This window comes from Phascolarctos cinereus, unplaced genomic scaffold, assembly GCF_003287225.1.
Source record: "Phascolarctos cinereus isolate Bilbo 61053 unplaced genomic scaffold, phaCin_HiC Scaffold_2;HRSCAF=192, whole genome shotgun sequence".
Classification (NCBI taxonomy): Eukaryota; Metazoa; Chordata; class Mammalia; order Diprotodontia; family Phascolarctidae; genus Phascolarctos; species Phascolarctos cinereus.
Genome location: NW_027555625.1, coordinates 39,614,590 through 39,686,678, shown reverse-complemented (window position 1 = coordinate 39,686,678; position 72,089 = coordinate 39,614,590). Strand labels below are relative to the sequence as shown.

At 42.1% G+C, this 72,089-nt stretch overlaps 4 pseudogenes and 2 gene segments (V, D, J or C); all 6 read left to right on the top strand.

Annotated features, from left to right (window-relative positions):
- The first annotated feature begins 21,494 nt into the window (after positions 1 to 21,494).
- Positions 21,495 to 22,484, top strand: LOC110192471 (uncharacterized; annotated as a pseudogene). The gene is made up of 2 exons (XR_013484478.1): positions 21,495 to 21,768; positions 21,932 to 22,484. The product of XR_013484478.1 is annotated as an uncharacterized LOC110192471 (transcript).
- Positions 22,485 to 39,943: 17,459 nt separating this feature from the next.
- LOC110192478 (immunoglobulin kappa variable 1-8 pseudogene) lies at positions 39,944 to 40,683 on the top strand (annotated as a pseudogene). Its single transcript, XR_013484395.1, has 2 exons — positions 39,944 to 40,131; positions 40,295 to 40,683. The product of XR_013484395.1 is annotated as an immunoglobulin kappa variable 1-8 pseudogene (transcript).
- Positions 40,684 to 45,383: 4,700 nt separating this feature from the next.
- LOC110192476 (immunoglobulin kappa variable 1-8-like) lies at positions 45,384 to 46,193 on the top strand. The segment is given in 2 exon segments: positions 45,384 to 45,629; positions 45,790 to 46,193. Coding segments are annotated over 2 exon segments (546 nt in total).
- Positions 46,194 to 48,583: 2,390 nt separating this feature from the next.
- On the top strand, positions 48,584 to 53,959 carry LOC110192424 (uncharacterized; annotated as a pseudogene). The gene is made up of 3 exons (XR_013484394.1): positions 48,584 to 48,594; positions 52,375 to 52,653; positions 52,817 to 53,959. The product of XR_013484394.1 is annotated as an uncharacterized LOC110192424 (transcript).
- On the top strand, positions 53,480 to 59,173 carry LOC144455671 (uncharacterized; annotated as a pseudogene).
- Positions 59,174 to 63,458: 4,285 nt separating this feature from the next.
- Positions 63,459 to 64,226, top strand: LOC110192423 (immunoglobulin kappa variable 1-6-like). The segment is given in 2 exon segments: positions 63,459 to 63,662; positions 63,823 to 64,226. Coding segments are annotated over 2 exon segments (546 nt in total).
- Positions 64,227 to 72,089: the final 7,863 nt, after the last annotated feature.

Genomic DNA, 72,089 nt, shown 5'->3' with positions numbered 1-72,089 from the left:
TCAGACACTTGATGCTTACCAGCTGTGTGACCCTGGACAAGTCACTTAACCCCAGTTGCCTCACCAACCAACCAACAAACAAACAAACAAATAAATAAATGAAATGAAATGGAAAAAAAATAGTTCTTGGAGTCACCTTCATAGAAATGATAATTAAAGGCATGGAAGTTAATGAGGCTACTAAATACGATAGTGTATAAAGAAAAGAAAAAGGGACCCAGAAGAAAGTCTTCAAGTCCATCCATAGTAAGGGGCATAATATGGATGATGACCCAGCAAAGGAGGTTAAGAAGGAGCAGTGAGACAGGTAGGAGGAAAACCAAAACAGAACAGCATTAGTAAATCCTGTGGAGGAGAGAATATTCAGGAGGAAAAGGAAGTAAACAGTGTCAAATGCAACAGAGAGATCAAGAAGGGTGGGGACTGAGAAAAGACCATCAGATTTGACAATGAAGACATCATTGGTTACTTTGGAGAGAGCAATTTTGTTTGAGTGATGAGGTCAGAAGCCAGGTTACCAAGATCTGGGAAGTGAGAGGAAAAAAATGGAGGGAAACACCAGTAAATGACACTTTTTTCCCCTAGGAATTTGGTTGAGAACAGAAAGAGAGTTCTAAGATGATAAATAACTAAAGAGGAAAGTCAAGGGAACCAGGAGGTAACCTGAACCACAGATGTATAAGAAACAATAAGCGTGTTACTGGGATGACAGGGTTAGTTTACTCTGTAGTGAATGGACTAAGTGTTTGCAGAGGTGTGCCTTTTATGTCAATGATATCATAGTGAGAATAAACAACAAAAGTTATCGGGCAACCAGGGGCCATGCTTGATGGAACGTTAGAGGGACAAAGGAGGCATGACAACTTTGAGGATTATGGAGATTGGAAGACAGAGTGGTACCTTTCTGAATATGGTCTCCCATGTTCCCAGTGAAAGAGAGATTGGAGTGTACATTCATTCACTCAACAAGTATTTATTAAGCCCCAGCTATCTGCCAAGCACTGTGCTAAACCCTAGAAATGCAAAAATGAAAACCAAATAGTCTCTTTCCCCAAAGAACTTGCATTCCTCTGGACAGAAGCAATGCAGACATAGAAAAGCAAACACAAAATATACGGTACACCAAAAATCTTAGTGAAATTTTAAGCTAGTAGCTTAAACCTGTTAGAATGATGTACAGGTGGCCATGGGAGTGAAGAGAAGTAACGGACGCCAGGAATGTTGTGAAAGTAGAACCGACAAGCTTACTTTCTATGGTTTTACATCAAAGATGTATAGCCTCGCTAAAGTCCTTAGACAAAGCCAGCTTTCCTGTCTTTTATTTCCAAACCTAGGAAACCCATAACCAAGGGAGAACTGGGGAACATAATGTGGCATCATTGGCAGGAAGGAATTTGATTGTTTGCCCACTTTCTCGGAGTTGATTTGCCATGGATTTGAGAAGAGTCTGGGAGATATATTGAGCTTCTATAAGCCTCGTTGCAAAAAAGGCTTAAGAAAATGTTTAATGTTGAATAGGAACAGTAATACTTCTATACTAGGGGATCAAAATTTCAGATAGCACAATGGGAAAATCATAGTCTATCTTGGAATTATTAAGGTTGTTATTATTGAGTCATTCCAGTAGTGTTCAATCTTCATGACCCCGTTTGGGGTCTTCTTGGCAAGGATACTAGAGTGCTTTGCTATTTCCTTCTCCAGCTCATTGCACAGATGAGGACACTGAGCAAACACAATTAAATGACTTTCCCAAGGTCACATAGCTAGTAAGTGTTTGAGGCCAGATTTTAACTCAGGTCTTCCTAACTCTAGGCCCAGCTCCCTACTGCACCACTTAACTACCCAGAATTATTAATAGAGTTTATTCTTGTCCTTGCACACACACAAAAAAGACCGCCTTTGCCTCCCCTTCCCCAGGGATTGAGTATACAAGAGTTAGAAAGGCTATTTAATGAAAATCACTGCAAGCTATGTTGTATGTTAGCTAATCTAGAAGGATTGAGAAGTGAAGCTGATCAAGGGAAATATTCACAAATAATTAAAAAAGATAAACTGTTGAGGGTAGAAATAAAGAGAAGTCAGATTGGAAGCTCCATAGGTTATAAAGAGCTATAATACACTTTGAGGAAGAAAATCAGGCTGTAAGACAAGGTGGCAAAGGATATGGGCCAGCTAAGAAATAGCTGCAAGAACAGAAAAATGTTGGCAGCAAAGTGGTATGGTTTATAGAGTGCTGGACTTAGAAACAGGGAGACCTGAGTTCAAATTCTCTCTCAAACATTTACTAGTTCTGTGACATAGGGGCAAATCATGTCGTCTGTCTCAGACTCTCATGTATTATCTGCAAAATGGGGGAATAAATAGTATGTACTTCACAAGATGCCTTGTTCTCAGAGTAAGGATTAAATTGGATAGTGTCTGTGAAGCATTCTGCAAGCCTTAAAGTGCTATAGAATTGCTGTCTATTATTGTTGGTGGTGATGGTAGAGGTTATTAGTATTATGAAGAAGAAAGAGAAGGTGAAGAAGAGGAGAAGAAGAAAGAGGAAGAAAAAAGAAGAAGAGAAGGAAGGAAGGAAAAGGAAGGAGAAAAAGAAGATGATAATAGTGATAATGATGAGGATGGTGATGATGATGGTGATGAGGATGATGATGATGGTGGTGGTGATGAGGATGGTGATGATGGTGATGAGAATGGTGGTGATGGTGATGAGGATGGTGATGACAATGATGGTGATGAGGATGATGATGGTGGTGGTGGTGATGAGGATGGTGATGATGGTGATGAGAATGGTGGTGATGGTGATGACAATGATGGTGATGAGGATGATGATGGTGGTGGTGGTGGTAGTGGTGATGTGATGATGATGATGATGATAAAGATGATGATATGACCACTGGTGAATATGAGCTGTGATGAGTGGAATTCTAGTTATTCAACCAGGAATATTGGAGAATACTAGTTTCAGAGGTCAAGGTATTGGCTCACCCAGCAGACTCAGAATATTCTAGCAGTGGTTCTGGGGGAAGATAAGATGAGGCCTACGTGAATTTTCCCAAACCAGAATGAGAATCTGGAGCAGTATCAAAGACCAAAATGGTAAAAATCCTAAGGAAGAGCCTAAAAGTTTGGGGTTTGACCCAATGGACTATTCTTACCAAGACCCAAATCAGGACCCAGAATAAGTCAAGTTGATGCCAGTGGAAGGTATTTAGAATGCTGTCACAGATAGTCAGAAGAGTATTCATGTCCTGGGGCTGCCGCTGCCTGTACCTCCTGTGGAGAGTGACGATGAGGAAAAGAAATCTGTCTGCTTAGATCCCAGGAGTCCCTGCTTAAACCCAAAAGATTTCAGCTGCCCAGGGGGGAGGATGCAGTGCAGAAGATTCTCCATATTCCATAGGGAATCTCTATGTGGAAATGACTGCTATTAAGAACAGCTTTATTTTGCTTTCCACCAATTCCAGATGTAAGACTACATTAATGCACAACTATTTAGATTCCTGGTCCCAAATCATTTGTTTCTGGGCCCTCATTGCTGTTAGGCAATCCTACGCATCAACACACTCTCCCACTCTCCACAATGGCTCTTCTAAACCTTCCCTCCTCAAAACTCCCGTGCCTCCCTGTCCCTCCACCCTCTCAGCTGTGAACCTTGCTTCATACTCTACAGAATATAGTGAGGCAATCCACTGTGAACTCTCTTTTCTCCTCTCTTACTCATCTTTTATTGCTCACATTCCTTCAGCCCCTCCCTTCACCCCTGTCTCACAAGATGAAGTGGCTTTACTCCTTACCAAGGCTAACCCCTCTACCTGCTCAAGTGACCCCATTCTGTCCCATCTCCAACATAGTACCCCCTCTCTCATCCCCACTGTTTCACTTATTCTCTCTCTCTCTCCCTCTCTCTCCCTCTCTCTCTCTCTCTCTCTCTCTCTCTCTCTCTCTCTCTTTCTCTCTCTCTCTTTCTCTCCTAGCTTCCCTACCAGCTACAAGCATGCCCACATCTCCCCTATCCTGAAAAAGCCTTCACTCAATCCATCCATCCCCACTAACTATAATCCTATTTCTCTTCTGCACTTTGTGACTAAGCTCCTCCAGAAGGCATCTACAATAGGTGATTCCACTTTCTCTCCTCTCACTCTCTTCTTAACCCATTATAATCTGGCTTCTGGCCTTAGCATTCTAGTGAAATTTATTTCTCCTAAGTTGCCAATGACACCTTAATTGACAAATCCAATGCCTTTTCCCTAACTTCATTCTTGAATTCCAACTGTCTTTCAGACATCTGTAACTAGATGTCCAGTAGACATCTTAAACTCAACGTGTTCAAAAGCAAACTCATTATCTTTCCCCCTAAACCCTCCCACCTCCAACTTTCTCTATCACTATACAGGGCAACATCATACCTCTAGTCCCTCAGACTCACAACCTAAGTGTCATCCTGAACTCCTCACTGTCTCTCATCCCACCCTCCCAAATCCAATCTGTGGCCAAGGCCTGTTGATTTCACCTTTGCAATGTCTCTTGAATACATCCCCTTCTCTCCTCTGATATTGCCACCATTCTGGTACAGGCTCTCTCACTTCACACCTGGACTACTGTAATAGCAAGCTAGTGGGTCTGTATGCCTCAATCTTTCCCCACTCCAAACCATCCTCCATTTAGCTACCAAAATGATTTTCCTAAAGTACCATGTCACCATGTCGCACACACCCTCAATCCCAAAAAATTCCAGTGGGTCCCTATTGCCTGAAGGATCAAATCCAAAATCATCTTTTTGGCATCCAAAGTCCTTCCTAACCTAGTCCCCTCTTACCTTTCCAGTCTTTATGCACTTTACTCCCTGTCACATACTCTTCAGTGCAGGGACACTGGCCTCTTTGCTGTTCCATGAACAAGACAATACACTCTTGGCTCCAGGCATTATCTCTGGCAGTTGTCCCTGTCCCCATGCCTAGAATTCTCTCCCTCCTCATCTCTGCCTACTGGCTTCCCTATCTTCCTTTAGGTCCCGACTAAAATCCCACCTCCTACAGAAAGGTGACTCTCTGTTAGTTATTTCCTGTTTATCCTGTATATAACTTGTTTGTACATATATGTGTGTGTGTATGTATACATGTATGTATGTATATATGTGTATATATATATGTATATGTATATGTATACATATATATTTCCTTATTGTCTCCCCCACTAGATTGTAAGCCCTCGTGGTCAAGGACTATGCTTAACATTTTTTTGTAACCTCAGTACTTAATACAATGTCTGGCAAATAGTAGGCACTTAATAAATGCTTATTGACAGAGTCATAGCCCAGCCAGTAAGGACAATGGTTAGAATTGCCATAGGGAGAAGAGTTTCAAGTACTGGCTGTCTCTCTTATCCTGTAGGTATGACTGTCACTGTTTATGAAGAAAGGATAAAACTTATACATTCCAATGCGTGTCATCCTCATGATAAGGGCAGAGCACCAGACTAGTCATCAGAAGAACTGGAGGTGACTCCTGGCTCTGTGACTTAGTCTCTTCATAACCTACAGCAGCTTATTTAACCTGTTCTGGGCCTCAGTTATAAAATTAGGGGCTTGAACTAGATAAGAGCTTCTTCTTATCTTTTTCTTTTTGTAATTCCCTCCACCAACTGTTCTGCAATTGAGAGCCTTAGACCAGGGTCTCTTATGCTTTTTTGGGTCATGGACCCTCTGATGAGTCTGGGGAAACCTATGGACACCTGTTCTGCATCATGTTTTTAAATGCATAAAAGAAAAGACAAGATTACAAAGGGAACAGATTATACTGAGATAGTCATCAAACATACTTTTAAAATACAGTTATCAAAAATGCTTTTTAATAAGTTCATGGACACCAGGTTAAGAACCTCTGGCCATTTGATGGTCTCTGAGCTCCTTTCCAGCTCACAATCCATGATGTTATGGCCCTATGAATCTTCTCCCTGAAAGAGTTTCCAGGGAGCATCCTCTAATGATCTCCGTCAAAGACACAAGAGAAGAAACCAGGGAGAGGTGCCTCTTTGGAAGGAAAATTCCGGGTCAGGGACTCAGGAGACAAGCTAGAGGTTGGAAGAACGTGAAGCCAAATGTAGGGGATGATTAGTTAACGAGACCTTAGGATCCTGCTGGGACTGGTTGGAGAAAATCAGAAAGAGGGCAAGAGTTTGGGATTGCCTTGGTGAGCCTTTGTGGACAGTCTGGGTCAGTGTCTCCTTCTAAAGAGAGACTTTGTGTCACTGGTCAGAGCCCACCCAGGACTGGGAGCTCATAGCAGCATCAGCAGGACAGGACTGAGATGGGGCAGGCTAGTGAGCTAGAAAAGGAGGGTGGTGGATGTGGAGTCCGATGACCTGATTGAAAATGGCTTTGCCACTGGCTACCTGTGTGACCTTGGACAAATCTACCAGCTGCTCTGTGCTTCAGCTTCCTCATCTGTTAAATGGCACAGTTGGACCAGATGACCCCTGAGGTCCTTTTTAGCTTGAGATCAAAGATCCAATGATCTCTAAGGTCACTTTTAATTATGAGGATCACCCTCATCAGCAATGTGGATTTATACTGACAGACAGACATTTGTTGTTCAGTCATTTTAGTTGTGTCCAATTTTTTGTGACCTCATTTGAGGTTTTCTTTGAAAAGAACCTGGGGTGGTTTTGCCATTTCATTCTCCAGTTCATTTTACAGATGAGGAAACTGAGGCAAACATGGTTAAGTGACTGGCCCAGGATCACACAGTAAGTGTCTGAGGCCATATTTGAACCCATGAAGAGGAGTCTTCCTGACTCCAGACCTAGTACTCTATCTACTGTGTCACCTAGCTACCCCGACTGTGCCACATAGTTGCATATATATACACCATATATAACACATATATATAATGTAAAATTTATACAGATTATACATATACATAATTTTATATAATATTAAAAATCTATAATATAAAATTTTAAATAATATATGCACATGCTATATATAATATAAAATTAAATTTGAAATATACATATATAACATATTTGTTATTTTATGTATAATACATTTAATTTTATATTATATGTATATTTGCATACATATATGTTTGTATGTAAATATGTATGTATTTTCTTTTCTTATTTTTTTCCACATTTTGAGCCTTATCAGCAGGCAAGAAAATTCCAGGTGCTGCTCTCCAGGTAAGGAGATATTCTCCAAAGTTGTGACCCAACTGAAGGGAAAGAGAAAACCTTCTTACTGATGGGTAAGTTACACTTCCAAGTTCAAAGAGACCAGCAAATATTTGGAAAAGTTAATTCAAGCTTAACTTCTATCAGATAATTGATATGGATTTGTGTCTGTGTGTATGTGTCTGTGTTTGCCTTTTAAATATATGTAAGCTGTCTTACTGGGTCTAACATGGTTTGGAAAAGTATTATTTCTTTCTTTAACAGATTTCTGATACCATAGATCTTGGACAAAAACCATTTGACTTCTGAGTGTGCTTTTGTATTCTGTTTTCTTGGAGAGAGGGAGGAGGAAATGATAGGAAATCTGGCAACTTCAAAAACTGGCAACAGTCAAAAATATTTATTAAGTGCCTACTATGTGCCAGGCCCTATGCTGTGCACTGAGATACAAAGAAAGGGAAAAACAGTTCCTTCCCTCAAGGAGTTTACAATCTACCAGGGTAGATAGCATGCAAGTACCCATGTAGAAACAAGCTATTAACAGGATGAGTTGAATGACAAATTCCATAACAAATTTCCAAACTATCTGAATTTTGCATCCTGTATTTGCTTGAATGGGGCCCTTAAAGTTCAGAGATGGGTGAGGCATGTGTTATATAGCATATAGAGCCCTGGGCCTGGAATCAAAAGACCTGGGTTCAAATCCCACCTCAACTACTTGACAGTAGGCAAGTTCTTAATCTCTCAAAGCTTCAGTTTTCCCATCTATAAAATGGGAATAATAATAATGTCCCTACCTTCTTAACAGGCTGTCATGAGACTCAAGCAAGATAATCCATGTAAAGTACTCTTAAGACCTTAAAATGCCGTACAAATGTGAATTATTACTATAAAACTTTCTATTGTAGTTTCAGTCAATTCATCTTCTTATGTTTAGCCAGCAAAGGACTATAAATTTCAGCCCTTAAACTGATGGTGAGGGAAGATAAATTTATGGGTCAGAATGTGAGTTTGTGCAAAGAATTCCTTCTCCCTACATGGAACAAATCTTTCTTTTAGATCAGAGCATAGCTTTGCAAAAGTCATTGAACTTTCTAAATTTTTTAAGGTAGTTTCTCATTTTTTTGGTTTACTTTTTTTTCTACTTTTTATATTTTGTTTTAATCGGAATTATTTCAAATGAGGGGATGGCTTGGGAAAAGTCACGGTTTTAAACTTTTTCTATATCTTTTGAGTTTGGAATTTATCCATTCAAATTATTTACAGTTAAAAGTTTGTGAAATACTGATTTGGTGGATTTAAATTTAAGTTGGATACAAATTGGAACATTGGACTACAGATTTTGAAGTGGAAGGGATCTTTGGAATGATTCTAATCAGGGCTATTTCATTAGTTCAGAATTCAAATTTATGTCAATGTCATATTAAATGAGATTAGTAGGAAAGGAAATCCCATCTATGCCAAAGTAGCCCATGATTTGATATTTTCTGCAGTGGACTTCTGGGTACAATTGTCAAAGATTATTAGTCTAAGGGAGAGGGGTTGTCACACCCATTGATCCACAGAGTAAATCAGGTATGAAGGAATTTCCCCTAGAACCTCCTCACAGTGTGTGGACCATCCCTTCCTCAATTTGAAAGGATCACAGGGCTTTTGCACATTGGATGAAGGCAGAGGAGACCACGTCAAACATATCTTGTGACTGGCTGAATCAGGCGCACCTCTGGGGTCATGTGAAAAGAGTGTTCAGATCCTAACTCTGTGACTTTCTAGCTGTGTGAACCTGGAGTGTGTGGCTCCTGTGAAATGAAGGCATTAGACTGGATAAGCTTCAGGACATCTTGCTCCAAACCTCTGGACCTCTGGGCTTACAGTCATTCCATTTACTCTTTAAGCTGCCCTATGCCTCCTTAAATAGCATTGCCTACAAGTAATTTTCTTACAGCTCCTCTATTTTATTTATAACTAGCCAGCTAGCAGCTAGGTGGCACAATGATGCACAGAGAGCTGGGCCTGGAGTCATGAAGATTCACATTTCTGAGTTCAAATTCGGCCTTAGACATTTATTAGTTGTGTGACCTTGGGCAAGTCACCTAACCCTGTCTGCCTTGTTTTCCTCACCTGTAAAATGGGTTGGAGAAGGAAATGGCAAACCACTGCAGTATCTTTGCCAAAAAAAACCTCAAAGGGGTCACAGAGTCAGGCACAGCTGAACAATGACAAACAAAAGCCAATTTAGCAGTCATTTTCTCAGTTCTGAAGTGGATTATCTGTACCGGAATTCTGCATTTTTCAGTGCTAATGATATGCACATACTCTTAGTTTGTTGTGATGGATTTGTTTATACTCTTCTTTATCTATGGTGGATGTGGCTTCTCTTGAAAAAAGTTCCATGTGGTGGAAAGGGGCATGTACATTTCCAATTCTCCTTAAAAAGTCTCGCTGGTGCTTTTGTTCTTATGTCGTAGTTTTTCTGGGTGTGCCACCTTGTCCCCACAAATTAACCAGTTGAGCTTTGGTCAAATTCAATTGTAAAAGACTCTTGAGAGGGAAATTGCCTTTGGGCATGGGGAAAATAGTCATTCCCTCTGAGTCTCTGTCTGTCTCTGTCTCCCTCTCTCTCTCTCTGACTCTCTCTGTCTCTGTCTCTGTCTCAGTCTCTCTCTCTCTCTCTCTCTCTCTCTCTCTCTCTCTCTCTCTCTCTCTCTTTAGTCTCTGTGTCTCTGCTTTCTCTGTCTCTCATTTACCCATGATCACAAAGCTAGTAAAGGTCAGAGACATGATCCAAACCTGCTTTTTGCTGGCTTTAAGTCCAGAACTCATTTCCTTCTGCCATATTTGCATCTGAAATGAGAAGAAAAGCTGTATTTGTGCTGTCTCATTACAGTCTGAAAACAAAAGAAGGAAACAAACCCATTTATTTTTCTCCTGTGAATCCCCAAAATATGAAAATATTCAACCTGGAAAAACTCCACCAGCATCCACAGTGTGGCAATCCAGAGGCAGCATCCCAACCTGCACTCACAAGCAGTTGTGCAATGACACCTGTCCCGGGCTCAAGGTACTCCATGGGCTTATATCCCTAAAACTATAGCTCATGAGTCTCCACTAATGTATTCACTTTTCAACAGTCAGCTAGATTACATAACTAGCTCACAGTAAAGGCATTTACTGAAATGACACAGTGAGAAAAGGAGCTATAAGATATCTCTGCCATGAACTTGGAGCATACTCTGCCACAAATAGCACCAAGCATCAGCAGAGAAAGTGTATACATACAGAGGTTAGGCTTCAAGAGGCATATACATAGGGAACTTGTATAACAAAGATATACAAAGAGGTGCGCTTCATTATTCTGATGATACAAGGTTGCAAGGCCCCTAATGTCTTCACACTGTCCCATTGCCCTCGGTGTCTAGTCTCTGCTTGATTTTCCAGATGTGGCCCCAGAAGACACTACCTAGCTACAGTTTCCACCGTCTCCATATTCTGGCTCAGCTGATATCATTGGCTTAGGAATTGCTATGCTCTTTTAGAAAATGTAGACACCTTTACCTGCCTTTGAGATCCAAGTAGGAGACAGCCTAGGAACTGTGTGGACTGTTCTATCTTCTCCAGGAAGTAGGATGCATCAGGCAGTATTTTCTCTAGAAAATCCAGTGCCAGGAATGCTCAAACTCAGAAACTCCTGAACTTGGAATTACCTATGAGGCAACTTTCAAAGCTGATACTGCCCCAGAAATCTCCTTTCTCTGCTGAAGGCAAGATTCTATAATCATGCTGTCTGGTGAATTCAGAATCCCCTCTTTCTCCACCCAGGAAGTTGAGTTTCAGGAAGCAGTACCTCGTATTCTCCTCTCAAAACTTCATGCAAAATGCATTTTACCTATGGCCAGGTGCTTCTTCCAGAAGTCACCACTACCACTTTCAGTTGGGTGGAAAAGAAGGTGAGAAACCCTCCTATCCTTTGCTTCACTTTTCAAGAGATTCAAGGGAAAAGGTGAAGAGTGAGTCCCGATCACTGAAATTGTCCTCAAAAACTGAGTTTTAGCCAAGGGGCCAGCTTCCTTTTATCATACACAAAGGGCATGGCTGGTCCTCAGGGGGTCAATCTCTAGCTGTTCCCTATAGCCCACCAGTGCCTTCATCCGATGGCCAATGCCCCACCATCCTATGACCTGTTCCATCTGGTTAGGACCTACCAGAAGTGGTGACACCTCAGTGACATGGTGAGGCTTCCAGGTAGGATTTTACCATCCTTAATTTCCTTACTAAGTAATTGCTAGATAAAAGAAAGTGGTTTTCCATTCTCTTTTCATTGCCTTTCTGGGAATAGAAAGTCATTAGCAATTCTGCCCAGGAATCAGACTAAGACAGCAAGAAGATTCACCCTCCTGTCCTGGGGGCTTGAAAGGAAATAGCTTCTCTTGAAAGGAACACGAGTGCCATCTAATGGCCAAATACTTAATAAACACTCAAATCTAGTTAGATGGTAAACTGAATAGCAGGGATTAGACCCATTGATTTCCTTGGAATAGGGAACTCCCAGATGAGAAAACTCTTTCTACCAATGAGGGATGGCACCTTCTTCATAACTTATAGTCTTAAATAGTTGCCTAAAGCACTCAGAGGTTAAGTGAATAGCTCAGTATCTCATGCCCATCTCTCTCAAATTCCACATCTGATGTCTCAACACCACACCCACCTATAGCTCAGAACTCTGTTAGCCAATCAGGAGTTAAGTGTCCCAGCACATACAAAGCACTCAGCGTCACAAGATTGTCCAGGCTTGGATTCTTGTTCAGTGGTGTTTGACCTCACACCAGGCCCTTCTGTCCAAGCTCATGTTTCTTGCCTCCATGACACTACCTCTCCATCTCATCTTCTGCCATCCCTTTCTCCTTTTGCTTTCAATCTTTCCCAACATCAGGGTCTTTTCCAATGAGTCCTGTCTTGTTATGTGGCCAAAGTATTTAAGCTTCAGTTTCAGTATTTGGCCTTCTGGTGAACAGTTTGAATTAATTTAAGTATTGACTGATTTGATCTCCTTGCTATCCAAGGGACTTTCAAAAGTCTTCTCCAGCACCACAATTCTTCAACACTCAGCTTTCCTTATAGCCCACCTCTCACAGCCATGCATTACTACTGGAAAAACCATAACTTTGACTATACAGACCTTGTCACCTAGGTGATACTTCTGCTTTTTAGTACCTGTCCAGATTTGACATAGTTTTCTTTCCAAGGAGCAAGTGTCTTTTAATTTCATGGCTGCAGTCACCATCTGCAGAGATCTTTGAGACCAAGAATATAAAATCTGACACTGTTTTCATTTCTCCTCCTTCTATCTGCCAGGAAGTTATGAGACCGGTTGCCATGCTCTTAGGTTGTTTTTTTTTTTAAATGTTAAGCTTCAAGCCTGCTTTTAGACTCTCCTTTTTCACCCTAACCTTCTTAATCTTCTTCACTTTCTGCCATCAGAGTGGTATCATCTACCTCTCTGAAATTGTTGATATTTCTCCTGGCAACCTTAATTCCAGCTTTTGATTCATCTAGCCTGGCATTACACATGATGTACTCTGCTTATAAGTTAAAAAAATAGGGTGACAACATATAGCCTTGTCATACTCCTTTTCCAATCTTAAACCAATCAATTGTTTCATGTTTGTTTCTAACTGTTGCTTCTTGGCCCACACACAAGTTTCTCAGGAGACAAGTAAGATGATCAGTACTCCCATCTCTTTGAGGATTTGCCACATCTTGTTGTGGTCCACACATTCAAGGACTTTGGTGTTGTCAATGAAGCAGAGTAGATGTTTTTGTTTTTCCTGGAATGCCCTTGCTTTCTTCAACATCCCCCCAAATGTTGGCAGTTTGGTGTCTAATTCCTCTGCCTCTAAGAAAACTAGCTTTCACTTCTGGTAATTCTCAGTTCACATATTGCTGAAGCCTCCCTTGCATAATCTTAAGTATAACCTTGCTGAAATGAGCACAACTGTTCAGTAAGTTGACCATTATTTGGCATTGTCCTTCTTTAGGATTGAGATGTAAACTGATCTTTTCCAATCCAGTGGCCACTGTGGAGTTTCCCAAATTTGCTGGCATATGGAGTGCAGCACTAACAGCATCATCTTTTAGGATTTTAAATAGCTCATCTGGAAGCCCATAACCTCCACTAGCCTTATTGTTGACTTCATTGCCCAGGATGTATGGCTTGGAGTAGGAGAGGGGTAATAAGGATATACAATGAGAATGGCATGCAATATATGTCTATAAAAGAGTGAAGTACGATGTTTGAAAGGAGTTATTGGATGTGGCCTCAGACTCCTGGACCATGAGAACCCCTCTCCACAGAAGCCCAGCCAGTGGTCACTGGCCTCTGTGGCACCTGGTTTTGCAACTTGACTGATCCAAACGGGACCTGTAGAGACAGGTGAACTGATGCATGTAGGAATCCCAGCTGAAGATTGGCCAAGAAACCAATAGCCAGGGTTTAATAATATAACAACTAAATATGCCACAAAAATATTAACATATCCTTGTTTAAAGACAACTTTCCAATGGCAAATGATAGCAACATGGGAGCAATAGTACCACTTCCCTTCTTTTCCTCTGACACTTCCCTACATAACATCTTCATAACATCATATATCATGAACTGGAAGAGGCCTTAAGGGTCATCTAGTTCAACATCTGCATTTTTCAGAAAAGGAAACCGAGGCCCAGTATTGTTAAAAATCATGAAAAACAAGTCAACAGCTTGTGAAAGGAGACCCCCCAAAATAATGAAGAAAATAACACCTTAAAAAATAGCCTAACCCAAATGGCAAAAGAGGTCCAAAAAACCAATGAGGACAAGAATTCCTTTAAAAAATTTTAAATTAGTCCGGGAGCGAAGATGGCAGAGTGAAAAGGTAGTCACTCTCACTCTCCCCTATCAACCTCTGGAAACCCAGAAAATATCAGCCCAGAAAAAAAAACCCTGGAACACCTGAACTAGAAGAAAGACAAGGAGTAGCAGTGCAGTAGCCCAGCAAACGGGTCTCCCAGTGCCTCAGCAAAAACAAGAGGCCCCAGGTGGTTAAGTACCCTGTGGCATTCATATGAAAGGAGGTGAAGAAAACAACCTAAAGGCTTCCTAAAGCCCCGACCTTGCTGATTCCAACCCAACACAAGGTAAGCTGCCAGAAACCTACAGCCTCCAAATCCCAGCATAAGAGGCCCCAGCACACAAAGCCAGTGACCAACACCTAGGCTCCCAACACAAGAAGCTTGGTCAGTACCCTCTGTTCCCCAGCAGGAGAGCTCAATCTCTTTAAAGGCCAGGGAATAAGGAAACACCATGAGTAAAAAGAAACGTACCATAGACTCATATTATGAGAAGAGTGAAGATCAAGACAGAAATTCTGAAGAGGACAACATTGTCAACAAACCCACATCTGCAACAACAAAAGGGAATATGAACTGGTCTGAAGCCCAAAAGGCCTTCTTAGAAGAGCTCAAGAAGGATTTTAATAGTCAAATGAGAGAGGTAAAAGAATCCTTCAAAAATACAATTGGCCAGTTGGAAAAAAAATACACTGAAAAAACAAGTCCCTAAAAAACACAATTGGCCAATTGAAGAAGGAAGGACAAAAACTAACAGAAGAGTACACTGAAGAAAACAAGTCCCTAAAAAACACAATTGGCCAGTTGAAGAAGGAAGTACAAAATCTAACAGAAGAGTATGCTGAAGGAAACAAGTCCCTAAAAAACACAATTGGCCAGTTGAAGAAGGAAGTACAAAAACTAACAGAAGAAAACAATCTGTTAAAAACTAGAATTGGACAAATGGAAACTAATGTCTCTATGAGAGAGCAAGAATCAGTCAAACAGAAACAAAAAAATGAAAAAATAGATGAAAATGTAAAATACCTCATCAGTAAAACAACCGACCTGGAAAATCGACTCAGGAGAGACAATTTAAAAATTATTGGACTACCTGAAAATCATGATGAAAAAAAGAGCCTGGACAGTATCTTTCAGGAAATCATAAAGGAAAACTGCCCAGAAGTCCTAGAACCAGAAGGGAAAATAACCATAGAAAGAATCCACGATCACCACCTGAAAGAGATCCCAAATTGACAACGCCAAGAAATATAATAGCAAAATTCCAAAATTACCAGATGAAAGAGAAGGTGCTGCAAGCAGCCAGAAAGAAAGAATTTAAATATCATGGAACCACAGTCAGGATTACACAGGACCTTGCAGCTTCTACATTAAAAGACCGCAGGGCATGGAACATGATATTCCGTAAGGCAAAGGAGCTTGGAATGCAGCCAAGGATCAATTACCCAGCAAAAATGAGCATCATTTTTCAAGGGAGGAGGTGGATATTCAACAAAATAGGAGACTTCCAAACTTTCCTGATAAAAAGACCAGAGCTCAACAAAAAATTTGATCTTCAAGTACAGGACTCAAGAAGGACTTAAAAAGGTAAATGGGACAGAAGGATACAATATGTTGTTAATAAGGGGGGGGCTGTTTAAACCCCTACAAGGGAATATGAGACTTGCAACCCTTGAGAACTGTACTGTTATTTACACCTTGTTAAAGGAGTATACATAAAGAGGGTGGATATTAGTTGACTTTGATGTAATGATAAAAAAAAATCTAATCAAGTGGGTTAAATGGATCCAAATAAGTGGATCAATCTGATCTTAGAAAATGTACTGAGAAAGGAGGAGGCAGACAAGGGTAAATTACATTACAGGAAAAGACACAAAATCCTATTACAGCAGAGGGAAAGGGGGGGGAGCATTGTTTGAACCTTACTCTCATCAGATTTGGCTCAAGAAGGGCATAATATAATCAGTTAGGTATAGAAATCTAACTTGCCCTATAGGCAGTAGGAGGGAAAAGGGGAAAGAAAAGGGAGGGGGAAAGAAAAGGGAGGGGGAAAGAAGGGAGGGAAGAAGCAGTAAGACTAAAGGGGAAGAAAAGGGAAAGGGATAATAAAAGGGGGAAGGGACTGAAGGAGGCAGTGGTCAAAAGCAAAACACTAGTGAAGGGGAGAAAGGAAAAAGGAGAAAGAAAAGCATAAATGGGGGGAAAGGATGGAGAAAAAGACACAGATAGTAATCATAACTGTGAATGTGAATGGGATGAACTCTCCCATAAAAGGAAATGGATTGCAGAATGGATTAAAAACCATAATCCTACAATATGTTGTTTACAGGAAACACATTTGAAAAAGAGTGACACATACAGGGTAAAGGTAAAAGGCTGGAGCAGAATATATTATGCGTCAGCTGAAGTAAAAAAAGCAGGGGTAGCAATCCTGATCTCAGAGCAAAAGCAAAAATAGATCTAATCAAAAGAGATAAGGAAGGAAACTACATCCTGCTAAAAGGCACCATAGACAATGAAGTAATATCATTACTAAATATATATGCACCAAATGGTATAGCATCCAAATTCTTACAGGAGAAGTTCAGGGAGTTACAGGAAGAAATAGACAGCAAAACTATACTAGTGGGGGACCTGAACCTCCCCCTCTCAGCACTAGATAAGTTCAACCACAAAATAAACAAGAAAGAAGTTAAGGAGTTGAATAGAACATTAGAAAAGTTAGGTATGATAGACCTCTGGAGAAAACTGAATGGGGATAGAAAGGAATATACTTTTTTCTCGCAGTACATGGCACATACACAAAAATTGACCATGTACTAGGGCATAAAAATCTCCCAATCCAATGCAGAAAGGTAGAAATATTAAACTCATCCTTTTCAGATCATGATGCAATAAAAATTATATGTAATAAAGGGCCGTGGAAAGATAGACTAAAAAATAATTGGAAACTAAATAATCTAATCCTAAAAAATGATTGGGTCAAACAACAAATCATAGAAACAATCAATAATTTCATTCAAGAGAATGACAATAATGAGACAACATACCAAAACCTATGGGATGCAGCAAAAGCAGTTCTTAGGGGAAGTTTTATATCTCTAAATGCTTACATAAATAAAATAGAAAAAGAGGAGATTAATGAATTGGGCATACAACTAAAAAAACTAGAAAAAGAACAAATTAAAAATCCTCAACTAAACACCAAATTAGAAATATTGAAAACCAAAGGAAAAATTAATAAAATTGAAATTAAGAAAACTATTGAACTAATAAATAAAACTAAGAGCTGGTTTTATGAAAAAACAATAAAATAGATAAGCCTTTGGTTAATTTAATTAAAAAAAGAAAGAAGAAAACCAAATTACTAGTATCAAGAATGAAAAGGGTGAAGCTACCACCAAGGAAGAGGAAATTAAAACAATAATTAGGAATTATTTTGCCCAACTATATGCCAACAAATTTGACAATCTTAGTGAAATGGATACATATTTACAAAAATATAAATTGCCCAGATTAACGAAGAGGAAGTAAAATACTTAAATAACCCCATCTCAGAAAAAGAAATTGAACAAGCCATTGATGAACTCCCTAGGAAAAAATCTCCAGGGCCAGATGGATTTACATGCAATTCTATCAAACATTTAAAGAACAATTAATTCCAATACTATATAGACTATTTGGGAAAATAGGTGAAGAAGGAGTCTTACCAAATTCTTTTTATGATACAAATATGGTGTTGATACCTAAACCAGGAAGAGTCAAAATAGAGAAAGAAAATTATAGACCAATTTCTCTAATGAATATAGATGCAAAAATTTTAAACAAAATACTAGCAAGTAGATTACAGCAACTTATCACAAGAATAATACACTATGACCAGGTAGGATTTATACCAGGAATGCAGGGTTGGTTCAATATTAGGAAAACTATCAGCATCATTGAGCATATCAACAAAAAACCAACAGAAACCACATGATCATCTCAATAGATGCAGAAAAAGCTTTTGATAAAATACAACACCCATTCCTATTAAAAACACTAGAAAGCATAGGTATAAATGGAGTCTTCCTTAAAATAATAAATAGCATTATCTAAAACCTTCAGCAAGCATTATATGTAATGGGGACAGGCTAGAAGCATTTCCAATAAGATCGGGGTGAAACAAGGATGTCCATTATCACCACTGTTATTCAATATTGTACTGGAAACTTAGCTTTAGCAATAAGAGAAGAAAAAGAAATTGAAGGCATTAGAATAGGCAAAGAAGAAACAAAGCTATCACTCTTTGCAGATGACATGATGATATACTTAGAGAATCCTAGAGAATCAAGTAAAAAACTACTTGAAATAATAAACAACTTTAGCAAAGTTGCAGGCTATAAAATAAACCCACATAAATCATCAGCATTTCTATATATTACCAACAAAGCCCAACAGCAAGAGATAGAAAGAGAAATCCCATTTAAACTTACTGTAGACATTATAAAATATTTAGGAGTCTACCTCCCGAAACAAACCCAGGAACTCTATGAACACAATTACAAAACACTTTTCACACAAATAAAATCAGATCTAAATAATTGGAAAAACATCAGTTGCTCATGGGTAGGCCGAGCTAATATAATAAAAATGACAATCCTACCTAAGCTAATTTACTTATTCAGTGCCATACCAATCAAACTACCAAAAAATTATTTTATAGAGTTAGAAAAAATAATAACAAGATTCATTTGGAAAAACAAAAGGTCCAGAATATCAAAGGAACTAATGAAAAGAAATGCAGGGGAAGGTGGCCTAGCAATTCCAGATCTTAAATTGTATTATAAAGCAGCAATCATCAAAACTGCTTGGTACTGGCTAAGAAATAGGGAGGTGGATCAGTGGAATAGGTTAAATATGCAAGACACAGTAGTCAATGACTATAGTAATCTATTATTTGATAAACCCAAAGACCCCAGCTTCTGGGATAAGAACCCACTCTTTGAAAAAAACTGCTGGGAAAACTGGAAAAGAGTATGGCAGAAACTAGGCATAGACCCAAATCTCACACCATATACCAAAATAAAGTCAAAATGGGTTCATGACTTAGATATAAAGGCTGATACCATAAGTAAACTGGGAGAACAAGGAATAGTTTACCTATCAGATCTATGGAGAACAGAAGAATTCATGACCAAACAGGAGATAGAGAACATTATGAAAAGCAAAATGGATAATTTTGATTACATTAAATTGAAAAGTTTTTGCACAAACAAAGCCAATGCAACTAAGATTAGAAGGAAGGTAGAAAATTGGGAAAGAATTTTTACAACCAGTCTCTCTGATAAAGGCCTCATTTCTAAAATATATAGAGAATTAAGACAAATTTATAAGAACACAAGCCATTCCCCAATTGATAAATGGTCAAAGGATATGAACAGACAGTTCTCAGATGAAGAAATTAAAGCCATCTATAGTCATATGAAAAAATGCTCTAAATCATTATTGATTAGAGAAATGCAAATCAAAACAACTCTGAGGTACCACATCACACCTATCAGATTGGCCAACATGACAAAACAGGAAAATGATAAATGTTGGAGAAGATGTGGGAAAATTGGAACACTAATACATTGTTGGTGGAGTTGTGAAATGATCCAACCATTTTGGAGAACAATTTGGAACTATGCCCAAAGGGCTACAAAAATGTGCATACCCTTTGATCCAGCAATAGCACTTCTAGGGCTATATCCCAAAGAGATCAAACAAATGGGAAAAGGACCCACATGTACAAAAATATTCATAGCAGCTCTTTTTGTGGTGGCAAAGAATTGGAAATTGAGAGGATGCCCATCAGTTGGGGAATGGCTGAGCAAGTTGTGGTATATGAATGCAATGGAATACTATTGTGCTGTAAAAAATGATGAACAGGCTGACTTTAGAAAAACTTGGGAGGACTTATATGGTCTGATACTGAGTGAAGTGAGCAGAACCAAGAGGACTTTGTACACAATAACAGCCATTATGCAATGACTAAGATTGTTAAACTGAACCCTTCTCAGCATTGAGGATCTAAGACATCTCCAGAGGCCTCGGGATGGAAAATGCTGTCCACATCCAAAGAAAGAACTATGGAAGTCGAATCGCTAACACTTATTTTTACCTTCTGTTGAGTTTTGTTTCCTCTTTCTGATGGTTCCTTGTATTGGTTTTAATTTTTACTTACAACTTCACTAATGTGAAAATGTGTTTAATGGGTATGTAAATGTAAAGCCTATATCAGATTGTGCGCCATCTTGGGGAGGGTGGGGGGGAGGAAAAGGGAGAAAAATTTTCAACTCAAAAGCATATGGAAAAAATAAAAAAAAATTTGAATTAAAAAAAAACCTTTAAATTAAAAAGCACACTCAGTCAGACACCTGCCACAGACAATGCTGTGTCCAGACTGAAGTATGCGCATTAGAGAAAAGACTGCATGGGAAGATCATACTAGCAAGAAAATATAACAGGAAGTTTCCCAACATGTTTGTTTCTGAGAAAACAGGAAGCATGTGAAGCTAGAAAGTGGCAGTGAAGAAGAAGAACATTCCAGGCACATGGGACAGCAGTGAAGGGGCACTGGGTCAGGAGGAGGGTCCTTTATGAGAAACGGCAAGAAGGCTATTGTTACTAGATCATGGGGTACTTGGAAGGGGGTAGAGTATAAGGAAATAGGAAAGGGAGGAATTGACCAAGTTCTGAAGAGCTTAAAGGAATTTCTTATTAGACCCAGGAGGAGAGGAGGTGACATGGTGAGACCTGTTCTTTCAGATGATCAATTTAACAGCTGAGTGCAGCATTGGCTGGATTGGAGAGAGAGTTGAGGCATGGAAAGCAATCAGACCACCATGGCAACAGCCCACCCTTTGGATGGTGAGGGCCTGATACAAGGTGACTGCTTTCTGAATAGAAAGAGGGATGAAAAAGGCACCTGAATAGGCATTTCATTCTTTTTGTCCTCAGTTTCTCCATCTACAAAATGGAAGGTTGAAACCAGCAATCATGTTTTTTTCATTTTAGCCTGTAGAAAGATATAACAGAAACACAGAAGAGAAGAATAAACATATTCTCCCCCAACTCCATTAAACAACTCAAGGGACACATTCCCCTCACAACACCTAGTAGACCAGAGAATCTCCAAGGCCCCTCCATCTCCATTCCATCGAAGCCTGAGCCCTTAACTGTGTATAAATTTTGTTGGTACTCTAGTCTTAGTTTTCTTTCAAACTCAGCTCCTTTCTTTCTTTTTTAATTCTGTTCTTTGAATAGACACTTATCACCTCTTGGTCTCTAGACCCAGAGCCATCTGATCTCTCCTGGGAAGGTAGACAGGCTTCCCCTGCTTATAACCACAATAGGACACCTGCCACAGCCACCACCATGTCCAGCCTAGGGCAGGTGCATTTAATATAGAAATACAAAAAGGCCACATGTGGTCACACTTTCAAGGAAATACAATTGGGTAACTCCTTTCATGTGCATATAACCACTCCTGGGGTCCTTCAGTGTAGGCTGGACCAGCATTGTTTTGCATGGTGATATCCAAGGCACCTTCGCAAACTGAGCCTGAGATACAAATACCTCCCATCTGTCTCCCTCTGAGCTCAGAGCTCTCTGCCTTCAGCTCTGCAAGAGTCACAATGCTCTCCCAGTCCTTGCTCCTCTGGCTGTTACTGCTCTGGCCTCAAGGTAAGACTTCCAATGAGCCATAAATTGGCACCTCTTAAGAGACAGCAGGAGTATTCCAGTGGGCATCTCTGACACAGCCTGAAGGTAAGAGAACTAGTCCTGCATTCACTGTCTCTCTACAGGATTCTTCAGTCACTGAAATATCTTTCTTCTTCTCCTTTAGCATCGCAGGCAGCAATTGTATTGACCCAGTCCCCGGCCTCCCTGTCCGTGGCTCTAGGAGACAAAGTCACCATCAGCTGCAAGGCCAGTTCCAGCGTTAGCAAGTGGATGGCCTGGTACCAGCAGAAACCAGGACAGTCTCCCAAGCTCCTGATCTATGATGCTTCCAACCTGCAGTCTGGGGTCCCTGCCCGGTTCAGTGGCAGTGGCTCTGGGACAGATTTCACCCTCACCATCAGTGCAGTGGAGGCTGAGGATGTGGCAGACTATTACTGTTTTCAGTATTATAGTGATCCATTCCCACAGTGTTTCAGCCCTGAACAAAATCCTCTCCAGGCTACTCAGCCCTTCAGCAGAGGGCAGCAGCTGCTTCCCCAGAGTCACAGGCTTGAGGAAACCACTGCCCTCAGGGGAGAACTGGGCCCAATTCAGCCCTGCTGCAGGAGCCATTTCTCCCAGGGACCCTGGTGGAGATAGAAAGAGGAAGAAGAGAGAGAAAAAGGAGGAAGAGAAAGAATCTTCTGCCTGTTATGCTTTAGCCAGGGACAAACCTTGCCATGGGGGCTGCTTCCAGGAGCTGGTGTCATTATTTACTCTGCCCTCTGTTCCCTATCCCAATTACCTCACCCTGAGATGGTGTTTAACAGGACACTGAGGAAGTCCGTCAATTGGGGAATGGCTGAACAAGTTGTGGTATATGAATGTAATGGAAAATTATTGTGCTATAAGTAATGAGGAACAGGCAGTTCAGAAGAATGGGAAAGACTTACATGAACTGATGCAGAGTGAAATGAATAGAACCAAAGATAGTTTTACACAGTTACAGTCACATGGTACGATGACTGACTTTGACAGGCTTGGCTCTTCTCAGCAATGCAAGGATCTAAGAAAACTCCAAAAGACACATGATGGAAATTGCAATCCACACCCAGAGAAAGAACTGTGGAGTCTGAATGCAGATGAAAGCACACTATTCACTCTCTTTTTCCATTATTGTTTTGTTTTATTGCTTCATTCTCCTGGTTCCTCCCATTAGTTGTAATTGTTTTTTACATCATGACTAATGAGAAAATATGCTTAACATGAATTTATATGTAGAGCCTATATTGGCCCTCTGGGTGGGGGAGTAGGGGAGAGGAGAAATAGGAGGAGAAGAAAATTTAAAACTGAAAATCTTACAGAAATTAATGTTGAAAACTAAAAATAAATAATTGTTTTTTAAAATAAGAGGAAAGCATAAATAATCCAGGGGAATGGGCCTGGACTCACAGCTCTGCCTGCTTTTCCCCAGCCAGGATAGACAACTTGGATGGAATATTCCCTAAGTTCTTGAGGCAACCTCATCTATAGGATGGATCCAGTCTCTCTCCTCACTCTGGGAGCACAACTTTCAGGCAAGACTAGCTCTCCTGTCCTTGTCACCCCTTGGTAGTCCCTCATTCATCTTCCCAGAGAACTGGATCATCAGCATTGGGGATAACCATCCTTAACTTCCATAAGGCTTCTAAGAAAAATGTAAATGAAAAGAAATATAAAGGGGAAAGGATAGCAAAAAAGAGAGGAAAAAAAGAAATTTACATGATAACTGTTGTATATTTTATAGGAATACCAAGTTGTACATAGTAGATTTGTAGTTTTAAATACAATCATTTTTTATCGTACTACATTGCAGAAATGTTTGATTTTTTATTTATTACATAAATATGTATTAATATAATAAAAAAAGAGATCAAGGAAAGCATGAATAGGAAGAAAGGAGGTTGGGTGAGGGGCAGGGAGAAAATACCTTGAAAAGTCTGCTGGTTTAGGGGGTGAATTGGACAGAATGTACAGCCTGAAGTCAGGAAGACTCATCTTCCTGAGTTCAAATGTGGCCTCAGACGCTTACTAGATGTGTGACCCTGAGCATGTCACTTAACCTTCTTTGCCTCAGTATGCACATCTTGAAAAATTATCTGGAGAAGAAAATGGTAAGCCATTCCAGGATCTTTCCTAAGAAAACCTCAAATGGGGTCATGAAGAGTCAGACATGACTGAAACTACTGAACAACAATGCACTTTCAACTGTAGTTGGGCTTCACACAAACAAAACAATTTAAGGCAACTAAGTGGTGCACTGGATAGAACACTGGGTCTTGAGTCAGGAAGTCTCGAGTTCAAATTCTGCCTCAGATACCTACTTGTTTTGTTACCCTGGGCAAATAACTTAACCCTGCTTGTCTCAGGTTCCTCAGCTGTAAAATGGGCTGGAGAAAGAAATGGCAAACCACTCCAGTATCTTTGTCAAGAAAATTCCGAACAGGGTTGTAAAGAGTTGGACACAAGAGAAAAACTGACCAAGAAAGCATTATAAGTACTTTAAGGTTTGCTAAGCACTTTACATATATTAACTGATTGGATCCTCACAACAGCATAGGTGCTATTATTATCCCCATTTTACAGAGGAGAAAACTCAAATGTGGAAAAGATAAATGACTTGCCCAGGGCCACGCAGCTTGCACTCTACCCACTGTACCAGCTAGCTGCCTAATTGTGCTAAACAAAAACGGCACATCAATGGAAAGGAATATTACTGGGTCATAATAAATGGGAAATATGAAGATTTCAGAGAAATATGGGAAGACTTATGTGAACTTAGATAAAGTAAGAACTAAGAAAGCAATACACACAACGACTAACAATGTAAATATTAAGAATAAAACAGTGAAACTGAGTGTGGTGTAACTGTCATGACCAAACTTCCCCCTGGAGAGCAGCAGAGGAAATATACTTCCTTTCCTTCTTTGTAGAGGTGGGAATGATGGCTGTGGAATATTGTATGTGCTCTCAGAATTAATTGAGAGATTGATTACTTTTACTGAACTACTTTTTTTCACTTTTCATTTTTTTTTTAATTTTTCATTACAAAAGGTGGCTTTCTGGAAAGGGGGAGGAAAATTCAGAAAGAAAGATGAAACAAAAACCAAAAAATTAATTGAAATGTTTAAGTCAAGGGCAGGATTTGAACTCGGGCCTTCCTGATTCCAAAAGCAATATTCTAGCCATTAGGCAACACTGCCCTCCTAGATAGAAGAGAGACAGAATGGTTTAATACTCAAAGCACTGGACTTAAGATATCAAAAGACAGTGTTTGAACCCCAATTATGTCATTTTGGGGTCAGGTGACCAAGACTAAGTCAAAAGCTCACATTCCTCACCTATAAAATGGGGAATAAGCTTTGATATAGCACCTACTATGTTCCAGGCATTGTGTTGAGCACTTCACAACTATTATCTCATTTGATCTCCACAATAACTGCAGTTATCCCCATTCTATAGATGAGTGCACTGAGGTAAATAGAGATTCAGTGAATTTCCCCAGGGTGACAAGAGTAATGTTTGACAGTAGATCTGAAATCAGGTCTTCCTGATTCCAGAACTACCTCTCTATCCACTGGTCTAGCACCTGCCCCAAATGAGAATAATCATAACCTCTACATCACCCTTCTTAAAGAATGGAAAGGACTTTGCAAGTTGTCAAATGACATTTAAACTGAAGATTTTGCTGTACTCACACAAGTCTGTGATGAACTCAAAGATTCCCATTGAGTCACTGAACAATGGGAATTGAGAGCAGATTGCAGCATTTCAAGGGTGTAAAGGGACTGGGAAAAACAGAGGGCAGGTAGAGATACTATGTTTATAAGGTTTATCAATCAATCAGTCAAAAAACATGTATTAAGTACCTATTCTGTGCCAAGCACTGGTCTAAGCTCTGGGAATACAAAGAGGCAAAAGATAGGTCCTGCCCTCAAGGAGCTTACAATCCAATGAGGGAGGCAGCACATAAGGGAATACAGACAAAGCAAACTGTCTACAAGATTAGCAGAAAAAGAACCCAACAAAGTTGAACCTAGATAAAACAGACCACAGCATCAGGCAAAGTTGCTGTTGTCTTAATTTTTGTCAGTCTTGTTTATACCTAAAAGCATAAGGTGAGGGAACCTTGAAAGGGGAGGGCTTAAGCCTTCAGGAAGTGGACATGGGAGGGAATGACAAAGAATGAAATCTGCAGAATGGGTACAAGGAAGGAATAGCTCTTCCTCCCAACCTAAAGGGGAATTACAGTAGAAGAATGACATGAAAGCACAGGACCTAGGAAGGAGTTGGAGAAGCTTGGGACTGTCAACAACTCTTCTCTGTCTATTTTTGACTCACTTTCATAACTGGTTTTTTAGACTTATCCTGCCCACAGCCCTGGTGCTTCTTTGCTTTTCAAAAAGGACGTCAGGGCTGGCTTAGAAATAGAAAATCCTGTTCATGAGGAAATGAATGGAAAAGTGCTGAGAAAAGACAAATACCCCAGAGTTGAGTCCTAGCTTCACTTCTATAGGAAACAAAAGCAGGCTAGGAACACCCAGGGATGGTCATCAAGGGATCCAAGGAAGAAGCATGGGACAGATACCACAGGGTAAGAACTGAAGGAAAAGGACACAGTTCATGTTAACACACTTCCTGCTAAAAGGATGCAAATCTTTCATTCTTAAGTGTCAATACTGGGATGATAACCTGCGCCCCATAGGATTTCCCATGAGTGTAGAGCACAATGGATTTGCCAAACCACAGATCTATGAAAAAGTTTTTATGCCTCTAGGAGGGAAGGGGAGGACCTAGCAAGTCTTGGCCATGAGATGCCAGCCACCCTGGGTGATCTGAGCAAGGAAAACCACTTCATTCTGGTTGTTTTATCCTTCATGCCATGAATCCTAACAGAAGGGGAAGAACATCAGGGCCAACCTGGCTCCAGCTGGTTTTGTCTGCAAGGAAAGATTCCAAGGTGGGGGCTGGATGGTGGTGTTTGTGGTTTACCCTTCTGTCTGGAAGAGGACCAATGACATCAAGAGTGAGACAGCTTGACTTGCAAGTGAATTGGATTTAAGTGAGGCAGAGCTGTGTGAAGACATCAGCCTCACTCTCTCCTCCAGAGTCATCAGAGGCCAGTGGCAGGACATAGGTCAAGATGACTGGCACAATGACCCCAGACGCAGAGGAAGGGGAGGGCTTTCCCAGGACTCCTTTGTTTCTTTTCTCTTTCTCACATTTCAGGGGCCATCTCTAGTCATCCTGATCTATGTCATGCCACTGGACCCACATGGAAAGATTGAGGCTGATGACTTGGCACAATCCTGTCTCACTTAAATCCAATTCACTTGTACATCATGGAATCAACTTCTTGATATGATGGTCTTCTTGAAGAAAGAAGGACAAGGTGCAGATAGGCAGCACAGTGGATGGAGCACCAGTCCTGGATTCAGGAGGACCTGAATTCAAATCAGGCCTCAAACACATAACACTTACTAGCTGTGTGACCCTGGGCAAGTCACTTAACCCCATTGCCTAGCCCCTCCCCCCAAAAAATACAAGGACAAACACAACATAAAATTACAAATCAGCACTCTGACCAAAGGAATATAAATTTCTTGAAACTGATCTCTGGAAAACCAGGGTTTGATAAAGCCCATTCAGATTCAAATGGGGTTACTTCCCTATGACTTAAATCCAAATCACTCAGGCTCTCACTGATTGGCCAATAATAATTCCCAGCCCAAGCCCCACTGGGTCACTGTTTGGGTTTTGCTGTCTCAAGGGGAGTGTAAATAGCAATCTTTCCTGCTCTAGACAGAAATCCTGAGGGTCTTCCCTCCCAAACTGTTTTGACTCTAGATCTCCCTATCTCACCTGGCTGGAAATACAACAGCTGCTCATGGGCTGGATCTCACTGTTGATTGGCATGGAAAACCTGATGTGCTGTCTTTCTGATCTGGGCCCATTGGCATGTCTTTAGGCAGCCTCCTTTATGAAGAGGCCAGGGCTTCTGTTGCTGCCAGACTTAGTTTGGACGCCTGATCTGGCCACAGCCCAGCTGCTGCTCCTAACTTCTGAGCTCAAGCAATGCACCAGCCTCAGCGTCCCTGGTACCTGGAATGACAGGCTTGGGCACCATGCATGGCCTATGTACCAGGTCTAGTGTTGTTATTACTCAGTCATTTGATCTCTTGGTCTTTTCATGTCATTCTGCATCAGCACATTTTTATAAATTTCTCTGGTTTCTCTGAAATCAGCTTTTTCACAGTATACTACTATTGTAGACCATAATTTAGTCAGTCATACCCCAACTGCTTTCTTTAAGACTTCAGACTTTTGCTTTGTCAGCCATTACTGAGTTCATTCTAAGAAAGACAAACAGGGGCAGCTAGGTGACACAGTGGAGAGAGCACCGACCCTGCAGTCAGGAGAACCTGAGTTCAAACCTGGCCTCAGACTAAACACTTGACACTTACTAGCTGTGTGACCCTGGGAAAGTCACTCACATGCAATTGCCTAAAAAGAATGTAAAAAAGAAAAACAAAGACAAAATCTGACTGCATGTACACATTTGTTTCTCACAAAGTTTGTGGAATATGCATACAGAGATAAGCATGGCAGTTCACTGTGAAAATGAGCCCAAGGATGGATAGAGAAAAGAGCTATTAGATCTTCACAGTAATTCCCTCTCACCCTTCCCTCCCTTCCTGCCTCAGGATGCCTATGTCACCTAAAATTAGAGTCTCCATAGGTGTTAACCATGATATGAGGAAGGAATTTCTTAATGGATAGATTGTAAATACAGTAAGAAAAGAGAATGTCAAGGTGTCCATTGAAATAATAGATCCAAGACTTCTGTGTTTCTTTTATAATTAACATGAATATGTATAGCATAACATGGGATAATATGTGTCCATAAAATGCCAACATAAGAAAAAGTCTCATCATTCAAGATAGCATCCAGTTAAAAGCATCCTGTCCTTGGGAGTCATAAACAGAAGAATGCTCCAGATCAGTTGCATCCAGCTCTATAGTTAGTTGCTGACACAGGAAGGAGCGTTTTGGTTGCACTCCGAGAGCAAAACAAAGCATGTCTCTTATGCCAGAGCATGCAAAGCATTGTGGTAGCTTAAGCTCAGAGTGGCCAAAAATGTCTTTCTCTTGATTGTCCAATCTAGGTTTAGGACTTTTTCAGATCTTGGGGGGCTCAAAAATGGTTCACATCCCCCTCCTTTAGGTCAAAGGTGTGCCCAAAGATGCCACCAGCTGGCCATTGCAGGTATGGGGAAGACTTCACTCTTCCTCACACAGTGAGAAGAGATGTCCACTTGTAGCTGGTGCCTTCAGATGATGCAGGAGTCCACATCCACAAGGTGGCAGCTGTGGGAGTCCTCAGAAACACCTGACAGGCTCTTAGAACACATATGCATTGGCAACTTAGAATAAATAGCAAAACATAAGTCCTTGGTTAAAGAAACATAAAGATGGTTCAGGTTCAAACAATACAACAATGTTTTTCTCAAAATTTCCATAATTGCGCAATTACCTTAAGTCAGGAATGGATTAAACCACTCAGAGGACTCACAATAGACTAGTTTTGGTCAAGGAAATTCACATGTCACAAGGTAACCAGGAACACAGAAACAGAAACCATACAGTGGTAATTAACATTAGGTCTCCTTGTGTCCCAGTAACCTATTCTCAATGTCTAATTAGTCAGAACCTTTTAAGTCCCAGATATCTCATGTAGTTATCTGCTCTCTAGATATCCTTTCTAGGACAACAGGTTTTATTCTCCAGACATTTCTAAAAGGGAGTTCTGCTTCTGTGGTCCAAATCTAGAAGTTCCTAGATAATTCTGCCTTAGTATAAGTTAGTATAATCACCTAAATTTGGTTCTCCAATTTTGAAATTTCAGAGAATTTCAGTTTATATACCAGTGGCGGTTTTGGTCCTTAGCTAAATCCTGCACCTGGTATATGAATCTTTTAATATGTGGGGGTCCAATCATAAAATGAGCTCTTCTGCCTTTTAAAATTATCAGACAGTTACTTTCATAATGGAAAATACAAATTTGAAAACTTATTACCAAAGCATGCCTAAAGCCTGAATTTCCATGATAGATAAATTTTGGAAGCCAATGATATACACCTCTACATAATTCTTACAGTAAAGAGTGTAATCTTGTAGCTTTTCTCCCAAAATTTGCTATCCTATTTAATGAGAAATATATCACATTACACCTTTGTCTTGTTACTTTGTCGAATCATTTTCTCCAGGAGACATTCACTATCAGCTGAAAGACCAGTTCCAGCATTAGCAAGTATGAGGACATCAGCATGGTCAAGAGAAACAACTCTGAACCATGACTTTAGAGAAACTCTGAGAAGACGTGTTAACCACCTGACAAAGGAAGGATGGACACCAGATGCAGAAAGTGAACTCTGACGCTGTCAAGAATTATTGTGCTTGACTGTCCTCGTATGTTACAGGGGATTTGTTTTTCTTTATTTCTTCTCAATTTTTATTTCAGGAATGAAGCAAGAGGAATCATGAAGGGGGAAAAAGTAGAGCATTGACTCATCTTTTTAAATGTGCCAAAAAGAACAGAAGGCAGTATAGATATGCAGGACCGTTTACAAAGATAGGGATGGGCTTTATTTTATGGTTGTTTTACAAGCTGTGTGAAAGAGAGTTTCACAGCTTCATACAGAATCCTCTTTCTGTGTTCTGCTGCAGGTATGGAAATGCTCTTCTCTTAGTGTTCAACGTTAAGTTCAACATTAAAAGTTTGAATTGGGTCAGAGCCAAGATGGTGGAGTAAAAGTAGTGACTTGCTTGAGCTCTCCCTCAAAACCCTCCAAATACTTGTAAAATAATCATTCTAAACAAATTCTAAAGCAGCAGAACCCATAAAAAATAGAGTGAAACAAATTTACAGCCCAAGGCAAACTGGATGGTTGATTGGATAGGTATATCACCCTGGCCAGGGGAAGAGAACAGTTTAGCATGGGCTGGCAGACAAACCAGGAAGGAGAAGACCTGGAGCAGGCCTCAGGGGACTGAATCATGGGCAGCTATAGTGGTTTCTAGAGTTCTCAACCCATGAACACCAAAGACAACTTAGAAGGTCAGTAAGAAATGTCTGTGACTGTGGTGAGAGAGAAGCGAGGTCCCAGCCCCTGTTCCCAGCTGCTTCCAGAGCTGCTGGCACACAGACTGAAGCAGAAACAAGTGGCTGATCAGAGGGGGGTTGCAGAGATCTCTCTGCTTGTACAGGATTCCTTGCTTTGCCCTTGCTTGGATCTGGGTGGCAGTCCTGGGGTGAGGAGTGCTGGCATCGTGGTGCTTGTAGTGGCAGTGAAGATCAAATCCTTCTGTTCACAATCCTGTGAGACAAAAGAGTGCTAATGGTCACTCATAGATCAGAGCAGAGGCCAGGAAAGGAATAAACACCTCGCCCTTAATTATAGCACCTTGGAAGAACTGGAAATTTACAGGTCTCTAGAAGTATCTATAAAAACAGCTGCACAAAACCCCTGAAGCTTGGGACAGTACATTCTCCACATTGGAAGCAAACCCCTACCTCAGAAAAGAGTTTGTAACTCAAGTAATTGGCTGGGATCATGAAGACAAAGCGTGAAAACAGTCGGATCATAGAATCTTATTTTAGTGACAAAGAAGATGAAAACATACAACCCAGAGAAGAAAACAAAGTCAAAGCTCCCACATCTAAAGACTTGAAGAAAAATATGAATTGGTCCCAGGCCATGGAAGAGCTCAAAAAGGATTTTGAGAAGCAAGTAAGAGAAGTAGAGGAAAAACTAGGAAGAGCAATGATAGTGATGCAAGAAAATCATGAAAAACAAGTCAACAGCTTGCAAAAGGAGACTCCCCAAAATACTAAAAAAAAAACACCTTAAAAAATAGCCTAACCCAAATGGCAAAAGAGGTCCAAAAAGCCAATGAGTAGAAGAAAACCATAAAAAAAAATTCTAAATCAAAAAGCACACCCAGTCAGACACCTGCCACAGACACTACTGTGTCCAGCATGAATTGTGTGGGCATTAAAGAAAACACTGCATGAGAAGGTCATCCTAGCAAGAAAATAGAACTGGAAGCTTTCCCACACGTTTGTTTCTGAGCAAACAGGAAGCACATGAAGCCAGGAAGTGGCAGTGAGGAAGAAGAGCCTTTCAGGCACATAGGACAGTAGTGAAGGGCCACAGGGTCAGGAGGAGGGTCCTTTATGAGAAACAACAAGAAGGCTTGAGTCACTAGATCATGGGGTACTTGGAAGGGCTTGAATGTCTTTCTGGATGTTTCCCTAGCAGGTAGTGTTTTATTTATCCTTTACTTTTACATTAATACTATCAACATTCTGGGCTTCAGACGTACAACAAATACCTGATTGAGGTCTCATCATTAATATGTTGAAGCTACATTTTTCCTCTGTGCTATACACTTCCATAATATTCAAGAATTTCAAAAGAAAATTTGCTATTATATATTATTATTCTTATCTGCTTGGTAACAAAATATGCCTCATGAAATATTTAAGAATTTTTTTTTCATTTTTAAGCAATTGGGGTTAAGTGACTTGCCCAGGGTCACACAGCTAGTAAGTGTCAAGTGTCTGGTCTGAGGCCGGATTTGAACTTAGGTCCTCCTGACTTCAGGGCCGGTGCTCTATCCACTGTGCCACCTAGCTGCCCAACAACTTTTTAAATATCTATTTTTGTCACATCCTTTTAAAGCCCAACTCATAATCTAACAGCATCCAAATTAAAAGCAGAGTTTTTGTCTAACAACATTTCTGGTTTGCAATGGTCTCTCAAATTTCATAATATAAATTTCAAAATACAATATAATTTAGGAATGCAATAATAACACACAAAAAAATAAACTTCAGATAATATCAGTTACATTTCCAAATTATCACATATATTTTAAAAAATCATTGATGTCATTACCCGTAGCATTTTAAAACCACTTTAGACTTATCAGGTATCAAGAATAATTACATTCAATTAAAGAAACAATAATAATACATTACTCAGCATATGCCACTCACCATGCTGAGCACTTTATCTCACAACAACAACCTGGGGAGATGGGTACCATTATTATTTTTCTCTTTGCACATCAGAAAATTGGGGCACAGACAAGATAACTTGCTGAAGTCATGTAGCTAATAAGTTTCTGCAACCAGACAAAAGGAGCTGGGCTCACAAGGGCAGAGGCTGGCTGGCTTCCCCCACCTTGTACTGCCATGCTCAGTTCTACCAGGAGCACCTGGACCTTCCCAGGCAGCAGGGAAGGGCTAGGCTTGTCCTGGATATTGACTGACTGGGCTTTGGGGGATATGGCAGAGTGCACTACCTAGGGGATGCGGTGGCTGGTGCCAAGATTTTCCCATTGGTGGTGGTCCCTGGTGGCAGGGCAAGGTGAATGAATGCTGGATATGGGCCTGATCTACTGCCCCCAAGCTGCAGGCTCTATTGGGGCTAGGGCCACTTGTAGCTGCTGGGGTAGGGTGGTTAGCATGTGTTGCACCTGAGTGATACACCCAGGCTTTCCTAGAGGGGTGGGCTGCAAGTTGCCCAGGAGCACAGGGCATTGGGGCCACTGCAAGTGGGACCTCACTATGGTTGCTGCCACCCTCTTCCCTCAAGTGGAGAAGGGTGATTCAAGTTGCCCTACAGTTCTCCAGCATTCTCTTTTCTTAATCTGATATGACATGAGAGGGGTTAATAGAGAGAAATAGGCTGTTAGCAATCCCCATAACTGAGATACACTCATTACTCCAGGGCAAGGCAGTGGGGAAGGCAGAGAGGTTGACTTAATTTTCCAAAATCTCAGGAGTTCTCTCCTGCAATCTTAAAAAGATTAATTTCCAAACTCCTTAATGATTCATCTTCAAACTGCCAGAATCTGCTAAGACATTTTTAGTGGTTCTACAATTTTGATTATCTAACTTTATTTCCATAATAACAACTTGGCCAATGTTATGAAATGTCTTACAGACTTTTCCTCCTTTTTTATAACCTAATCTCCCATGGAAAGCCTAAGGTGGGAGTTAGTCCTACTTACTGAGAACTACTTCAGCTATGACCTCAAAATAACAAAAAAAGTTCACTGATCTTTCCCAGTGTTTTCTCTACTTACAGCACTTACAAGTTTTTCTGGCTGGCTACATTTTAAATCTTTCAAGGTAATAAAATCTAGTTTACAGTGCAAAAATAACAGACATTTTATGAACACTAATGCAGACACAGACAAAATGACAAGAGAGATAGAAATAACAAAGTCCAGAAATCCAATTTTACCTGGGTGACCTAAGGAGTGCAGAAACCAAAGGCATGCACAGAGCAGAGGCATGCAGAGAGGACAAAGTATGGAAGAAATCCTTATCTTCAGAGGAGACCTGTCCAACCTCGGGTGGTCTCTACTCATAGCCAGCTTGTAGAGAAATGTGGACTTCTACCAAATGCATGGAAGTCTGAGATAGGAGTGGGGATTAGAGAAAGGACTAACCATCATGTCAAGGCTAGAACTTCAAGAGAATAGGTCTAGTGCCAAGCTGCAGAACTGTTGGGCTTAGGTCTAGTCTGCAGTTTCCCATCCTATCTGAGTCACAGTACCAAAGATGTCAACCTCAGAGTTCAGTCTAAAAAACAAGCAGAATTAGGTTGTATAGATGTTTATTTCTCTCAAGCTGACAGCATGCAAGCAGAGCTACAGCTGAACTACTCACAAAAAAGGTTAGGATGGGGGATTATGAAGCCATAAAGCAAGGAAGTGCCCCTGACTCAGGATGTCTTTGCAACCTTAATCTGACTTCTGGTTGCTGACACAACAGGAAAATTTCAGGTTCACTCAGAGACCATCTCAGAGGACTGTTGGCATCTCAGTCTAGAAGGGCTTAAATCATCCTCTCTGATTGGCCAGTCCACATTTTTGGCTTTCATTGGGTAATGAAGGGCTCAAGCTGGTCTCACATCCTATACACCAAACCTAAGCTCAGCAAACTCTAAGGCATCGCATAGCCTTCAGGGAGTCAGAAGACAATAACGCCCCAAGGCACAGGTGACAGTTCCTGATATTGCTCTTCTACACCCAACATTCCCATCTCCCACTTCCATGACTTTGTACTGGATAGCTCCCAGGCAGGCCCTCCACTCTACCTTTCAGAATCCTCAGGGTCTTTCAATTCTAGACTTCTACTGAGAAGGTGGCATCATCTTCCCTCAGAAAATTACCTCATATTTATTTTGCAGATGCTTAGGTAAGAATAAGTTGAATACCCAGATGCAATGTATCCATAATGTCTACCACAGAGGAATCATTTAAGAAATTGTTTGTTGAGTAAGTGATTGGTTGATTAATTGATTGATTGATTGACAAGATATACTTAACAAAGGAGTGTCAAGTCCTGAAATCAATCAAAGCCACAAATAGAGAAATAAAGCGTCCTTAGTGGAGATCCTGGGGCAGGAAACCTGCCACCCCATGGGATTTCCCATGAGTGCAGAGCAAAAAGGATTTCCCAATCTTCAGATCTATGAAAAGTTCTTTTGCCTTTAGGAAGGAAGAGGAGAAGCTAGCAAGCCCTAGTCATGAGATGCCAGCCACCCTGGGTGATCTGAGCAAGGAAAACTGCTTCATTCTGGTTATTTTCTCCTTCAGACCATGAATCCAAACCCATGGGTGAAGAAGGTGAGGGGCCAAGCTGGCTAAAGCTGGTTTTGTCTACAGGGAAAGATTCCAAGTTGTGGGCTGGTTGTTGTTGTTTGTTGTTTATCGTTCTTTCTGGAAGAGAACCAATGACATCAGGAAGTGACAGCTTGACTTGCAAGTGAACTGGACCTAAGTGAGGCAGGTCTGTGCCAAGACATCAGGGGAGGAAAGCAGAAGATGTACTTTAATAGGAAAAAAAGCAACTGAATAATTATTTTCCTCCTTTTGGCCTCAGTTTTCCCATGTACAAAAAAAAACGGTTAAGACCAGAAATCTTTTTTGTTGTTGTTTTAGCTTTCCGAACGATATAAGAGAAACACAGAAGACAAGAATCAACATTTCTGCTCAACAACGCAAGGGACACATTCTCCTCACAACACATAGTAGACCACAGAATCTGCAAGTCCCCCCGAACACACACACACAGACACCTGTCTCCATTCCATCTAAGCCTGGGCACTTAACTCTCTATAAATTTTGTTACTTCCCTGGTCTTACTTTTCTTTCTAACTCAGCTCCTTCCTCTCTTTCTTCATTCAGTTCTTTGCATAGACCCTTGTCAACTCTTGTTCTCTAGACCCAGAGCCATCAGATCTCTCCTGGGAAGGTAGACAAGCTTCCCCTGCTTATAACCAGAACTGGCCACCTGCCACAGCCACCACCATGTCCAGCCTAAGGCAGGTGCATTTAAAACAGCAATAAAAACAGAGGCCATGGAGGTGAAGCCTTCCAGGAAATACAATTGGGCCACTCCCTCCAACGTGAATATAAGCACTCCTGGGTCCTTCACTTGCAGGCTGGGCCAGCACTGTTTTGCATAGTGATATCCAAGGCACCTTCTCAAACCCAGCCTGAGATACAAATATCTCCCATCTGTCGCCCTCTGAGCTCAGAGCTCTCTTCCTCCAGCTCTGCAAGGGTCACAATGCTCTCCCAGTCTTGCTCCTCTGGATCCTACTGCTCTGGCCTCAAGGTAAGACTTCCAATGACCCATACTTTGGAATCACTTTAGAGACAGAAGTTTTCCAACAAGCATCTCTCACACAACCTGAGGATAAGGGAACTCCTCCTGCATTCACTGTCTCTACACAAGATTCTTCATTTACTTCAATCTCTTTCATCTTCTCCTTTAGAATCCCAGGCAGCCATTGAGGTGACCCAGTCCCCAGACTCCCTGTCTGTGGCTGCAGGAGACCAAGTCACCATCAGCTGCAAGAGCAGATCCAGCGTTAGCAAGTACCTGTCCTGGTAGCAACAAAAACCAGGACAGGCTCCCAAGCTCCTGATCTATTATGCTTCCACCCTGTACTCTGGGGTCCCTGCCCGGTTCAGTGGCAGTGGCTCTGGGACAGATTACACCCTCACCATCAGTGCAGTGGAGGCTGAGGAATGTGGCAGATTATTACTGTTCTCAGCATTATAGTACTCCATTCCCACAGTGTTTCAGCCCTGAACAAAAACCTCTCCAGGCTGCTCAGCCCTTCAGCAGAGGGCAGCAGCTGCTTCCTCAGACTCACAGGCTTGGGGCAAACACTGCCCTGAGGGGAGAACTGGGCCAATTCAGCCCTCCTGCAGGAGCCATTTGTCTCAGGGGCCCTGGTTGAGGTAGAAGGAGTAAGAGGAGAGAGAAAAAGGAGGAAGAGAAAGAATCTTCTACCTGGGTGTGCTTTAGCCAGGGACCGCAAACCTACCATGGGGACTGCTTCCAGGAGTTGCCCTCATTCTTACTCTGCCTCATAGTTGAAGACAAAGTAATGTCCACAGATCCAGTGGGAGAGAAGTCTTTCCTAGGTCTCAGTTTTTCATTTCTCTTTTTCAGGTCTCAGAGGTCATCTCCAGTTAACCTGATGTATATCTTGCTACTGGACAATAGGAGGGGGATGTCTTGACTTGCCAGTGAATTGGATTTAAGTGAGGCAGGAGCTGCACAAACACATCAGCCTCACTCTCTCTCTCTGACCCATCAGAGGCCTGTGCTAAGACATAGGTGAAGATGATAGGCAAGATGGCCCCAGATGTAGTGGGAGAGAGGTCTTTCCCAAGTCTCAGTTTTTCATTTCTCTTTCTCAGGTTTCAGAAACCATTTATAGTCATCCTGATCTATGTCTTACCACTAGACCCACATGGCTTTACAGAAGAGAGCAAGGCTGATGACTTTGCACAGCCCTGAATCACTTAAATCCAGTTCACTTGTAAGTCAACACATCACTTTCCTGATGTCACTAATCCTCTTGAAGAATGAAGGAGAAATCAGATCTAAATAATTGGAAAAATATCAGTTGCTCATGAGTACACTAGTCTAAAATAATAAACATTACAACTCTACCCAAACTAATTTACCTATTCAGTGCCATATCAAAATTATTTTATTACACTACAAAATATAATAATAAAATTCATCTGGAAGAAAAAAGAGTCCAGAATATCAAGGGAATTAATTAAAAGAAATGCAAGGGAAGGTGGCCTAGCCATACATAATCTAAAATTATATGTTAAGGCAGCAATGACCAAAATTTCTTGGTATTCACTAAAAAATGGAGTGGTAGATCGCTGGAATAGTTTAGGTACGCAGGACACAGTAGTCAATGACAATAGTAATCTGCTGTTTGATCAATCCGAAGACTCCAGCTTCTGGAATAACAACTGACTGTTTGACAACAACTGCTGGGAAAACAGGAAAACAGTATGGGAGAAATTAGGCATAGACCAACATCTCACGCCATATACCAAGGGTGAAACTAGAAGCAATTAGGAGAGCAAGGAATAGTTTACCTGTTAGATCTATGGAGAATGGAAGAATGAATGACCAAACAAGACACAGAAAACATGAAATGCAAAATGGAAAATTTTGATTACATCAAATTAAACAAGTTTGGGACAAAGCCAATGCAACCAAGATTACAAGGGATGCAGAAAGCTGGGAAACAATTTTAACAGCCAGTGTCTCTGATAAAACCCTCATTTCACAAACATATACAGAACTGTGTCAAACTGATAAGAATACAAGTCATTCTCCAGTAGATAAATGGTCAAAGAATATGAACAGGAAGTTTTCAGATGAAGAAATTAAATATAACTATAGCATATAAGAAAATGCTCTAAACCATTACTGATTAGAGAAATGCACATTAAAACAACTCTGAAATACCACATCACAGCTATCAGATGGGCTACCATGACAAAACAAGAAAATGATAAATGTTAGAGATGATGTGGGAAAAGTGGAATACTAATACATTGTTGGTGGAGTTGTGAACTGATTGAAAAATTTAGAACTCAAAACTTTACAAAAGTGAATGTAGAAAACTAAAAATACACATTTTTTTTAAAAAAAGAATGAAGGACAAACAACAGTCTGTGAGTGGTAATAGCTGCCTCACCGGGACCCAACTGTTCAGTTCCAGTTTGGCAATGCTCCTTCCTTCTCTCCTTCCTTCCTTCTTCATTTCCTCCCTGTGGGGAGTCATACACTTAGATATGGGTATTCTAATGAAAGCAATATAAATTTCTTGAGATTGAGCTCTGGAAAACCAGGCTTTGATAAAGCACATTCAGATTCAAAATGAGACACTTCCGTACGCCCGAAATACAAATCACACTGCGTCTCACCAACTGGCCAATAATAAGTCCCAGCCCCAGCTTCTATTGGTCATTGTTTGAGCTTTGACAGCTCAGAGTGAGTGAAAATAGCAATTGTTTCTGTTCTGTCTAGGAACACTGAGGGTCTTCCCCTCTCAAATTGTTTTGTGACTTGATCTATCTATCTCACCAACCAGGAAATACTACAAGTGCAACAGACTTGATCCCACTGCTGATTGGTGTGGAAACTTTCTGAGAGGAGGAAAAGAGATGATGACTTTAATAGGAAAAAGGTAACTGAATAACCATGTCACTCCTTTTGACCTCAGTTTCCCTGCCTACCAAAAGAAAGGTTCAGAACAGCAATGCTTTTTTTCTTTCTTTTTAGCTTTCAGAAAGATAGAACAGAAATACAGGACAGAGGAATAAACATCTCCCCCCAACAACTCAAGGCACACATTCTCCCCACAACACATGGTAAACCAAAGAATTTCCAAGTCGCCTCCACCTCCATTTCATCTAAGCCTGGGCCCTTACCTTTCTTTAAATTTTGTTGGTTCCTTGGTCTTTTCTTTCTTAATTCTATTCTTTGCATAGACACTTATCAACTCTTCCTCTCTAGCCCCAAAACCATCTGATCTCTCCTGGGAAGAGAGAACCCATCCCCCTCCTTGTCACCCTTCCTCCCGTTTATACTCAAAACTGGCCACCTGCCATAGCCACCACCATGTCCAGCTTAAGGCAGATGCATTTAATAAAACAATAAAAAAAAGAGGCGACATGAGGTCACAACTTCAAGGAAATACAGTTGGGCCACTCCCTCCACGTGCATATAACCACTCCTGGGGTCCTTCAGTTCAGGCTGGGCCAGCACTGTTTTAAATGGTGATATGCAAAGCACCTTCTCAAACCCAGCCTGAGGTACAAATATCTCCCATCTGTCTCCCTCTGAGGTAAAGCTCTCTGCCTCCAGCTCTGCAAGGGTCACAATGCTCTCCCAGTCCTTGCTCCTCTGGCTGCCACTGCTCTGGCCTCAAGGTATGACTTCCAAAGAGCCATAGGTTGGCACCACTTTAGAGACAGAAGGAGTTTTCCAGTGGGCATCTCTGACTCAGTCTGAGGGTAAAGGAACTACTCCTGCATTCACTGTCTCTACACAGGATGCTTCATTCACTGCAATCTCTTTCTTCTTCTTCTTTAGAATCCCAGGCAGCCATTGAGGTGACCCAGTCCCCAGCCTCCCTGTCTGTGGCTGCAGGAGACCAAGTCACCATAAGCTGCAAGACCAGTTCCAGCGTTAGCAGCAGGATGTCCTGGTACCAGCAGAAACCAGGACAGTCTCCCAGGCTCCTGATCTATCGTGCTTCCACCCTGCAGTCTGGGGTCCCTGACCGGTTCAGTGGCAGTGGCTCTGGGACAGATTTCACCTTCACCATCAGTGCAGTGGAGGCTGAGGATGTGGCAGATTATTACTGTTCTCAGTATTATAGTGATGCATCCCCACAGTGTTTCAGCCCTGAACAAAAACCTCCAGGCTGCTCAGCCCTTCAGCAGAGGGTAGCAGCTGCTTCCCCAGAGTCACAGGCTTGAGAAAACCATCGCCCTCAGGGGAGAACTGGGCCCAATTCAGTCGTGCTGCAGGAGCCATTTGTCTAAGAGACCCCAGTTGAGGTAGAAAGAGAAGAAGAAAGAGAAAAAGGAGGAAGAGAAAGAATCTTCTGCCTGGTAGGCTTTAGCCAAGGACCACAAATCTTCCCATGTGGTCTGCTTCTCATTCTTACTCTGTCCTCTGCTCCCAATCCTGAGTCCAGAGACCTGAGTTGCTTCTGAAAAGGAAACTGTAGACAATGCAGGGGAATGGCCCAGGACCATCACCTCTGTTTGTTTTTCCCAGCCAGAACAGGCAAGGTGTGTGAACAGTCCCTAAAGTTCTTGAGGCAACCTCATCTATAGGATGGATCCAGTCTTTCTCCTCACCCTGGGAATTCATTGGCATCATGCAATCATTCATGACTCCCATCTGCAGGGATAGATGCCTGAGAACCTGAGTTGAGGACAACAGGCCTGCTATCTCTATTCCTGTAAGGCCAGGATACTGCCCTCCCCTGATGAGGGGCAGGCCCTGGACAGAGTAGTAGCAGCACTGGAGCCAGATCAGAGAGGGGGTAGAGGAATTAGCATTCATGACCACAAGTATACAAGTGGTCAGGGGGACCAGAGCGGTCACACACATACATACACACTCATACACACACACACACATACACACACACACTCACACACACACATACACACACATACATAGGTAACCGTATTGAAGGCAACCAGGGGATCTGCACCCTATTGCTGAATTAACAAGCTGTCTAACCAAAGGCTGCGAAGACGTCCCTTTGTGGAATGGCAGATGAGAACAATCTGTTGCAATGGCCACAAAGGTGCTGAAGCAGGGGCTCTGGACCACTTAGAGCTTGGTTAGACATATAAAATGCCAAGGTTACCCCTTGCATGTTCAGCCATCACCAGTCACCTTGACTCTGCCCTGCTACTAGACACTGATCACTCTGGAAGAGAGTGAGGCTGACGACTTCGTGCAGCTCTGCTTAAATTAAGCGAAATTCACACATGAATCAAAACATGTCACCCATACAGTTTTTACATTTTTGGGAGCCCTGTGGAGCCAGGCAAATGACAAAAAGCAGGTGGAGATACATTCCCAGGAATTTTTACCTTAAATGGTAACATTTCATTAACCACAACTTAAGTCTTAAATATCCTTTCTGCTGTTTCCCTAACATTTACCGTTTTATTTACTTGAATGGGGGATTATGAGGACATAAAAACAAGGAAGTGCCCCGACTCAGGATATCTGTGCAAGATTAATATGATCTTCTGGTTGCTGACACAGCAGGAAAATTTCAGGCTCACTCAGAGACCATACCAGAGGATTGTTGGCATCTCAGTCCAGAAGGACTTAAATCATCTTCTCTGACTGGGCAGTCCACATGTTTGGCCTTCATTGGGTAATGAAGGACTCAAGCAGGTCTCACATCCTATACACCAAATCTAAGCTCAGCAAACTCTAGGGCATCCCATAGCCTTCAAGGAGTCAGAAGGCAATAACACCCCAAGGCACAGGTGACAATTCCTGACCTTGTTCTTCTACACACCCAACATTCCCATCTCCCACCTCCATGACATTGTACTGGATAGATGCCAGGCAGGCCCTCCCCTCTACCTTTTAGAATCCTCAGAGTCTTTCAAGTCTAGGCTTCTACCTGAGAAGGTGATGTCACCTTCCCTGTGAAAATTACCTCATATTCATTTGCAGATGTTAAGATAAGAATAAGTTGAATATCCTGGTGCAATGTATCCATAAAGTCTACCACAGAGGAATCATGTAATCAATTGCTTGTTGAATAAGTGATTGATTGATTAACTGATTGACTGATTCACAAGTCATACTTAAGAAGGGAGTATCAAGTGCTGAAATTAACCAGAGCAACAAGTAGAGAAATAAAGCATCTTTAATGGAGATCCTAAGGTAGCAAGCCTGCCCCCCCGGGGGATGTCCCATGAGGGCACAGCAAAATGGATTTACCAATCTTGAAATCCATGACAAGTTCTTTTGCCTTTAGGAAGGAAGAGGAGAAGCTAGCAAGCTCTAGTCATAAGATGCCAGCCACCCTGGCTAATCTGAGCAAGGAAAACTGCTTCATTCTGGTTATTTTGTCCTTCAGGCCATGAATCCTAACCCATGGGAATAAGAAGGTGAGGGGCCAAGCTGGCTCCAGCTGGTTTTGTCTACAGGGAAAGATTTCAAGGTGGGGTCTCGTCATTGTTGTTTGTGGTTTTTCCTTCTTTCTGTAAGAGCATCAGTGACAACAGGAGGTGGATTTCTTGACTTTCCAGTGAATTGGATTTAAGTGAGGCAGGGGCTGTGCAAAGACATCAGCCCCACTCTCTCCCTCTGACCCATCAGAGGCCTGTGCTACAACATAGGTCAAGATAATAGGCAAGATGGCCCCAGATGTAGTGGGAGAAATGTTTTTCCCAGGTCACAGTTTTCCATTTCTTTTTCCAGGTTTCAGGAACCATTTATAGTCATCCTGATCTATGTCTTGCCACTGGACCCACATGGCTTTACAGAAGAGAATGAGGCTGGTGACTTTGCACAGCGCTGCCTCACTTACATCCAACTCCCTGGCAAATCAGGACATCACCTTCCCGATGTCATTGGTCCCCTTTAAGAATGAAGGAAAAATCAGATGCAAATACCTGGAAAAATATCAACTGCTCATGGGGATGCCTGGCTAATATAATCAAAATGACAATTCTACCCAATTTAATTTACTTGCTGATTGCAATTCCAATCAAAGTACCAAAAATAATAATTTTGTTCTAGAAGAACAAAAGATCCAGAATATCAAAGGAATTAAATGAAATGCAATGGAAGGTAGACTAGGCATACCAGATCTACAACTATTAAAAAGCAGTAATCATCAAAACTACTTGATACTGGCAAAGGAATACAGTGATAGATCCCTGGAACAGGTTAGTTACACAAGACGCAGAAGTCAACGAAAAATAATTATCTACTATTTGATAAACTCAAAGACTCCAGCTTTTGGGATGAGAACTATTTGACAAAAACTGCTAGGAAAATGAAAATACTATGGCAGAAATTAGGCACAGACCAACATCTTCCACACCATATCAAGACAGAGTCAAAATGGGTAAATGATTTAGATAAAAAGACTGATATTATAAACAATTAGGAGAGCAAGGAATAGCTTGCCTGTCAGATCTATGGAGCAGGGAAGAACTTATGACAAAACAAGAAAAAGAGAACGTTATGAAATGCAAAATGGTGATTGTGATTATATTAATTTAAAAGTCTTTGCACAAATAAACCCATACAACCAAGATTAGAAAGGAAGCAGAAACCTAGCAAACAATTTTTACTGCCACTATCTCTGATAAAGCCTCATTTCCAAAATGCAGACAGAACTGAGACAAATTATAAGAATTCAAGTCATTCCCCAATTGACAAATGGTCAAAGGATAGGAACAGGCAGTTTTCAGACGCAGAAATTAAAGCTATCTATAGTCACATGAAAAAAAATGCTCTTAATCACTATGGATTAGACAAATGCCCATTAAAAGAACTCTTAGGTACCATCTCACACCTGTTATATTAGTTAACTTGACAGAAGAGGAAAATGATAAAAGCTGGAGAAGATGTGTAAAGATTAGAACACTAATGCACTGATGGTGGAGCAGTAAGCAGGTGCAAAAATGTAGAACTCAAAATCTTATGAAAGTGAATGTTGAAAAGTAAAAATAAATGTAGTTGTTTAAAAGAAAGTACTACAAACAACAATCTGTGAGGAGTGGTAGCTGCCCCACTGGGGACCCAACTGTTCAGTTCCAGCTGGGCAACGCTCCTTCCTTCTCTCTTTCCTTCCTCATTGCCTCCATATGATGAGTCATATACTTATAAATGGTAGCTCTGATCTTCATGCCCTAAATCCTAACAGAAGGGGTAAGAATGTCAGGGGCCAACGTGGCTCCAGCTGGTTTTGTCTACAGTGAAAGAATCCAAGGTGGGGGCTGGGTGTTGTTTATCGTTCTTTCTGGAAGACAACCAATGACATCAGGAAGGGACAGCTTGACTTGCAAGTGAACTGGACCTAAGTGAGGCACGGCTGTGCCAAGACATCAGGGGAGGAAAGGAAAAGGTGTACTTTAATAGGAAAAAAGCAGTTGAATAACTATTCTGGTCCTTTTGGCCTCAGTTTTCCCAGCTACAAAAAAAAAAAAGGCTAAGACGAGCAATCTTTTTTTGTGGTTGTTTTTAGCTTTCAAAAAGATATAAGAGAAACACAGAAGACAAAAATCAACACTGTTCCTCAACAACGCAAGGGACACATTCTCCTCCCAACACATAGTTGACCACAGAATCTCCAAGTCCCCCCAACACGCACACAGACACCCGTCTCCATTTCATCTAAGCCTGGGCCTTTAACTCTCTATAAATTTTGTTACGTCCCTGGTCTTAGTTTTCTTTCTAATTCAGCTCCTTCCTCTCTTTCTTCATTCTGTTCTTTGCATAGACCCTTGTCAACTCTTAGTCTCCACACCCAGAGCCATCAGATCTCTCCTGGGAAGGTACAGAGGCTTCCCCTGCTTATAACCAGAACTGGCCACCTGCCACAGCCACCACCATGTCCAGCCTAAGGCAGGCGCATTTAAAACAGCAATAACAACAGAGGCCATGTGAGGTGAAGCCTTCCAGGAAATACAATTGGGCCACTCCCTCCAACATGAATATAACCACTCCTGGGGTCCTTCACTTCAGGCTGGGCCAGCACTGTTTTGCATGGTGATATCCAAGGCACCTTCTCAAACCCAGCCTCAGATACAAATATCTCCCATCTGTCTCCCTCGGAGCTCAGAGCTCTCTGCTTCTAGCTCTGCCAGGGTCACAATGCTCTCCCAGTCCTTGTTCCTCTGGATCCTACTGCTCTGGCCTCAAGGTAAGAATTCCAATGACCCATACTTTGGCATCACTTTAGAAACAGGAGTTTTCCAGGGGGCATCTCTGACTCAGTCTGAGGGTAAGGGAACTACTCCTGCATTCACTGTCTCTACACAGGATGCTTCATTCACTGCAGTCTCTTCCTTCTTCTCCTTTAGAATCCCAGGCAGCCATTGAGGTGACCCAGTCCCCAGCCTCCCTGTCTGTGGCTGCAGGAGACCAAGTCACCATCAGCTGCAAGACCAGTTCCAGCGTTAGCAGCAGGATGTCCTGGTACCAGCAGAAACCAGGACAGTCTCCCAGGCTCCTGATCTATCGTGCTTCCACCCTGTACTCTGGGGTCCCTGCCCGGTTCAGTGGCAGTGGCTCTGGGACAGATTTCACCTTCACCATCAGTGCAGTGGAGGCTGAGGATGTGGCAGATTATTACTGTTCTCAGTATTATAGTGATGCATCCCCACAGTGTTTCAGCCCTGAACAAAAACCTCCAGGCTGCTCAGCCCTTCAGCAGAGGGTAGCAGTTGCTTCCCCAGAGTCACAGGCTTGAGAAAACCATCGCCCTCAGGGGAGAACTGGGCCCAATTCAGTCATGCTGCAGGAGCCATTTGTCAAAGAGACCCCGGTTGAGGTAGAAAGACTAAGAACAAAGAGGAAAAGGAGGAAGAGAAAGAATCTTCTGTCTGGTATGCTTTGCCTAAGGCCCACAAACCTTGCCATGTGGTCTGCTTCTCATTCATACTCTGTCCTCTGCTCCCAATCCTAAGTCCGGAGACCTGAGCTGCTTCTGAAGAGGAAACTATAGACAATGCAGGGGAATGGACCTGGACCCTCAGCTCTGTCTGTTTTCTCCCAGGCAGGATAGACAAGGTATGTGGAACAGTCCCTAAAGTTCTTGAGGCAACCTCACCTATACAATGGATCTAGTCTTTCTCCTCACCCTGGGAACTCACTGGTGCTGTGAAATCATTCATGACTCCCATCTGCAGGGATAGATGCCTGACAACCTGATTTGAGGACAACAGGCCTGCTATCTCTATTCCTGTAAGGCTAGGATACTGCCCTCCCCATGATGAGGGGCAGGGCCTGGACAGAGCAGCAGCAGCACTGGAGCCAGATCAGAGAGGGGGTAGAGGAATTAGCATTCATGACCACAAGTTTACACACGGTGAAGGGGACCAAAACAGTCAGATGTACATACACACACACAGAGGCACACACACACATATACACATCCAGACACACATACATATATACACACACACAGGTACACACATACATATACACACAGAGGCACACATACACATAAACACACAGGCACACACACATATACACACCCAGGCAAACACACATAAATACACACACAGGCACACACACACATACACGCACATACACACACACACGCACACAGAAACACACAAACATATATATATATATATATATATATATATATATATATATATATATATATATATATATATATAGGTAACCAGGTTGAAGGTAACTAAGAGGTCTCAAAGCCATAGGTGAATTAGCGGGTGTCTACCCCAAGGCTGTGAAGGCTTCCCCTGGTGGAATGGGCAGATGAGAACAATCTGTTCCAGTGGTCATGAAGGCAGGTGAAGCAGGAGCTGAAGAGCCCTTATAGCTTGGTTAGACATCAAAGAAGCCGAGGTCACCCACTGCATGTTCAGCCATCACCAATGGACTGTGATCACTGGGGAGGGCAGAGGGAGGCTGACAACTTCGTTCAACTGTGCTGCACTTAAACGCAAATCACACAGGAATCAAATGACATCACCCATACCATTTTGCCATTTTTACCTGTCTCAGAGAACCGTGGTGACAGGAAAATGATGAAGCAGCAAGTGCAGATACACTGGGAGCTGTAGTCACAACCCTGCACCAGGAGACCCAGACCACAGGGTCATTTCTCACTGGAAGCAGCAGTGGGATTCAGCAGCCTCCTGGGTGTCTGAGCAGCCTTTTTGAAGGACCACACTGTGGGACTAGTAAAGGTGCCCTAAAAATTCTCAACTTACCCAACCCTGGCCTGTTACCATTACAGGAAGGGATCCCACCCTGTGGTTGAAACATAAAAAAATGTACAAAAATGTCTGCAAAGATGATTCCACTCACCATCAGTAAAAGGAATGTGCACACACTTAGAGACAACACCAAATCCAATAGACCTGAAAGAAGAACAGCTCTTGTTGCAAGGGAACTCAGCAGGTATCCCATCCAAATAGCAGCCCTCAATGAAACTAATTCCTGTACCTGAGAGAAGAATCTTGTAAAAATTGGAGGGTCCAACAATAAAATGAGCTCTTCTACCTTTATAATTATCAAACAGATACTTTAATAATAGGAAAATTACTTCATTTTCTTTGCCATTATCCATAGAATTTATGTGCAAAATCCATTGAGAACTTTTCACCAAAACATGCTCAAAGCTTGGGTTTCCATGAGAGATAAGTTTTATGCATCTACATAGACACTGATCATAGCAATAGTAATCATAATAAGGCAAGTCATAGGGATCTGTATAGTTCTTAGAGAAAATGGTCTAATCCTGTTGCTTTTCTCAAAATTTACTATTCTATTTAATTAGAAAATGCTCATGTTACATCTTTGTCTCATTACTTTGTCTAATGATTTCCCCCTAGCAGGATATCATCTCTATATTATTATTTGACAAAAAATATAGGTTAAAATTATAAGATATTCATACTTGCTTCCTATTAAAATAACTCAGAGATACTCCAGTATCACTCTATTATTTAATAGATTTAGTATTGTATTTACAAGACTTCTTGATTATAAGAATTTGCTATAAAAGGAAAAAGAGAGAGATAGTTTGAAAAATGTCCTATATCATCACAGAAAGGGAAAACGCCCTCAGCTATGGTTGATTCCAGGCATGAGTCATATCTCACAGCTAATCATGTAGTCACAATGTGTTACAAGTAAGGCTCATGATTAACCAGTTGGGAATTTTCCTTTTCAGAAAGGAAATAGAACAATGAGGAAAAAGAGTCAGGATGATCTTACCAAGGCTCTGCCACCCTCATTCCCAAAACTTTTCCCTGGTACACACATTCACCTTTAGTAGTTCCCAGACTGCAGCACATGCATTTTTCCACCATTACCTTCAGGACAGTTCACACAACTATCCCTGTAAGCAAAGCTTAAAACAATAGGAAATTACACTCCTTAGAATTTTTACCGTAAATAGCACCATTTCACTAACCACAACTTAAGGCTTGAATATCCTTTCTGATGTTTTTCTAACAGTTAGTGTTTCATTTATCCTTTATGTGCATGGGGGATTATGCAGCCATAAAGCAAGGAAGTGCCCCTGACTCAGGATGTCTGTGCAAGCTTAATTTGATCTTCTGGTTGCTGACACAACAGGAAAATTTCAGGTTCACTCAGAGACCATCCCAGAGGATTGTTGGCATCTCAGTCCAGAAGCGCTTAAATTGTCTTCTCTGATTGGCCAGTCCACGTTTTTGGCCTTCATTGGGTAATGAAAGACTCAAGCAGGTCTCACATCCTATACACCACATCTAAGCTCAGCAAACTCTAGGGCATCCCATAGCCTTCAGGGAGTCAGATGAAATAACACCCCAAGGCACAGGTGACAATTCCTGATCTTGTTCTTCTACACACCCAACATTCCCATCTCCCACCTCCATGACTTTGTGCTGGATAGCCCCCAGGCAGGCCCTCCCCTCTACCTTTTAGAATCCTCAGGGCCTTTCAGCTCCAGCCTTCTACCTGAGAAGGTGGCACCACTTTCCCCCTGAAAATTCCCTCATATTCATTTTGCAGATACTTAGATAAGAATATGTTGACTATCCAGATGAAATGTATCCATAATGTCTACCCCAGAGGAATCATGTAATGAATTGCTTCTTGAATAAGTGATTGATTAATTGATTGATTGACAAGTCATACTTAACAAAGGAGTGTCAAGTCCTGAAATCAATCAAAGCCACAAGCAGAGAAATGGAGGTCCTAGGGTAGCAAACCTGCTATCCTAGTGGATGTCCCATGAGTGCCCAGCAAAATGGATTTACCAATCTAGAGATCTATGAAAACTTTTTTTAATCTTTAGGAAGGAAGAGGAGGAGCTAGGAAGACCTGGTCATGAAATGCAAGCTACTTTGGGCAATCTGAGCAAGGAAAACCACTTCATTTTGACTGTTTTGTCCTTCATGAATCCTAATACATGGGATAAGAACCTTGGGCCAACCTGGCTCCAGCTGGTTTTGTCTACAGGGAAAGATTCCAAGGTGGGGGCTGGTCATTGTTGTTTCTTCTTTATCCTTCTTTCTGGAAGAGGACCAATGAAATCAGGAGGGGGATGTCTTGACTTTCCAGTGAATTGGATTCAAGTGAGGCAGAGCCGTGCAAAGACATCAGCCTCACTCTTTCCCTCTGACCCATCAGAGGCCTGTGGTAAAACATAGGTCAAGATGGTATTCAAGATGGCCCCAGATGTAGTGGGAGAGAGGTCTTTCCCAGGTCTCAGGTTTTCATTTCTCTTTCTCAGGTTTCAAGAACCATTTACAGTCATCCTGATCTGTGCCTTGCCACTGGACACCCATGGCTCTGGAGGAGAGAGTGAGACTGGTTCCTTTGCACAGCCCTGCCTCACTTAAATCCAACTCCTTGGCAGGTCAAGACATCACCTTCCTGATTTCATTGGTCCCCTTCAAAAATAAAGGAAAAATCAGATCTAAATAATTGAAAAAATATCAGTTACTCATGGCTGTATGTGGCCAATATAATCAAAATGACAATTCTATCCAATTTAATTTACTTATTGAGTGCCATAACAATCAAACTACCAAAATCATTTTATAGAGCTAGAAAAAATAATAATTTTGCTCTGGAAGAACAAAAGATCTAGAATATGAAGGGAATTAATTAAAAAAAATGCAGAGAAAGGTAGCTTAGGTGTATGAAATCAACAACTATTAAAAAGCAGCCATCCACAAAACTAGTTGGTACCGGCAAACACATAGAGTGATAGATCACTGCAATTCGTTAAGTACATAAGACACAGTAATCAATGACTATAGTAATCTGCTATTTGATAAAGTCAAAGACTCCAGCTTTTGGGATAAGAACTATCTATTTGACAAAATATGCTAGGAAAATGAAAATAGTATGTCAGAAATTAGGCACAGACCAACATCTTCCATACCATATCAGGATAGAGTCAAAATGGCTACATGTTTTAGATATAAAGACCGATATTATAAGCAATTAGGAGAGCAAAGAATAGTTTACCTGTCAGATCTATGGAGAAGGGAAGAACTTATGACAAAAGAAGAGAAAGAGAACATTATGAAATGCAAAATGGTGATTGTGATCATATTAATTTAAAAGTTTTTGCACAAATAAACCCATACAACCAAGATTAGAAAGGAAGCAGAAAGCTGGGAAATAATTTTTATAGCCAGTATCTCTGATAAAGGCCTCATTTTTAAAATATAGAGAGAACTGGGTCAAGTTTGTAGGAACTACAACTCATTCTCTGATTCACAAATGGTCAAAGGACATGAACAGGCAGTTTTCACATACAGGAATTAAAGCTATTTATAGTCATATAAAAAAATGTTCCAAATCACTATTGATTAGAAAAACACACATTAAAAGAACTCTGAGGTACCACCTCACACCTATGAGACTGGCTAACATGACAAAAGAGAGAAAATGATAAATGCTGGAGAAGATGTGTAAACATTAGAACACTAATGCATTGTTGGTGCAGGTGTAAACTGGTGCAAAAATTTAGAACTAAAAATCTTACAAAAGTGAATGTTGAAAATTAAAATATATGTATATATTTTTAAAATAATAAAGTTCAAACAATCTGTGAGGAGTAGTAGCTGCCCCACTAGGGACCCAACTGTTCAGTTCCACTTGGGCAATGCTCCTTCCTTCTCTCTTTCCTTCCTCATTTCTTCCATATAATGAGTCATACACTTACAAGTGGGCGCTCTGACCTTCATGCCCTGAATCCCAACAGAAGGGTAAGAACGTCAGGGGCCAACCTGGCTCCACCTGGTTTTGTCTACAGGGAAAGCTTCCAAGGTGGGGGCTGGTCGTTGTTGTTTGTTTCTTGTCGTTCTTTCTGCAAGAGGACCAATGACATCAGGAAGGGACAGCTTGACTTCCAAGTAAACTGGACCTAAGTGAGGCAGGGCCGTGCCAAGACATCAGGGGAGGAAAGGAGAAGGTGTACTTTAATAGGAAAACAGTAATTGAATAACCATTTTGTTCCTTTTGACATAAGTTTCCTCATCAAAAAAAAAAGGTTAAGACCAGCAATCTTTTTTTTTCTTTTTAGCTTTCAGAAAGATTTAACAGAAACACAGAAGAGAAGGATAAACATTTCTCCTCAGCAACGCAAGGGACACATCCTCCACCAAACACCTTGTAGACCACAGAATTTCCAGAATACCCCCCCACACATACACACACTCCTGTCTCCATTCCATGTAAGCCTGGGCCCTTCAGTCTCTATAAATTTTGTTACTTACCTGGTCTTAGTTTTCTTTGTAACTCAGCTCCTTCCTCTCTTTCTTCATTCTGTCAGCTCTTGGTATCTAGACCCAGAGCCATCAGATCTCTCCTAGGAAGGCAGACGGGCTTCCCCTGCTTGTAACCACAACTGGCCACCTGCCACAGCCACCACCATGTCCAGCCTAAGGCAGGTGCATTTAAAACAGCAACAAAAACAGAGGCCATGTGAGGCGAAGCCTTCCAGGAAATACAATGGGGCCACTCCCTCCAATGTGAATATAACCAATCCTGGGGTCCTTCAGTTCAGGATGGGCCAACACTGTTTTGCATGGTGATATCCAAGGCACCTTCTCAAACCCAGCATCAGATACAAATATCTCCCATCTGTCTCCCTGTGAACTCAGAGCTCTCTGCCTCCAGCTCTGCCAGGGTCACAATGCTCTCCCAGTCCTTGCTCCTCTGGATCCTACTGCTCTGGCCTCAAGGTAAGACTTCCAGTGAGCCATAGTTTGGCATCACTTTAGAGACAGAAGGAGTTTTCCAGTGGGCATCTCTGACACAGCCTGAGGGTAAGGGAACTACTCTTGCATTCACTGTCTATACTCAGGATGCTTCATTCATTTCAGTCTCTTTCTTCTTCTCCTTTAGAATCCCAGGCAGCCATTGAGCTGACCCAGTCCCCAGCCTCCCTGTCTGTGGCTCCAGGAGACCAAGTCACCATCAGCTGCAAGGCCAGTTCCAGCGTTAGCAAGTACATGGCCTGGTTCCAGCAGAAACCAGGACAGTCTCCTAAGCTCCTGATCTATTCTGCTTCCACCCTGCAGTCTGGGGTCCCTGACCGGTTCAGTGGCAGTGGCTCTGGGACAGATTTCACCCTCACCATCAGTGCAGTGGAGGCTGAGGACGTGGCAGATTATTACTGTGCTCATTATAGTAATTATGTATTCCCACAGTGTTTCAGCCCTGAACAAAAACCTCCCCAGGCTGCTCAGCCCTTCAGCAGATGGCAGCAGCTGTGTCCCCAAACTCACAGGCTTGGGGAACCTACTGCCCTCAGGGGAGAATGGGGCCAATTCAGCCCTGCTGCAGGAGCCATTTGTACCAGGGACCCTGGTTGTTGTAGAAAGAGTAAGAAGAGAGAGAAAAAGGAGGAAGAGAAACAATCTTCTGCCTGGTATGCTTTACCAGGGACCACAAACCTTCCCTGGCGGTCTGCTTCTCATTTTCACTCTGTCCTCTGCTCTCAATCCTAAGTCCAGAGACCTGAGCTGCTTCTGAAGAGGAAACTGTAGACAATGTAGGAGAATGAGCATGGACTCTCAGCTCTGGCTGCTTTTCCCCAGCCAGGACAGCCAAGGTGTACGGAGCAGCCCCCAATGTTCTTGAGGCAACCCCATCTTTAGAATGGATCCAGTCTTTTTCCTCACTCTGGGAACTCACGGGAACTGTCCAGTCATTCATGCCTGCCATCTGCAGGGATAGATGTCTGAAAACATCATTTGAGGACAACAGGCCTGCTATCCCTATTCCCACAGGGCCAGGATAGTGCCCTCCCCATGATGAGGGGCAGGGCCTCGACAGAGCAGCAGCAGCATTGGAACCAGATCAGAGAGGGGTTAGAGGAATTAGCATTCACGACCACAAGCACACAAGTGGTCAAGGGGACCAAAGCAGTCAGACACACACACACACACACACACACACACACACACACACACACACACACACACACACACACACACACACACACACACACACATACACATACACACAGAGGTTAACCTGATTGAAAGCAACCAAGGAGTCTCAATCCCATTGGTGAATTAATGTTATGTCTAACCAAAGGCTGCGAAGACGTCCCTTTGTGGAATGGCAGATGAGAACAATCTTTTACAGTGGCCACAAAGGTGGCTGAAGCAGGGACTATGGAGCACTTAGAGCTTGGTTAGACATGGAAAATGCCAAGGTTGCCCACTGCATGTTCAGCCATCACCAGTCATCTCGACTCTGTCCTGCCACTAGACCCTGATCACTCTGGAAGGGAGTGAGGCTGACGACTTCATGCAGCTCTGCCTCACTTCAACAAAATTACCACGTGAATCAAAAGACATCACCCATATTCTTTTTACATATTTCAGAGCCCTGTGGCAACAGGCAAGTGACAAATAGCAGGTATTATTATTTAACAAATTCCCAACAATTTTTGCCCCTTAAGTAGTAACATTTCACTAACCACAACTTAGGGCTTCAATATCCTTCCTGATGTTTCCCTAACACTTAGTGTTTCATTTACTTGGATGGGGGATTCTGAGACCATAAAAGCAAGGAAGTGCCCCTGACTCAGGATATCTGTGCAAGATTAATCTGATCTTCTGGTTGCTGACACAGCAGGAAAATTTCGGGTTCACTCAAAGACCATCCCAGAGGATTGCTGGCATCTCAGTCCAGAAGGGGTTAAATCATCTTTTCTGACTGACCGCTTCACATTTTTGGCCTTCATTGGGTAATGAAGGACTCAAGCAGGTCTCACATCATATACACCAAGTCTAAGCTCACCAAACTCTAGGGCATCCCACAGACTTCAAGGAATCAGAAGGCAATAACACCCCAAGGGACAGGTGACAATCTCTGACCTTGTTCTTCTACACACCCAACATTCCCATCTGCCACCTCCATGACTTTGTACTGGATAGATGCCAAGCAGGCCCTCCCCGCTACCTTTTAGAATCCTTAGGGTCTTTCAAGTCGAGGCTTCTACCTGAGAAGGTGATGTCACCTTCCCTGTGAAAATTACCTCATATTTCTTTGCAGATGCTTAGATAAGAATATGTTGAATATCCAGATGCAATGTATCCATAAAATCTACCACAGAGGAATCATGTAATCAAGTTGCTTGTTGAATAAGTGATTGATTGATTAACTGATTGATTGATTGAGAAGTCATACTTAACAAGGGAGCATCAAGTCCTGAAATCACCCAGAGCCACAAGTAGAGAAATAAAGCATCTTTCATGGAGATCCTGGGGTAGCCAGCCTGCCCCCCTGGGGGACATCCCATGAGGGCACAGCAAAATGGATTTCCCAATCTTGAGAGACATGACAAGTTCTTTTGCCTTTAGGAAGGAAGAGGAGAAGCTAGCAAGCCCTAGTCATGACATGCCAGCAACCCTGGCTGATCTGAGCAAGGAAAACCGCTTCATTCTGCGTATTTTGTCCTTCATGCCATGAATCCTAACCCATGGGGTAATAAGATGAGGGGCCAAGCTGGCTCCAACTGGTTTTGTCTACAGTGAAAGATTCCAAGATGGAGGCTGGTCACTGTTGTTTGTTGTTTATCCTTCTTTCTGGAACAGCCTCAGTGACAACAGGAGGGGAATGTCTTGACTTTCCAGTGAATTGGATTTAAGTGAAGCAGGAGCTGCACAAAGACATCAGCCTCGCCCTTCCCCTCTGACCCATCAGAGGCCTGTGCTAAGACATGGGTCAAGATGATAGACAAGAATGCCCCAGATGTAGTGGGAGAGAGGTCTTTCCCAGCTCTCAGTTTTTCATTTCTCTTTCTCAGGTTTCAGGAACCATTTATACTCATCCTGATCTATGTCTTGCCACTGGACCCACATGGCTTTACAGAAGAGAGCAAGGCTGGTGACTTTGTACAGCGCTGCCTCACTTAAATCCAGTTCACTTGTAAGTCAAGACATCACTTTCCTGATGTCACTGATCCTCTTGAAGAATGAAGGACAAATCAGATCTAAATAATGGGAAAAATATCAGTTGCTCATGGGTAGACCAGGTTAACATAATAAAAATATCAACTCTACACAAATTAATTTACTTATTCTGCCCATCAGTTAAAATATTATTTTGCAGAGCTAGAAAATATAAAAACAAAATTCATCTGGAAGAACAAAGAGTCCAGAATATCAAGGGAATTAATTAAAAGAAATGCAAGGGAAGGTGGCCCAGCCATACAAGATCTAAAATTGTATGTTAAGGCAGCAATCACCAAAATTTCTTGGTATTCACCAAAAAATGGAGTGGTAGATCGCTGGAATAGTTTAGGTGTGCAGGACACAGTAGTCAATGACTATAGCAATCTACTGTTTCATCAATCAGAAGACTCCAGCTTCTGGAATAATAACTGACCGTTTGACAACAACTGCTGGGAAAACAGGAAAACAGTATGTGAGAAATTAGGCATAGACCAACATCTTACACCATATATGAAGATAAGGCCAAAATAGGTACATGATTTAGACATAAAGGGTGAAACTAGAAGCAATTAGGAGAGCAAAGAATAGTTTGCTGTTAGATCTGTGGAGAATGGAAGAATGAATGACCAAACAAGACACAGAAAACATGAAATGCAAAATGGAAAATTCTGATTACATCAAATTAAACAGGTTTTGGACAAAGCCAATGCAACCAAGACTACAAGGGAAGCAGAAAGCTGGGAAACAATTTTAACAGCCAGTGTCTCTGATAAAACCCTCATTTCACAAACATATACAGAACTGTGTCAAACTGTTAAGAATACAAGTCATTCTCCAATAGATAAATGGTCAAAGAATATGAACAGGAAGTTTTCAGATGAAGAAATTAAATATAACTATAGCATATAAGAAAATGCTCTAAATCATTACTGATTAGAAAAATGCACATTAAAACAACTCTGAAATACCACATCACACCTATCAGATGGGCTAACAAGACAAAAGAAGAAAATGATAAATGTTAGAAATGATGTGGGAAAAGTGGAATACTAATGCATTGTTGGTGGAGTTGTGAACTGATTGAAAAATTTAGAACTCAAAACTTTATAAAAGTGAATGTTGAAAACTAAGAATAAATAATTTTTTTAAAAAAAGAATGAAGGACAAACAATAGTCTGTGAGTGGTAATAGCTGCCTCACCGGGACCCAACTGTTCAGTTCCAATTGGGCAATGCTCCTTCCTTCTCTAGTTCCTTCCTATTTCATTTCCTCCCTGTGGGGAGTCATACACTTACATATAGGTATTCTAATGAAAGTAATATAAATTTCTTGAGATTGAGCTCTGGAAAACCAGGCTTTGATAAAGCACATTCAGATTCAAATGGAGATACTTCCATATGCCTGAAATACAAATTACTCTGGGTCTCACCAACTGGTCAATAATAAGTCCCAGCCCAAGCTTCTATTGGTCATTGTTTGAGCTTTGACAGCTCAGAGTGAGTATAAATAGCAATTGTTTCTGTTCTGTCTAGGAACACTGAGGGTCTTCCCCTCTCAAATTGTTTTGTGACTTGATCTCCCTATCTCACCAACCAGAAAATACTACAAGTGCAACAGGCTTGATCCCACTGTTGATTGGTGTGGAAACTTTCTGAGGGAGGAAAGGAGATGATGAACTTTAATAGGAAAAAGGTAACGGAATAACCATGTCACTCCTTTTGGCCTCACTTTCCCTGTCTACAAAAAGAACGGTTAAGAACAGCAATCCTTTTATTCTTTCTTTTTAGCTTTTAGAAAGATAGAACAGAAATACAGGATAGAAGAATAAACATCTCCCCCCAGCAACTCAGGGGACACATTCTCCCCATAACCCCTGGTAAACCAAAGAATTTCCAAGTCCCCTCCATCTCCATTTCATCTAAGCCTGGCCCCTTTGCTTTCTTTAAATTTTGTTGGTTCCCTGGTCTTTTCTTTCTTAATTCTATTCTTTGCATAGACACTTGTCAACTCTGGGTCTCAAGACCAAAAACCATCTCATCTCTCCTGGGAAGAGAGGTCCCCATCCCCCTCCTTGCCACCCTTTCTACCTTTTATAATCACAATTGGCCACCTGCTATAGCCACCACCATGTCCAGCTTAAGTCAGATGCATTTAATACAGCAATAAAAAAGAGGCCACCTGAGGTCACACCTTCAAGGAAATACAGTTGGGCCACTCCCTCCACATGCATATAACCACTCCTGGGGTACTTTACTTCATGTTGTACCGGCACTGTTTTGCATGGTGATATCCAAGGCACCTTCTCAAACTCAGCTTGAGGTAAAAATACCTCCCATCTGTCTCTCTCTGAGCTCAGAGCTCTCTGACTCCACCTCTGCAAGGATCACAATGCTCTCCCAGTCCTTGTTCCTCTGGCTGCTACTGCTCTGTCCTCAAGATAAGACTTCCAAAGAGCCATAGGTTGGCACCACTTTAGAGACAGAAGTAGTTTTCCAGTGGGCATATCTGACTCAGTCTGAGGGTAAGGGAACTACTCTTGCATTCACTGTCTCTACACAGGATTCTTCATTGACTGCAATCTCTTTCTTCTTCTCCTTCAGATTCCCAAGCAGCCATAGAGCTCACCCAGTCCCCAGCCTCCCTCTCTGTGGCTGCAGAAGACCAAGTCACCATCAGCTGCAAGGGCAGTTCTAACATTGTCAAGGCAATGCAATGGTTCCAGCAGAAACCAGGACAGTCTCCCAAACTCCTGATCTATGTTTCTTCCATCCTGCAGTACAGGGTCCCTGCCCGATTCAGTGGCAGTGGCTCTGGGACAGATTACACCTTCACCATCAGTGCAGTGGAGGGTAAGGATGTGGCAGATTACAACTGTTCTAAGTATGACAGTGCTCCATTCCCACAGTGAACAAAATCCTTTCGAGCCTGCTCAGCCCTTCAGCAGAGGGCAGCAGCTGCTTCCCCAGAGTTACAGGCTTGAGAAAACCATCACCCTCAGGGGAGAACTGGGCCCAATTCAGTCCTGCTGCAGGAGTCATTTGTCAAAGGGACCTTGGTTGAGGTAGAAAGGCTAAGAAGAAAGTGAAAAAGGAGGAAGAGAAAAATCTTCTGCCTGGTAGGCTTTAGCCAAGGACCACAAATCTTCCCATGGGATCTGCTTCTCATTTTTACTGTTTTCTGCTCCCAATCCTAAGTCCAGAGACCTGAGCTGCTTCTGAGGAGGAAACTATAGACAATGCAGGGGAATGGACCTGGACTCTCAGCTCTGTCTGTTTTTCCCCAGGCAGGATAGACAAGGTGTGTGGAACAGTCCCTAAAGTTCTTGAGGCAACCTCATCTATAGGATGGATCCAGTCTTTCTCCTCACCCTGAGAACTCACTGTCGCTGTGCAATCATTCATGACTTCCATCTGCAGGGATAGATGCCTCAGAACCTAATTTGAGGACAACAGGCCTGCTATCTCTACTTCTGTAGGGCCAGGATACTGCCCTCCCAATGCTGAGGGCCAGGCCCTGGACAGAGTAGCCGCAACACTGGAGCCAGATCAGAGAGGGGCTACAGGAATTAGCATTCATGACAAGAAGCATAAAAGTTGTCAAGGGGACCAAAGCAGTCAGACACACACACACACACACACACACACACACACACACACACGTAACCTGATTGAAGGCCACCAAGGGGTCTCAATCCCATTTGTGAATTAACGGAATGTCTAACCAAAAGCTGTGAAGACCTCCTTTTTCTGGAATGGCAGATGAGAACAATCTGTTACAATGGCCACAAAGGTGGCTGAAGCAGGGACTGTGGAGCACTTAGAGCTTGGTTAGACATGGAAAATGCCAAGGTTACCCCCCTGCATGTTCAGCCACCACCAGTCACCTTGACTGTGCCCTGCCACTAGACTGCGATCACTCTGGAAGAGAGTGAGGCTGATGACTTCATGCAGCTCTGCTTCACTTAAACGAAATTCACACATGAATCAAAAGATGTCACCCATACTGTTTTTACATTTTTCAGAGCCCTGTGGCGCCAGGTAAGTGACAAATAGCAGGTGCAGATACATTCCCAGGAATTTTTCCCTTAAATAGTAACATTTCACTAACTACAACTTAAGGGTTAAATATCCTTTCTGATGTTTCCCTAAAACTTAGTGTTTCATTTACTTTAATGGGGGATTATGTGGCCACAAAAGCAAGGAAGTGCCCCTGACTCAGGATATGTGTGCAAGATTAATCTGATCTTCTGGTTGCTGACACAGCAGGAAAATTTCAGGTCCACTCAGAGACCATCCCAGAGGATTGTTGGCATCTCAGTGCAGAAGGACTTAAATCATTTTCTCTGACTGGCCAGTCCATGTTTTTGGCCTTCACTGGGTAATGAAGGACTCAAGCAGGTCTCATGTCATATACACCAACTCTAAGCTCAGCAAACTCTAGGGCATCCCATAGCCTTCAAGGAGTCAGAAGGCAATAACACCCCAAGGCACAGGTGACAATTCCTGACCTTGTTCTTCTACACACCCAACATTCCCATCTCCCACCTCCATGACTTTGTACTGGATAGATGCCAAGCAGGCCCTCCCCTCTATCTTTTAGAATCCTCTGGGTCTTTCAAGTCTAGGTTTCTACCCGAGAAGGCGATGTCACCTTCCCTATGGAAAGGAATATGTTGAATATCCAGATGCAATGAATCCATAAAGTCTATCACAGAGGAATCATGTAATTAGTTTTGAATAAGTGATTGATTAATTGATTGATTGACTGATTAACAAGTCATACTTAAGAAGGGAGTATCAGGTGCTGAAATAACCAAGCCACAAGTAGAGAAATAAAGCATCTTTAATGGAGATCCTAGGTAGCAAGCCTGCCCCCTGGGGATGTCCCATGAGTGCACAGCAAAATGGATTTACCAATCTTGAGATCAAACAAGTTGTTTTGTCTTTAGAAGGAAGAGGAGAAGGTAGCAAGCCCTAGTCATGAGATCCAGCCACCTGGCTGATCTGAGCAAGGAAAACTGTTTCATTCTGGTTATTTTGTCCTTCATGCCATGAATCCTAACATGGGGTAAGAAGGTGAGGGGCCAAGCTGGCTCCAGCTGGTTTTGTCTACACGGAAAGATTCCAAGGGGGGGTCGTTGTTGTTTGTTGTTTTCCTTCTTTGTGGAAGAGCATCAGTGACAACAGAGGGGAATGTCTTGACTTGCCAGTGAATTGGATTTAAGTGAGGCAGTTGGCTGTGCAAAGACATCAGCTTCACTCTCCCCCTCTGATCCATCAGAGCCCTGTGCTAAGACATAGGTCAAGATGATAGGCAAGATGGCCCCAGATGTGGTGGGAGAGAGGTCTTTCCCAGGTCTCAGTTTTTCATTTCTCTTTCTCAGGTTTCAGGAACCCTTTATAGTCATCCTGATCTATGTCTTGCCACTGGACCCACATGTCTTTACAGAAGAGCATGAGGCTGGTGTCTTTGCATGGCACTGCCTCACTTAAATCCAACTCCCTGTCAAGTCAAGACATCACCTTCCCGATTTCATTGGTCCCATTTAAGAATAAAGGAACAATCAGATGTAAATATCTGGGAAAATATCAGCTGCTCATGGATATGCCTGGCTAATGTAATCAAAATGACAATTCTACGCAAATTGATTTACTTGTTGATTGCCATTCCAATGAAAGTACCAAAAATAATAATTTTGTTCTGGAAGAACAAAAGATCCAGAATATCAAAGGAATTAAATGAAATGCAATGGAAGGTGGCCTAGGACTACCAGATCTACAACTATTAAAAAGCAACACTCATCAAAACTACCTGGTACTGGCAAAGAAATAGAGTGATAGATCGCTGGAATAAGTTAGTTACACAAGATGCAGAAGTCAACGACAATAATACTCTACTATTTGATAAACTGAAAGACTCCAGCTTTTGGGATGAGAACTATTTGACAAAAGCCCTTAGGAAAATGAAAATACTATGGCAGAAATTAGGCACAGACCAACATCTTCCACACCATATCAAGATATAAAGACTGATATAAAGCAATTAGGAGAGCAAGGCAATTTACCTGTCAGATCTATGGAGCAGGGCACAACTTATGACAAAACAAGAAAAAGAGAACGTTATGAAATGCAAAATGGTGATTGTGATTATATTAATTTAAAAGTTTTTGCACAAACAAACCCATACAACCAAGATTAGAAAGGAAGCAGAAAGCTGGAAATAATTTTTACAGCCAGTATCTCTGATAAAGGCCTCATTTCTAAAATACAGAGAGAACTGAGACAAATTTATAAGAATACAAGTCATTCCCCAATTGACAAATGGTCAAAGGATATGAACAGGCAGTTTCAGATGCAGAAATTAAAGCTATCTATAGTCACATGAAAAAAAATGCTCTTAATCACTATGGATTAAGAAACCACATTAAAAGAACTCTTAGGTACCATCTCACACCTGTTATATTAGTTAACTTGATGGAAGAGGAAAATGATAAACGCTGGAGAAGATGTGTAAAAATTAGAACACTAATGCATTGATGGTGGAGTAGTAAGCAGGTGCAAAAATGTAGAACTCAAAATCTTATGAAAGTGAATGTTGAAAAGTAAAAATAAATGTATTTTTAAAAGAATGTAGTACAAACAACAATCTGTGAGGAGTAGTAGCTGCCCCACTGGGGACCCAACTGTTCAGTTCCAGCTGGGCAATGCTCCTTCCTTCTCTCTTTCCTTCCTCATTTCTTCCATATGATGAGTCATATACTTATAAATGGGTGCTCTGACCTTCATGACCTGAATCCTAACAGAAGGAGTGAGAATGTCAGGGGCCGACCTGGCTCAAGCTGGTTTTGTCTACAGGGAAAGATTCCAAGGTGGCAGCTGGTTGTTGTTTATTCTTTCTGGAAGAAACCAATGACATCAGGAAGGGACAGCTTGACTTGCAAGTGAACTGGACCTAAGTGAGGCAGGGCTGTGCCAAGACATCAGGGAGGAAAGAGAAGATGTACTTTAATAGGAAAAAAGCAACTGAATAATTATATTCCTCCTTTTGGCCTCAGTTTCCCCATCTACAGAAAAAAAGGTTAAGACCAGCAATCTTTTTTTTGTTTTTTAGCTTTCAGAAAGATATAACAGAAACACCGGAGAGAAGAATAAACGTTTCTCCTCAACAACGCAAGGGACACATTCTCCTCCCAACACATAGTAGACCACAGAATCTCCAAGCCCCCCCCCACACACACCCGTCTCCATTTCATCTAAGCCTGGGCCCTTAACTCTCTATAAATTTTGTTACTTCCCTGGTCTTAGTTTTCTTTCTAACTCAGCTCCTTCCTCTCTTTCTTCATTCTGTTCTTTGCATAGACCCTTGTCAACTCTTGGTCTCTAGACCCAGAGCCATCAGATCTCTCCTGGGAAGGTAGACAGGCTTCCCCTGCTTATAACCACAACTGGCCACCTGCCACAGCCACCACCATGTCCAGCCTAAGGCAGGTGCATTTAAAACAGCAATAAAAACAGAGGCCATGTGAGGTGAAGCCTTCCAGGAAATACAATTGGGCCACTCCCTCCAATGTGAATATAACCACTCCTGGGGTCCTTCAGTTCAGGCTGGGCCAGCACTGTTTTGCATGGTGATATCCAAGGCACCTTCTCAAACCCAGCCTGAGATACAAATATCTCCCATCTGTCTCCCTCTGAGCTCAGAGCTCTCTGCCTCCAGCTCTGCCAGGGTCACAATGCTCTCCCAGTCCTTGCTCCTCTGGATCCTACTGCTCTGGCCTCAAGGTAAGACTTCCAATGACCCATAGTTTGGCATCACTTTAGAAGAAGGAGTTTTCCAGTGGGCATCTCTGACACAGCCTGAGGGTAAGGGAACTACTCCTGCATTCACTGTCTCTACACAGGATGCTTCATTCACTGCAATCTCTTTCTTCTTCTCCTTTAGAATCCCAGGCAGCCATTGAGGTGACCCAGTCCCCAGCCTCCCTGTCTGTGGCTGCAGGAGACCAAGTCACCATCAGCTGCAAGACCAGTTCCAGCGTTAGCAACAGGATGTCCTGGTACCAGCAGAAACCAGGACAGTCTCCCAGGCTCCTGATCTATTCTGCTTCCACCCTGCAGTCTGGGGTCCCTGCCCGGTTCAGTGGCAGTGGCTCTGGGACAGATTTCACCCTCACCATCAGTGCAGTGGAGGCTGAGGACGTGGCAGATTACTACTGTTTTGCGGGTTATAATTATGCATCCCCACAGTGTTTCAGCCCTGAACAAAAACCTCCCCAGGCTGCTCAGCCCTTCAGCAGAGGAGCAGCTGCTTCCCCAGAGTCACAGGCTTGAGAAAACCATCGCCCTCAGGGGAGAACTGGGCCAATTCAGCCCTGAAGCAGGAGCCATTTGTCAAAGAGACCCCGGTTGAAAAGGACTAAGAAGAAAGAGAAAAGGAGGAAGAGAAAGAATCTTCTGCCTGGTAGGCTTTAGCCAAGGACCACAAATCTTCCCATGTGGTCTGCTTCTCATTCTTACTCTGTCTCTGCTCCCAATCCTAAGTCCGGAGACCTGAGCTGCTTCTGAAGAGGAAACTATAGACAATGCAGGGGAATGGACCTGGACTCTCAGCTCTGTCTGTTTTTCCCCAGGCAGGATAGACAAGGTGTGTGGAACAGTCCCTAAAGTTCTTGAGGCAACCTCATCTATACAATGGATCTAGTCTTTCTCCTCACCCTGGGAACTCACTGGTGCTGTGCAATCATTCATGACTCCCATCTGCAGGGATAGATGACTGAGAACCTGATTTGAGGACAACAGGCCTGTTATCCCTATTCTTGTAGGGCCAGGATACTGCCCTCCCCATGATGAGGGTCAGGCCCTGGACAGAGCAGCAGCAGCACTGGAGCCAGATCAGAGAGGGGGTAGAGGAATTAGCATTCATGACCACAAGCACACAAGTATTCAAGGGGACCAAAGTAGTTGGATAAACACACACACACACACACACACACACACACACACACACACACAGAGGCACACAGACACACAGACACACATACAAACACAAATACAGGTAACCCGGTTAAGAGTACCCTAGGGGTCTCAAACCCTTCTGTGAATTAGGGGGTGTCTACACCAAGGCTGCGAAAAGTTCCCCTGGCAGAATGGCAGATGAGAATCATTTTTTCCAATGGCCATGAAGGTAGGTGAAGCAGGCACTGTGCAGTACTCAGACCTTGGTTAAACATTGAGGATGCTAAGGTCACCCACAGCATCTCGAGCCATCACCACTCATCTTGACTCTGTCCTGCCGCTGGACTCTGATCACTCTGAAGGACAGAGTGAGGCTATCCACTTCATACAACTCTGCCTCACTTAAACAAAGTTCACACATGAATCAAAAGATGTCACTTCTCTGGGTCACTATTAGGGATATGTTGGCTCAAAGGCAGGGTAACCAGCAATTGCCACTGTTCTGAAGAGAAGCCCTAGGATCTTCCCCTTCCAAATTGTTTTGGGAGTAGATCTCCCTACCTCACCTGGCTGATTGGAGCTTGGTTAGACACCAAAAAGGCAAGGCCACCCACTGCATGTGCAGCCATCACCAGTCATCCTGACTATCCTGCCAATGGACTGTGATCACTGTCGAGGGGAGAGAGAGGCTGACAACTTCACACAACTGTGTGGCACTTAAAGGCAAATCACACATGAATCAAATGACATGACCCATACCTTCTGGTCATTTTTACATGTTTCAGAGCCCTGTGGCAAAAGGCAAGTGACAAATAGCAGGTGCGGATACACAGGGAGCTCTACTCACAACCCTGCACACAGGCTACCCAGGCCATAGGGTTGTCTTCTCACTGGAAGCAGCAGTGGGATTCAGCAGCCCCCTGGGTGTCTGAGCAGCCTTTTTGAAGGACCACACTGCTCACCTCCTGGTGTGAGGAAGGGGCTAGAAAAGGTGCCCTAAAAATAGCTCAATCTTACACTTGCATCTTACTATAATAACCTCAGATGTTCCAGCACCAAGCTAGTATTTAATGGATTTAACAAGCTGGTTACAAACTTTTATTACAGAAATGGACCATAAAAGAAAAGGGACAAAAAACTAAAGTAAGGGAACAATGTTTCCCTAACTTCATGTCAATTCCACACGGATGTTATGTAATGACCAACTGCATTGAGCCAGGCTTAAAGTCTGCCAGGTGCCACAGTGGGCAAAGTGAGTCAGGAGAACCCTACTTCAGCTTCGCAGAATACTCGTCCTCCCAACCTTCCCATGAGAGCCCCCTCTGCACTTTATACGTGCAGTTCACAGACCCACTAACCCCTCCCTACAGGGTTGCTGGCATCATGAGTCAGTGGCTCATCTAGATAACCATACCTGAAGTTACACTCAGAATAAAGTCAGTTATCAGTCCCATAAGGTCGTGAATTGCAAGTTCCCTAATCAGTTTCAGAGGTGACTATGATCTCACATTGGTTAGGGAACCTCTTTAAAGTGGGCCTGAAGGAGTTTGCATGTATTCCTACACATGTTTCTCTTTAAATATCATAAAATACTTCAGGAATTGAATCTTATACATATGATAAGTTCAAACACTAATTTTCAACCCTTCTTTAGGCCATGGAATGAATTCAGATCAAAACAGCAAGATCTTCCCCATTTACAGCTCATTCCATGCTGCTCCCATTGAGCTGCTGACTCCCACTTTATTTCTCAGAAAACATCTATTAAGGCCATTCCAAGGACACAACAAACCTAGGAATGAAATTCACACGAGGTTTCGACATAATTGTCATCAGTATCAAATTATTACTGCAACAAGTTGGCTTGGAAATGGAAACTTAGTAGGCCTTCTAAAAATCACACAAAAGATTTTCCAAAACATTTCTTCATAAAAGTATTTCCCTTTCTTGAAAACAGCTTACAATTTATCCTCTTACTATACCAGAATAAAGTAATTACAAGGAGATTTCATAAGCTCCTTTCTTTGCACAATTGCCGTGTTTCCTTTCACAAAAATACTTGTGGAAATACTTGATTTAAATAATAACTTCAAATAACTTAGTTAACAATCTTAATGTTCATAAAAGAGAACTTGATAATTTTAGCTGAAACTTCACTTTAAATTTAGACAAAACGTGGAAGTTTACAATTTCTTAAATTATAATACTTCAAAAATATTACAACACATGGTCTGATAGAATGACTTAAGAGCTTCCTAACCCATTCATTTTTTTCTCCTTTTCTCTGACAGTACAATGCTTAATCTAATAACATCTAGAGTATAAGAGAAATTGTTTTTTAACAGCAAAGGTGATAGAATTGTTTACCTAATTACACAATTTAGAAATGTAACAATACCCTACACATTACAATGTACTTAAAACTTAAGGCCGCCATTATCAATTTAGGTAAATGCATTTCTAAATCAGCTTGCACAGAGAATCAGTCATCTCATCATTCTTATGTTGAAACTACCACCTGCAACCACGTTATATATTTTCATAATAGTCAAGATTTCAAATGAAAAATCTTCTTTCATAGTAAAATTATTAGTATTAGTATTAGTATTAGTATTTGATTGTAACCAAATATACTTGATTAAATGTTAAGCTTCGAAAAAAGATTTGATTACATCCCTTTCTTTTTAAAAGGCTCAATTCCTATGCAACAAAATCTAGATTAAAAATTGAGAAATACAGTAATAACACCAATAATAACCTTCAAACGACATCAGTTGCATTTTCTGATGATCACATATAGAAGTTATTGATCTTATTACTTTTGGTATTTCAAAACTGCTTCAAAGTTATCAGGTGTGCAGCAATTACTTTAAATTAGAGAGATAATATTAATGTTGTCTGCATATGACAGTTATTTTATAATCACGTGATCCTCATAACTTCTCTCAAAAGTCACTTCCACTATTACCCCCTTACAGAACGGTAAACCGAGGGAAATAGACTCAAATCAAATCAAATCTGGATTTACAATCACTAATGATAAACATTTAAAAGTCTTTTTAAAACTCCAATACTCTTAGCCCTTTAAAAGGAAATATTATCCATAAATTCATAGATTCTCTTAGAAAGACACGTGGTGACAGTTCTCAGCTCTGAGTCACTTTTTCTCTCCACTTCCTTAAGAGAGCTGAAAAGCCTCCATTTTTCTGGCTTATTAAAGGACAAAACTACCCTAAAAAAAGGTTAAAACTACCCTGAGCATTCCATCTCCTGTGATTTCCAGACTGATTCATAAATTTTACACACTTTAAAATCACCTGTAATCCAAGTTAGCAAAAGGGTTTGGCCTGGCCAAAGAGACCTGAGGAATTTCAATCAATGCTTATTGGGTGTGGCCAGTTTCCTCCAAGTAGAACCTCACCTTCCTGATGTCATTAGTCTCTTCAAGAAAAGTGATGAGCAGCAATCTGTGAGGAGGAGGAGCTGCTCCACTGGGGACCAACTGTCCAGCTCCAGTTAAGCCGTGCTCCTTCCCTCATTCTTTCCTCTCTTCCTCAATTTCTTTCTTTCTCCCTTCCTCACCATGGAGAATCATACACTTACATTTGGGGGCTCTGACTAAAGGAATATAAATTGCTTGAGACTCTGTTCTGGAAAACCAGGCTTTGATAAGGCCATTCAGACTCAGTTGGAGATACTTCACTATGACCTCAGTCCACAACACTCTGGCTCTCACTGATTGGCCAATAACAACTCCCAGCCAAGCCTTTCTAAGCCACTGTGTGGATGTGATGGCTCAAAGGGAGTGTAAATAGCAGTTGTTCCTGCTCTGGACGGAAACCCTGACATCTTCCCCCCCAATTGTTATAGGAGAAGGCTCTGGTCGAATTCTTTTGGGCAGGACCTGCATGTTTTGTTTTTGGGGTCCCAGCACCCCTAAGTCCCTAAATCTCAACATTTTGGTGGCCTGTTTGGGGGAAACGGCCTAACCCCAAATTCTTCTGAAGCCAAAACTGGAAGGCATGTAAGCCTTCCCCACCCCTCCTTTCTTGCTCTGCAGTTGGGCTCACTCTCTAAGCACCAAGGCTTGGAGGCTGTCTCACATTCAGCCTGACACTCTCAGGCTCTCAGTCCACTAATTCGATTTGAGGCCATGGACCTGGGTACACCTTCCGCAGCATAGAAGACAAGGATGGATGCCCTTTCTGGAAGTGTATGCCCAATGCTATCAGTTCTCTGGGCACTAGGGAATTGGGGGAAAATGCAGTTGCTTTTTGGTTCCCTGAACCTTACTTACTCCCTTCCCTCTACACCTCTGAAGCCTCCTTCATGGAGGTTACAGGGAAAAGTTAGAACAGCTATAAATATCTTGGCAGATTCTGGAGGTTTTCTGATTGATCCTTATGGAGTTTTGAAACTACTCCTTACAATCCTGGTCACTCCTTTCTCTCACTCCCTTCACTTGAGTCAAGAGGGTATCTGTTAACCCCTCTCATAGGAGAAGAGAGTTGCACCCTTTACCCCTCACCTTTATTTCACCCTCCCCAACCTGGGAAAGGAAGGAGCGGGGAGGGGCAGCAGGTACAGCATGGGCCCCATTGGCAATGGCCTTGGGCCCTGGGGCAATCTTTGCCCAGAAGCATAACCCAGGTTCAGCACATCCTGCTCAAGGTCAAGAAGCTAGTCTCAGAACTTGGGTAAGCACACTCTGTAAAGTTGTAGTTTTACCTGTTAATGAAATGTAGATCCCCTGGGTAAAGTAATCTGGAAATGCATTTAACAAAACTGAAGTCACCTGATTGTAATGGGTTTGTTTCAGATTTCAAATTGTTGAACTCTTTGTATCAGTTCTGCAAGCAATTTCTCATCATTTGGTTGCTGCTAAAATAATTTGGCCATTGTTGGTTATTGGTTTAATGTGTAAACTTGCAAAAAGCCGGTTTGGGTTTGTCTTGCTGAGAATTTGCAAGTATGTAGAAATAATCTCTAATGATTGGCTTTTTACACTAGGAAAAATTTAACTTTGAGATGTCAATCCTGGAAAAGTTTTTCCTAAGTTGTGAAACTTGCTGTGTGAGGTAAAAGCTCATGGGATTTTATTTTGAGTTGTCTAATGGATCTTAATAATCCATCAATAAATCAATAATCCCCCATCTGAGACATGCCACAAGCCACTCAGAGAGAGTGTGTTAGCCTTGGGAAGTCAGCATTGGGAAAAGCTGAGAGGACAATTTTAGCCTCAGTCTAAGATGGGATCCTCCGGGCTCAGTTTTCCCATTACATTCCTTTGAAAGGGAATGTTACCCATCTCGCTATTCCTGACTTTGGCTATGAGGTGGATTTGACACTGCATGGTTGGAAAACTGAATTATCTGAATCCAAACAGAGCTAAGGATGTTCTATCCTCTCATATTTGGGCCCTAAATCTAGTCCCTGCTTTACATCTGGGCCCTACAGTCTTTTGTGTCAGATTTGTGTCTTCCACATTATAGGCCATTCACCCACAGTTGGTGGCAAAGAGCGGGTACCAGCCAATGTCCCCGCATCGTTTCCTGGATGCAGCCTCTGCTGGGTTCCAGTCAACCTCCTCTTTGGGACTCCCTCAAGGCAGGGACGGCTCTATGCCCCTTGCCACCAGCAAGCAGTTTCAGAAGCCACGACCCCTTGCACCAAAAGAATTTGTGTCCCACTTGTTTGAGGGGGGAATGATGAGGTTGAGATCTAGACCCCAAAAAGGAAAATCCCTGGACTTTCCCACAGGGCCAAATCTCTGGCTTTCACCTGAGTCTGTAATTCCACCAACTAGCCTTTCATTTTAGCTACACCCAATCTCTCAATTTTGTTACCCTTAACCTAGCCTAGTTCTGCATTGTCTTACCTCCCTATGGCCCCAGGCCACTTCCCACCCTTAATCCTATCAAGGCTCCATTCTCCCTTGGCCACTGGATGCAGGTCCCTGGAGTTCTATTACTCATAGAGTATTTGGCCACTCTTAGATCCCTCCCACACTCTTTCTGTATATAAGGTCCATCTTGTCTCCATTAAGATGCTCAGATTCTTACACTCTAGCCACTGCTCAGATTCATAAAATCTAGTCACTGCACAGATTCATAAAATCTAGCCAATAGCTTACTAATGTTCAGACTCTTTAAGAGTCTGCCCAATATGACAGATGTTCTAATAAACCTTTTATTTGGCTAAAAAAAAATTTTAGAATACGGCAAATGGAAGCTAATGACTTCATGACAAATCCAGAAATTGTAAAACAAAACCAAAAGAATAAACAAATAGAAGGCAATATAAAATATCTCATTGGAAAAACAACTGACCTGGAAAATAGATCCAGGAGAGACAATATAAAAATCGTTGGACTAACTGAAAGCCATGATCAAAAAAGAAAGAGCTTAGACATCATCTTTCAAGGAAATATCAAGGAAGGAGGCGGAGCCAAGATGGCGGTGTGAAAGCAGTGACTTACTCAAGCTCTCCCCCAAACCCCTCCAAATACCCATTAAAAATGGCTCTAATAAATTCTAAAGCAGCAGAACCCAGAAAAAAACCAGACTAAGACAAATTTGCAGCTCGAGAGAGCCTGGATGGTTGATCAGAAACGCTTATCGCGCCGGGTGGGGAGAGGAACACAGTTCAGTGTGGGCACGCAGCTCCCAGCAAACCTAGAGCAGGCCTCAGAGGAATGAATCTCAGGCAGCTGTGGTGGCATCCAGGCTCCTCAATCCACGAACGCCAAAGACAACTTAGAAGTTCAGTGGGAAAAGTCTGTTCTTGCAGTGAGAGAAGAGCTAAGTCAGAGCCAGTTTTAGAGCACAGAGCACAGGTGCCCGGGTAGTGGCTGTGCCCTGAGCTTCAGGCCCACAGACTGAGGTGAAAGGGTGTGGCTGATCAGAGGGGGACTGCAAAGGATCTCTTTGCTGGTGCTGAGGCAGGAATCTCTTACTGTGCCTGTGCTTGGATCTGGGTCACAGTTCTGGATGGCAGTCCTGGGATGAGGAGTGCTGGCACAGGGCTGGTGTGGTGGACCTTGTAGTATCACTGCAGAGAGAACCCTCCTCACAGTTCCAAGAGAGAAAAGACTGCTTGTGGCCAGTCACTCAAAGACCAGAGCTCAGGCCAGGAAAAGAGTAAACACCTCGACCCTTATCATACCACCTTGGAAGAACTGAAAATTTACAGGTCCCTACAAGTATCTCTGAAAACAACTCTGCAAACACCCAAAGCTTGGGACAGTACATTCTC